We start from the raw sequence: 72,089 nt of genomic DNA on the forward strand, positions 1-72,089 counted from the left end.
AGAAAAAGTAAAATACTAGTGAACCTTCTAAGAGAAGGTTCACTAAGAAGTTCTTTATTTTCTTTCGCTATGTGGTATTGAGGATAGTACATTGTAAGATAAGTTTTATAGGCAACTCTTTGGCTTTACAGACTGGAATCTCAATAAGATAATACTAAATTATTAACTTCAGGTCATTAATTTTTTATATATAATAATAATAATAATAATCAAAAACCAAAATAATCTTCAACTACGCAATTCATTGAGTTCTTTGCTGCTTTCTGCCTTCCTGCAATGGACATTCTTAACTTTGGTAGAGCAAGTTCATATATATATATACGGTATATATACGGTATATATATATATATATACGGTATATATATATATATATATATATATATATATATATAGTTTGCTTTAGCCGGCTTAGCTGTTACACACACACTACACCAGTGCTTCTCAATGTGGGGTCTGCTCTGGGCACCACTAGGGGTCCTTGGGGGGGTTCCAGGGGTTCCCCAGCAGATTGATGAATAGACAAACTGCATCATTATTACATTAATAGATTAGATCATGTAGAATAATTTCATCATAGCTACACTGTTGATTTTGTACATACTGAAAAACACATGTTAACACTGAATTTGAAAAAGTTATGCATTTCTTTATTTGCAAAGCCTTTGGAAAAGCCCATAAATCATAGATTTACTGCATTATTTCATATCAATGTGAAGAATTTGGCTGATAATGATAACCGATATTAACATTGCAACATCTGACCGATACCGATATGACCGATATGTAAAAAAATTACTAACATCGGCCGATACCGATATGATTGCCGATATATCGTGCATCCCTAATATCTAGCAATAAAACATATTGTCAGATTTGGGTTTGAGAGAAAACATCTCATTAAATGCAGGTGGGTGGTTCTGATGTGGACTAACTGAGGGTTCTTGGTATGAGAAAAGCACTGCAACACTGCAGTGGGAGTCCAGTGCCTCCATACATATGTTCCTCTCCATTCACATTGTTATGTAAGGAGAGGTGGGGACTACTGCTGTACAATGAGAAGAGAGGCTCCCCCTCCCTCTGAACCCCCCTCCCCAACGCCCGACCCCCCAACCAAGCCCCCCCCCCCCCCCACACACACACACACACACACACACACACACACACACACACACACACTCCTCTCTCTCCTCCTGTCAGTCCTGCTGACCTCCCATAGACATCTGAAGCTCTGTGGACACTTCAAACTTCAAATCCTGGATCACCATTATCGCACATTTAAAAACACTTTATAGAAGACAGTTCATATTTTGTGCTTTTTTCGCTGACGTGTCCTCTGACACACACACACACACACGCACACACGCACACGTCCACATTACCCACATGCTCATGCACACTGTGCTGTCAGACATGTTAATGGTATAATATATGTGCTGTTTTGACCCATACGTTGTTTTTTTTTACACGCATAAATATGATTAAGCTGATGCGCCCTAAACCAGTGCTTCTCAACCTTTTTGTGCCGTGACCCCCAAAAACATTTAGGGTGGGGTTCGTGACCCCCCTCCCGCCGCTGCCCAACCAAGCAACGACTTCCTAGTGCGCACGCATTCACACGGTGATTTCACACACTCACTGAAATCTTTTTGATACAGTTTATAGTTTATATAGCTTTAAATACAATACTCATTGGTATGGGAGATCATCATAAGAGAATAATTTTCCTTTTTTACAATCATCCCACAACCACAAATATCACGACCCCCCCGGGGGGGTCCGGACCCCCAGGTTGAGAACCACTGCCCTAAACCAGTGGTTCTCAACTTGGGGTCCAGGGACCACCAGGCGTCCTAGCCTGGCTACAGGCGTCTTTGATGCTGTTCGAGGGGGTCCCCAGCAAATTGTTATAGACAACTTAATGCAATTAGAGAATGTGAAAGACTGTTTTGATGATATATTTGGCTGTTATCTCTCTGCGTACTAAGCAGATAGAGTCATGGAGTTCCGGACAAAATCATCTGAATAAAACATGTTCTCAGATGTTGACGTCAAATGGCTGTAATGTGGACTAAATTAGGGGTCCTTCATATGAAAAGGGTTGAGAAGCACCACGCTAAACACACACACACATACATACACACACACACACACACATATATATATATAGCATAAGAGCAAAAACAGGCCTGAACACTTGAATATAATTATCCAAGAGAATTTTAAATACTACAAAATAACTGTTTCTGTTTGGGACTGTTTGGGCCAAGAAGGGAAGAGGAGGAGCCAAGTCTTTTCTAACGTTTTATGAACTGACCGTTTTCCCCCCTCATCAAAGGATCACACAAGTCTGGGCTTCACATCAAAACCAACCATGTTTTGTTCATTAATAAATGTCCCATTATGCTGTTATTAAACATCTGGTAGTGGTTGTTAATATTTCCATAATAGTTGAAGACAATTGTGTCATAAAAGAAAAATATTCACAACAATATAAATATTTAAGCAATAATTTGTTGGTTACTTCTCCTCTAATTTGGCTCATGCTGACTGAGTGTGAACGCCATTTTACAGTAAGGCCTATTGGAGTGGGCTTCCAAAAAAAATGATTTTGGGTCACATGAGCCATCCTCTGCTGCCTACATGTTTCAATGGAAACGCTTTTTTACGCGTGCACAACAACAGAAGTAGGACAGATCTGCTCATGCGCAGTGTGGAGAAAAGCTTGAGCCTCCTTTCAGAGCTTCGCCATTTTCCCCCCGCGCGCCCAGTGACGTCACGTGGAGTGACTCCTCTCTCTGTGCGTGGGGGCGGACCACGTGCTGTGTGTGTGTGTGTGTGTGTGTGGGGGGGGGGGGGGGGGGGGCTCGCCCCGCACGGTGGCCCGTTTGTTTCCCACAAATCACACTGATCATCAGGGTCTTCAGGTGATCAGACAGATGGACCAGGACACTTCCTTCCCACACAGATGCAAAATAGCCTACAACTCGACCTACTGAGCTGACTGCATGTTGGCCAATGCATGGCGCCTGACGAGCTTCTCCAGTCTCACGAACAATAGGCTACTGCATCCTACAACTTCACACAAATCTAATTAACCTGCATAAAGTCCGCATAGTCAGAACTTTTCTATTCTGCGTCACAGAGGATATAGCCGAAAAACAACATAGTAGCCTATAGGCCTAGCCTGTTTCTGCTGATAGGCGCAGCGCAGCATGCGTAAAACCAGCTCACATTCAAAAATGCGTCGAAATTCAGACAAACTCATTGGAATTTGTTGAACACAAGAATCACCAATTTATTTAAAGTCAATATGGCCTTCATTTTGATTCGCACGCACACAGCACACTATGCTACTACACACTTGCACACACTCACATGTGTGGCCAAATGGCGGAACATGGAGACGTGTGTGCGCACTGCTCACCTCGTATCTGTGCCAAAGGTTACAGGCATGAATGGTGGTCTATATAGGCAAATTCCGTAATGCTGTTTAAAGAAGGTCAAGTCTGGCTCCAAAACAGAGCAGGCCATGGCTACAAGGGACTCCATTTTGTCCCCTAGGCCGCTTTAAATGGAATAGAAAAAGCCGTCCAAGCTACAGGTTTAATTATCCTATCAAAATGCCTTGGAATAGCACTAAACCATTTGTGTTTTTATTCCCTGAGCACCAGGTCCAAATATTTACCAGCCACGATATTTTTAAATCCACAATTGGCGACTAAAAGAAACTGCCGAAATAATGGCCAAAAATATCCAGAAATTTCCACATTGTAATCCACACGTAAGAAAAACTCACAATACACAACTGTGTTGGAATAATACATTATTTGGGGATTTTACAGATTATTTCGCCATTTTATCAAAAATTTCCAAACAACCAGAACAGCGTAAAAACACATCTGACGATGCGTTTTGGCTGCTAATTATTTCACAAAATAAAAATAAAAAAATAATTAATTTAACTCATAATGAAGAGCATCAATTAGAAAATAGTCCACATTAATTTGCAGTTAAAAATTAACCATTCAGCAGAAACCGCCCCACACACTATAAACCTATCTGAATTGCATGTAGATAATGCGTAAACGCGAATTGTATATTTACATGTCTCCCAAAACTCACAGCGTTTCAGTAATTGGTCAGAATAACCAGCAAACCGCCCAAATAAAAATTAACTCCCAAAATGTGGATTTTTTTGGGGTTCAAACCGTGAAATAAACAGCGAGGCACAGCCTACAGGAAGGCCTGCTGCAGCCTGCTGGCCTACAGACATGTGCTCATATGTGATGACGTTGCAAACAATATCATTATCCCTACTGGCTTCACCCAGCACCAGTCAAGTAAGTCAACCAAGCTGCGAGTGTAGACGGACAGGCAGCCCAGCAGAGGCACTGCTCACCCCGGCAAGCAAGCAGCTCGCCTGGGATGGTCCAGCTCCAGAGGAACGGTCCACAAAGTTTAGGCTCCACACAAACACACACACACACACACACACACACACACACACACACACACACACACACACACACACACACACACACACACACACACACACACACAAGCAGCTAAAACACCCTTCAACACACACGCGTAAAATTGATTTATTTGTGTATATATGGAGAATGTCCTGTGTGAGGTGATGCAACAAATGGGGGGGGGGGGTAGAAATGGGGGGGGGGGTACCTTTGCTTCTTGGGGACGGAGTGCTCGACCTCAATACGTTTCCCATGAAGTTCCACTTTACCTGGGGGGAAACAACAACACACACACACACAGACGGGGGGTTGAAAACACGGCCATCCGGGCTACTAACTATTCAGCAGCTTGTTGCGGGCCTGCCCTGAGGACTGTGGCTGCCTTCGGTGTCCCGCTGTTCACAACTGCTGTTAACTTTAGGACTTAGCAGAGGAGCGGGGGGAGGAAGCAATATAGCCGACATGAGGAGCAGGGGGGGCGGCCAGGCAGAGGCCCGAGCAGCCGCCAAGTGAGTTGGAGAGCTACTAACTCCAACTGTCACTGTATCCAAACCATCACAAATATGACAAACCACAAACCTGTATAGCAGTATTACATCCACTGTGTATCTACCAGTGTCGGACACGTTTTTACAGCATGTGGAAGCACCGTGCGGCTCGTGTTGGAGCTGTGTGTTTGGTGGTGGGTTTTCATGCAGAAGCAAAGAGGGAGCTGCCTGCCTGCCTGGCATGGCGACCTTGGCTCCTCACATGTTACATGGAGGAAATCATGAAAATACAGCCGAGGAGCTCGCCGAGGCCCCTCGATCAATCAGGCGGTAATAACAACGTTACTGATCATCGATTACCGGGGGACCCTGGCGGCTGGGGGCCCGTTTTGGTGAGTAGACGTTGTAAGATATTCTTCTATCTTTGTCATAGTGGAAACACCGACTTAAAGGGGGAGGGGAGCCTTGTCTTCATTCTATATCACACACAGGAGAGTAGAACCGTGCAGGCTGGAAAACAACACATGCTCATTTTACGCACAGCTATTTACAATTAGAAAATACGACGCAAATGACCCAAATACGCACAAATACAGTGAATACTGGATTCCATTTGCACTATAAGCTTATAGGCTACTGTATGCTTTACGTCGTGTCCCTCCCCCCTGCAAAAGTTGAGTAGCTGTGTAGGGCGTGTGGCTCATCACACAGCCCGGTTCATTCGACCACAATCTGTAGAATAACCGTGAATATGGGCTATGTGTGCCCGGTGTGAGGTGCAGGACATTCGGACTCGATGGACACAGAAACTGGGACACGGTGTGGAGCCTCGCAGCCACGGCTACTGGCACCTACCTACCTACTATACCGCTTCCCTATGAATGAATGAAACTGTGCGAAGGGGGAAGGGGGGTCTTTGATGGGGGCAATAGTCCACCAACTCACCAGAAAACGTCTCGATAGCTTTCATGGCCCATTGATCGTCCGGACAATCCACAAACGCGTAGCCGGTTTTCATGAGAAACTGTCCGGAGTATGGGATCTTGTGGTCGTCAAAGGCTTTGCCCAAGTCCTCGGCAGTCACGCTTTCGTTCAGATTCCCAATGTATAGCTTGTTCATGGTGGAGACTGTTTTAACAAGTCCAAAACGAAAAGAAAAGACTGGTAGAAACGATGAAAAAAGCCAGCAAACAAAAGTTGTTTCTCTCCAATTCGTTAGTAATAATTTGTCACGCTTGTCAACGAGAGATCTCACTCACTCAAAGTGGAAATCACATTAGGTAGCCTATCCACAGAGCAAGGAGAGCGAAACAATAAGAAAGGAAAGGAAGTCCAACGAAAAGAAACAAAAACGGATTTGAAAAGTGTAAAAACTGAGGGAAATCGTTGAGTTTCGTTGTAATAAATCCGGTAGAGTGAGTGGAGCGGGGAGCCTTGCAGCCGGTGTGCCCCAGCAGACGGGTAGAGAGCGCAGGCAGGCAGGCAGGCAGGCAGCGGAGAGCAGAGCCTGTCTGTCTGTCACAGCCTGTCTGTGGAGGAGGAGGCGGGGCGGGGAGCTGGCCTGGGTGGGTTTGGTTTGGTGATGGGTCTATGGTGGAGGAGTGGGAAAACTATGGCGGGATCAGGTTGGGAGAAATGTTTTCCCCCCTCTCTCTCTCTCTCTCTCTCTCTCTCTCTTCTCTCCCTCTCTCTCTCTTCTCTCCCTCCCTCTCTCTCTCCTCTTTCGCGATCCGCCCGCTGCCGGCAGAGGGGTGACGCCGCCCCTCCACAGACTCCAGTTCACGTTTTTTTTTTCAAAGAGGAAACCACGTGGTCTATTTGGAGTAGGTTAGAGAGAGGAGGAAGAGGAGGGGGCATCCCCCTCATCCGAGGGTATTCACCAGATGAGTGTGCGTGCGTGCGTGCGCGCGCATGGACGCACAAGGCGAGCCCCCCATTCCGTGCTGTGCTCGTGCTCTGCCTGTACTGTAGCCTACAGTACGTGTGCACACGCAGGGTGCAGCCAGTGTGCCGCGCTGCCAGGCTTTTATGCAACAGCCACACATGAATGCGCTTGTGCAGGCGAAGAGGAGACTTCTCCTTCAAGACGCGGATGTGCAGGCTCTCTTTATACAGCCAGTTGCCATCGAATACTGTTTTTATTGCATGAACTCTCAGTCAAACCGCCCCAAAGGTCCCTGCTGCCTTCGCCTCCAGCCCGCCGCGCCACCCCCACCGCGCTACCGCTCCCCCGCCCGCCCTCTCTGGATGCATATTACGCACGGCGCAGTAAAGATGTTACATAAATGACCTATGGTGAACCTCGGGCTGCTGGGCGCGGTGCAGCAAAAGGTCCTGGGGCCACGAGGCCGCTGCCTGCCTGCGCACACATTCTGTCCACTTTTGAGGCCATTTACACCTGGCACTAACATGCGTTTTCTGTGATCATCACGCAAGTTTTGGGTGATCAGATTGCAATCTGATCACATAAAACGGGTGTCTTGTCAATCCGCATATATAGTTGCTGTATGTGGATTGAGAGGACACATTTTACACTTGTGTTCAATGTGGTCACAATGCGTCCCTGACCACCTCCGGAGGTGGTTTGGCCAATTAGATCGCAATCCGTCTTCAATGTGTCTTGGGGGCGTTTGCACTTGTACTTTAAAGTGGTCAAGAACTATTCGATTGCAATCTGATCACAGAAACCGCATGTTAGTGCCAGGTGTAAAATGGCCTCTATAGCTCTACTTTGGAGCCCATGGTCTCAACATGGGGTCCGGGGGACAGGGTCCAGGGGGTCCCCAGCAAATGTATTATCTCATTTACAAGATGTTAACACAATTAGAGTAGGCCTATGTGCCATGGAAGAATTACTTTTGATTATAGCACCTCTGTTATCTCTCCAATAGCCTACAGATATGGAATATTGGACAAAATCATCTAACAATAAAATCATTAGATTTGGGTCAGTCAGTGACTCTAATTTGGACTAAATTGGTCCTTGAGAATCACTGTGACTGCATGTGTAACCTGCAGCAGCCAGGGTCCGAACTGAAACAATGCCTGTATGTAGGCTATCGAGTAGGCGCACTGGGCGGGACCTCCTTTTGCACATTATTTGGCACAGCCGATTCTGGTTAAGCGCTTAGCTTGTTCAGGTGGTCACGGCTTCCAGCGGGCGACGCACACCGCCGGAATCCAAACTCCAGCAGCAGCGAGGAGCTTCTCCATTTCAGCCGTTTGTTTTCTCATAATGCTCTGTGTCTCTGTGTGCGCACAGGAAGTGACAGCATGGCATGGCGCAGTCGCTAGGAGACTGCACACTGCGCCCCGCCGCTGCGTTGCGCTGCGCTGGGATTGATGCTTCTCAAAATGGAGGCAGTGAATGACGCCCCCCCCCCCCACCCCCACCCCCCCCACACACACACACACACACACACACACACACACACACACACACACACACACACACAGTGTGGCTCTGGGGCACACTGGCGCTGACTGCGTCAACACTCAACAGGCCACGGTGCGCCTATATCTTTCCTGTTTTGGCTTAAAATCCTAAATGTGCATGTTTTGTGCTTTCACGTGAGTGATCAGCCATGTTCTCCTGGCTGTGGGAGAGTTTAGACCTCTACTGTAGCCTACCCGCCCGCCTACGTGCGCCTACAGGCAGCGTGGCACTGTGCGCTCCGCTCGCCTGGTTAGAAAATGGCTCCTCAGACAAAATGGACCCAAACTCGCTCAAACTGCCGATGACGCGGCTCACGCTCAAACACAACGTTTGAGTGCTTTTACCTTATTTGCATTAACGAGGAACGAGGAAAAACAGCAGTGTTTCTGTGAGCAAGGCCATAAGATCAGACAAGTCATGCCAACAGGTTCATCATACTTTGGGGATTGGCTTGGGCCATTGATTCACTATGCATGATTAGGCTACTTTTCTATTAACTCGGGGATATTTGAATGTGACTATTTTGAATAGAGGTGATTCCGTAAAAAAAAGTATAGGCTATGTAGGCTATAGCCTTAATAGTATAACATTAAACAGCTGTTTAATCTTCTACTAAGTAGGCTTAACTGGAATAGCAGTTTAACATAAGCAGCTGTTTGATTCTAGGTTCCATATTGAATATTCAGGATCACAGTAACATACAGTAACATAATTTCTATCAGTAAGTCTTTGTGTTGCCTAACTTGGATTCAGGTGTCAAAATGCCCCCCCCCCTACCCCCCCCTGCTCTCTATTCACCCCGCAACCCCCCCCCCCCCCCCCCTCTCTCTCTCTCTCTATTTAATTTCAATTCAAATAGACTTTAATTGGCATGGGAAACACATTGTCAAAGTGTGTAAAACAAAAACAAAAACAATAAAAAGTGCATAATTAAATAGGCTAATAGAATCAAAAAAGTGTGTAAACAGCTGATGTGTAACTGCAACATTGCAATCAAATATAATATATCTACAAGGGCAGGTAAGTCTCTCTCACACACACGCTTTCTCACTGAGAAAAGTTTTTTTTTCATGCCCTGAGATAGCTTTGTGTGTGTGTGTGTGTGTGTGTGTGTGTGTGTGTGTGTGTGTGTGTGTGTGTCTCTACCACACCACACATTGGTCACAAGGGAGCTGAGGTCAGAGGGGGGTTGGGTACGAGGATCGAATGACCACCTATAGGTTGCATCATGTATGGAGGGTTCCCAATGCAGAGCAGAACCACAACTTTAAGTGACTGCATCCGTTATTCAACACATGGAGGAGGAACCACTCAGCCTTTTACACAGATTACCAATCAGAAGATTGTCATTGGCAATTATTCTGTTACCAAAGTTTAAATCAAAATAAATGCGGAAATCCAATTATTTTGATTTCGGTAATGGATGCAAACACGTTATTTTGACCATGCAGATGGAGCTCAAGACGAGCTCGTTGTTAGTCCCAATGTCATTTCTCACCAAACTCAGCAGGGTTGCCAGGTCTGTGCGACAAAACCAGCTCAATACAACCACTCAAAATCTGCCTCTGCCAAATAGAGGTGAAACGATTATGAACATTCATATCACAATTTTAGTGAGAAAAATGATCACGGGTATCAGTATCATCACAGTATTGTTGAAATGTGCTGAAAATGTGAAGTACTGATACACTGACTGAAAAATTGCATAATGAAAACTCGGAGCCAAAAAGCACTGATACACTGAAATCATGGCTGCACGTCTGCATCTGTTGATAACTTTGGTTGATGACAGACAGTATTTACTGCGTTTTTCAAAGCGCTGTAATCACGGTAACGCGGTTTTAACGATAATGAACATTTGAAAGCATCGGCCTACACAGCTTTTCAAGTCCAACAGCATTTGTCATTGCCAAATGCATTGAACAAACTAACACAACACATGTTCAGTGTGCCAGCAGCAAAAGCAGTTTTCACTAAACACTTCTCTCACCTATAGGTCAATAAACTGGCCCTGTGTAATTACACACACAAGACCCTGTCAACAACCCTCTCTGTGTGTGTGTGTGTGTGTGTGTGTGTGTGTGTGTGTGTGTGTTGTTGTTGTTTGTTTAAAATATGGATAGTTATTTATAGATATCCTTCATGTAATTAGCATGCAAAATAGGTTTACCCAACAAGAAGTTCAACCCAACACATTCAAAAGTAGCCCAATTCAGGGGGAAACCCGCAGACCTGGCAACACTGAGCTTGTGACGTGTCTCTGCTCCAAAATAGTCTGAACAATTTCTTGATTTCAGGGACAGAAGAAGAAATGCAGCTTCTCTGCAGCATAAAGAAAGACGTCATCATGGTCCAGCCCATGAATCGCCAGAATAAAAGCATAGTAAGTTTCTGCAATCCACAGAAATGTAATACGAACATTTCTCAACTGAAATAGCATGCGCACGAAGCGTTTTACGTTTCTAGGTAGGTGAATAATTGACGTTATATACATCATAGAATGTAGTGACAGTCTGTGCATGCTGGTGTAAGTACGTCTGTGGTGTAAGTACGTCTGTGGTGTAAGTACGTCTGTGGTGTAAGTACGTCTGTGGTGTAAGTACGTCTGTGGTGTAAGTACGTCTGTGGTGTAAGTACGTCTGTGATGTAAGTACGTCTGTGATGTAAGTACGTCTGTGGTGTAAGTACGTCTGTGGTGTAAGTACGTCTGTGGTGTAAGTACGTCTGTGGTGTAAGTACGTCTGTGGTGTAAGTACGTCTGTGGTGTAAGTACGTCTGTGGTGTAAGTACGTCTGTGGTGTAAGTACGTCTGTGGTGTAAGTACGTCTGTGGTGTAAGTACGTCTGTGGTGTAAGTACGTCTGTGGTGTAAGTACGTCTGTGGTGTAAGTACGTCTGTGGTGTAAGTACGTCTGTGTACGTCTGTGGTGTAAGTACGTCTGTGGTGTAAGTACGTCTGTGGTGTAAGTACGTCTGTGGTGTAAGTACGTCTGTGGTGTAAGTACGTCTGTGGTGTAAGTACGTCAAAGTCACCGTAGTCCCAACTTGTAACTTTCTGGATCACGAGAGGGCTGTTTCGAATCCCGACGGAAACCATAACCCGTCCCTCATAACCCTAACCCCAACCAACCTAACTAACCTAACTAACTAACTAAACTAACTAAACTAACTAACCTAACTAACCCTAACCCCAACCAAGCTGCTTTTGTTGCCTTAAACCCAACCGTTGTTTTACTTTCCCGACCCTAACCAAGATGTTTTACTTGCCTAAACTTAACCGGCTAGTAGCCATGAGTCGTGGTAGCCGAGGCTACCGGGCCAAGTGGGCAGGCCACGCCGGCCTGGGGCTGTGCCAGGAAGAGCTAATGTCTGTGCTGGAGGACTGAAATGTTCATATTTTAGATTTCTGTGGATTTCGGAATATGTACAATGAATGCAGAAATTAGATCCTGGCGATTGGGGTTGCAGCGTCACATGACATCAGGGTCACATGACGTGAGATCAGCGTCACATGACAGAGACAGTGGATCTGGAGACACCCTGATGAAGGCTTTGTGTCTCGCGTTGGTTTCTCTGCACCGTATCCTAGGGATGTCACAATATATATCGTCCCACGATATATCGCGATATCAAAACGTGACAATATGTATCGTTGAGATGAAATCTCATATCGCGAGAAAAAGAAGCTGAACATGGTGGCACTGATCTGCATCTGATTGCATGCTCGCTCTCCTTTTCATTGCTTTGTTTGAACAGACGAGGGACGTTACAGACACAGAGGATGAAAATGGTGAAATTACTCAAATTAGCGTGGAGGATGCCCGCTCAACTTACAAATCAATCGCAAAAACATATATTTAAAATATGGTATCGTATCGTTATCGTGAACCCAATATCGTGTATCGTATCGTGAACTGAGTGTATCGTGAACTGAGTGTATCGTGACACCCCTACCGTATCCACATCCATCAGAAGCTCAATTTGTCGTTCCTGCTAAGGTGAGGAAGCCACAACTTTGTTTTTCATTCAGACGTCCAGAAAAAATGATCCTACATGGAGTGATACTTGTTTTAAGTGGAGGTGATGTCACATCCTCCTTCAACTTATCTCCCAACACCTTCCATGTATCTTGCATCAACACCAACAAACTGGCCTCAGCCAGTAAAACCTGTCTGTTATAGTGCTTTCCCTGGCTATAGAGGAATCCTTCAACAGCAATCTGTTCTCACTCCCAACTCATCAAATACCGACATCGTATCAGAACGCTGTGGCTTCACTTTTCAACGTGCTACCTTCTTCATAATGTTTAACGTGCAGGGTAGTCCAATAGACTTCTATAGATCTCCCACAATATGCAGGGTAGTCCAATAGACTTCTATAGAACTCCCACAACATGCAGGGTAGTCCAATAGACTTCTATAGAACTCCTACAACATGCAGGGTAGTCCAATAGACTTCTGTAGAACTCCCACAACATGCAGGGTAGTCCAATAGACTTATATAGATCTCCCACAACGTGCAGGGTAGTCCAATAGACTTCTATATAACTCCCACAACATGCAGGGTAGTCCAATAGACTTCTAACACTCCCACAACATGCAGGGTAGTCCAATAGACTTCTATAGAACTCCCACAACATGCGTGACCCTCCCACACACTATATCCTGCCGGTGAAACACCTCGCTGTCAGGTGAAAAGAAGTTAGTGGATGGTGACTGCACATGTATCGGAGGAGGCATGTGCTAGTCTACAACTCTCCCCAGATTGGCAGAGGGGGCGGAGCAACGACAGCAGGGGGAATTGGCCATGATATTTTTCATCCAATCAGCTCACTGCACTGGGTTCAAATCAGCTCACTGCACTGGCAGATAATTCTGCTGGTTTCAGTCAATTGATTGATTAATGCTAATATGATTTCTTTCAAGAAACCATCATAAAACAATGAAGAAAATCTGGAAACAAGAAACTTTCACCAAGACTATTTCACTTTGACCTATAGGAAATGTCCTGAAACAAGTTATTCACCTGAGGGAAAAGTCACATTTGCTGAAATCAGTCAAATGATCTGCCAGCACAGTGATTTCAGTCAGAAAGATCCTAAAAGGAGCTTGATAAATCTGGAGATGAAATCACTGAACGAGCCCGACAGGTTCTTCAGTGCAGAATCTCAGTAAAGGTGAAACAATGACATGAAGCTGACAGGTTCGTTTGAATACTAGAAGGGTGAGAATTCCTTATAGAACGGCCATAAGCGCGGCCATTTTGACTGCAGCTATATTCCAAACTCTAAAGTTTCCACATTGAGAGATTAATGCATTATATTGTTGTTGTTAGGATATCTAAACAATTGTAATAATAAAAAGGCCTAGAACCCCAGGAAATACCAGCAGCTTTGTAGCTTATGTTTTTATTTCAACAAAATTATTGCACATATCAATTTCAAAATGGTCTAACTGACTGTGTGGCCGTGAAGCAGTTAGTGTACGGGTGGAGTGGAGCAGTTAGTGTACGGGTGGAGTGGAGCAGTTAGTGTACGGGTGGAGTGGAGCAGTTAGTGTACGGGTGGAGTGAAGCAGTCAGTGTACGGGTGGAGTGAAGCAGTCAGTGTACGGGTGGAGTGAAGCAGTTAGTGTACGGGTGGAGTGGAGCAGTTAGTGTAAGGGTGGAGTGGAGCAGTTAGTGTACGGGTGGAGTGAAGCAGTTAGTGTACGGGTGGAGTGAAGCAGTCAGTGTATGGGTGGAGTGAAGCAGTTAGTGTACGGGTGGAGTGAAGCAGTTAGTGTACGGGTGGAGTGGAGCAGTTAGTGTACGGGTGGAGTGAAGCAGTTAGTGTACGGGTGGAGTGAAGCAGTTAGTGTACGGGTGGAGTGAAGCAGTTAGTGTACGGGTGGAGTGGAGCAGTTAGTGTACGGGTGGAGTGAAGCAGTTAGTGTACGGGTGGAGTGGAGCAGTTAGTGTACGGGTGGAGTGGAGCAGTTAGTGTACGGGTGCAGTGGAGCAGTTAGTGTACGGGTGGAGTGGAGCAGTTAGTGTACGGGTGGAGTGGAGCAGTTAGTGTACGGGTGGAGTGTGACTGGATCACATGATCACATGCAGGTCGACCTGTAACTACATCTAGACTGATGGCCTTTCTATTCTACTGAAAACCCATCAAGGCCTCGCATAATGAGAACCATATATATGCAAATACCCCCCCCCCCCCTCTCTCACACACACTCTCTCACACACACACACACACACACACACACACACACACACACACACACACGCACACACACACACACACACACACACAGAGGGGAGGGGGGGGGGGGGGTTAAATTAGGAAATAAGTCCTTTTTGTGCTTTCTTTTTGTGCTGCGCTTCCTAAAACGCTGCTGCCATCACGAGACCCTGTCAACAAGCCTGTGTGTGTGTGTGTGTGTGTGTGTGTGTGTGTGTGTGTGTGTGTGTGAGAGCGAGTGTGTGTGTGTGTGTGTGTGTGTGTGTGTGTGTGTGAGAGAGAGAGAGTGTGTGTGTGTGGGTGGGCGTGTGTTTGTGTGTGTGTGTGTGTGTGTGTGTGTGTGTGTGTGTGTGTGTGTGGGGGGGGGGGGGGGGGGGGGTGGGTGGGTGTGTGTGGTGTGTGTGTGTGTGAGAGCGAGTGTGTGTGTGTGTGTGTGTGTGTGTGTGTGTGTGTGTGTGTGTGTGTGTGTGTGTGTGTGTGTGTGTGGGGTGGGTGGGTGTGTGTGTGTGTGTGTTTTGGGGGAGGGGTGACAGAAGGAGGTCAAAGGCTGAGGAGAGGCGGGGGTTGGGTTGGGCAGAGGGAACTGCAGAGGGTTTTAATATGTAGATTTTTGTCATATTTATTTCACTAGGCATCTTGCGCTCGCCCACCCTGCAGCTCGACCGTTTTGCAGGGCTCACTTGCTCCCTCGCTCGCTGTGCAGGCTCATATGCTCTTATGACATCACTGATGATGTCACAACTTTGCATCACTGATGACATCGCCATTGCTCTTATGACATCACTGATCATGTCACTTCTGGTACAAAATTGAAACAGAGAACATCACAGAGATCCTTAATGTCATAAAGAAGGCCCGCCATTAAGGCAGCGATACCTTCAGCTGCGTGTGCCGTTTGTTTGGTTGTTGTTTTTCACTGGGGCACCTGGACACGGCTCGCTCGCGAGGGTAACACATCATGTCGCTACATTCCTTCTTTTATTCAAGGTAAAATCGAGACAAATCCTTCCGCTAAATCTGGACTGGCGAGTGGGCGGGGTATCATATCCTTATATCCCTGTGGCTTTTCCTGATTGGCTGAGTAGGTGCATGCAAACTTTTCTGTGTGTATCCCCTAACTTGTGATTGGATAGCCCATAGAGCCCTGGCAAGGGGTGAAGCTTGGTGAAATAGAGCTACTGACACAAATCTAAAAACTGTAATGCAGTTTTGCTGGCATTCATTTAGTTTGACAGTTATTGAGAGTTGATTTGAGTTCAGTTGTGGACCAGTGATGTCATTCATGCACAACATCACTGGTCCACAACTGAACTCAAATGAACTTTCAATAACTGTCAAACTAAAATAATGCCTGAAAAACTGTTCACAGTTTTCAGATATGTGTCAGCATTGTTTTTGGGTGGAGTGTCCCTTTAACAGCCTGTTCTACTGAAACAAAACTATATCATGACAAAGACTGAATCCAACTGACCAGACTGAAATGAGCAAGAACTTGTTTCATTTGTCTCATACTCGTCCCGTTGCTTCCTTCAGATAAACAATATAATTATAACATTTCAGATAATCCAAATCAACTAGCACAGCCTTTCTTTCACCTGTCTTTAAATTCAAAAGGTACACCTCTAATATAATATATTTCAACACATTTTAGACAAGTAGTTTATAGTTCAAAGTCACCATAGGTTCCCAAATAAGCCAACACATTTTTACAGCTATCGAGAACATCAACCAATGTTTAACTCTTTTCATGTACTTCATTCGTTGTAGTTGCCCCAAATAGATTTTTACCCAATTGTTTTGTTTATGGAAGCACTATGGATTGCCTCCTATAGTCTGCTAAAGTTTATTAACCAGAATTAATTCAGGCCCTATTTTGAAAAGTTCTTAGGAAAAATAAATAGATTCCTAAGAACTTAGAGACTGTTATTCTGAAAATATGGAGGAATTTCTATAATTTCAGAATAAAATTATCTTATGTTATTTCTTAAGATCTATCTTAAGAGCACATAGGCGAATCCAATGTGCAGGGCAGGGAGAGTCCCCCACACCCTCCAGCCCACCCCGCCAACCACACAGCCAGTGGATCTTGATGATTCTGTGATGGGTGTTGCTTGGCTTGTTTGTCTTCTCATAATAGCTCAGATGTTAGCTCAGATGTTCCTCTGGAAGGGTGGCTCAAAGACTGCTGCAGGTGTGGAGTGAATTCTGACAGGTGAGACACTGATATAGAAACGCTGGCATATAGTGTTGATTTTCACATTCACATTTAAATCAACACTGTATCTGCTGCATGCGGTTTTCCGAGCCGGTGCAGGGATTCGACCTGGAGGCGTCCAGAAGAAAGCTCACCAAAGACTACTCTTTTGACTACTGTAAGGACATTTTGGAGTCCTACAGAGGGGAAATAGACTTGGTGGATTTGCGACCCTGCTAAACCTGAAGCAAAGTTTTAAATAAAAATGTAACTGAAATATATCAAATCAAAGGTTTATTTTTGTTCAAATAATTAGGTAAATATGGTTACTATAAATGGAATATAAACTAATCGAGTAGTAGACAGACACATGTAGAAGACACATTTTACATTGAACTTATGTAATTGAAATGCATGCAAAAACGACATGTAATTGAAATAGTTAAAAGTCTGGTTTATGGGTATACGGATTTCTTTGAGTGAGACCAGAACGTTTCAAGCAATCCACATCCTAAAATGCTTCAATGGTTGTAACAAGCACATGCTTACTTTATCTCTTTAAGGGCATGGGCCATATAGTTGCACTAATTGTATTCATTGTATTGTATTAGTGTGTTTTCTGTGGACACTTTGATTACATGTTTTACTGTTGTTGAATAATGAATCTTTCCAGTCATCCTTCTCTTTAACCTGCAGTCTGTCTGCTCCCCCCCGAACACAAACAATCTCCTGTCTGAACTATATGACTATGAACTATATTCCAATTTACGCAGGAATTGTTTAGATTTTCATTAAGATTGCTTCTTAATGAGACTGAATTTTGTCTTTAAGTTCTTGTCCACATAATGAGGAGAAGGCCACAAAAGGAACATACAACTTTGTCATAATTGGGCCGACAGGCTCACCAGTCCTCCTCACAGAGTTCTCTGCTGTCTCTTTTAACTATCAAACGACACAATAGGCTACTGCAACATATGGTGAGACTTGAAAACACTTCCTGGTCTGCGAACAGGTTCATATTGTTCTTCAGTTGGAGGATCTAAAACAATTCTTGTTTGATCTTCATGAATTCTCCCTCCAGGCTGGAAACACACAGAGTTGATGTTACGGAAATTATGTCAAACAACCCCTTTGGATTGTTTGTGGTCCTGCAGGGTCTGTGAGAGGCTAGCAGGTGGAACGTTTCACATGTTAATAATGGCACACATACTTCCTGCATGTGCTGACATCATGGAAGCAGGTTGTGCTGTGAGCCAATGAGAGTGGAGCTGTCGGACTTGTGGTCTGTGAGTCTGTTTCCAAAATGCTATTTCTCCACTCTGGAGAAGAGACATGTATTGATTGCCTCATGAAGCTCATCATCCAGAGCATGAGCATATATTTAAAAGTGCAATATGTAGAAGTAGTTACTATCTTCTATATCCATAACAAAAATGTATCAGAATGTTTTTTTTTTTAATTCTATCGATTGTTTTGGGAGAGGACTCTGACTCCTCATCAAACTTTCAATGCTGAAAGTGTTTGATGTCTTCAGGTGAAACTCTGCCCTCTTCACTTCTGATCAACACTTTGGAGGAGTTGGAACAATTTTGCAGCAATGGATTTTCATGCAAACACAAGTACTTCTGTGATCACATTTAGGTCACATGTTGTTACTTCTGGCAGAATGTTAAAACCAGAGCTTTGCCACAAATGAGCTGAAAGCTGATCAAGTCATTTCAGGTGCAGTTTGCAGCATCATTACTTCACTGAGTAATGAGTAACTGAGTAATTACTTCAGTGAGTTTCTTCTGGAGTTTTTTTTTTTGCACTTTCGCCACAGTCATTTCACACAAGCAGCAGCCCAAACCTCAACAGATGAAACCTTTTGCTTTTTCTTTCTCTTTCCTAACCAAGAACATGAAAACACCTTCTGTTCTAATCAGCCCCAAAAAAATGGGTTAATAGCAAATGAACACTCAAACCTAAAAAGTCACCATTTTGTATCAGCAATTACCCCACGTCACCTTCACTGACTGAGCTGAAATGGAGGCTGATTGAGCAGGCAAATGAATTCAGGAGTGAACTTTACATTTTTCAATAAGGACAATTTATTGAAGACTTTTCCATTGCAGAATGTCATAAATCAATTCAAATGTAGGACTGCATTTTCAATACAATACAATACAATGCAATGCAATACAATGCAATACAATGCAATACAATACAATAACATTCAATACAATACAATACAATACAGGCATACAATATAGGCCTACATATTGTCCCCCAAAGGGAAATTCATTTTCACAGCTTTGCAGGCCTCACATAATTTAAATAATATATAATAATAAATAATATAATAATAAAACATAAAACACATATTTCCACATGAAATAGGCCTAGTGCAGCGTATGCCTACATGAATAGCTTCAAACAAAATGAAAGGTCATCATTTAATTATTATAGCCTAATAAAAAAACTACCTTATTATTATTACAACAACGGATATTGTACATACAATAAAATGTGTATAAAATGTGCGAAAATTGCAGAAACAGACCAGAAAGACTGCAGAGAAGCTAAAACAATAAAACACAACAGAAAGTTTAGACTTCTCGGATATATAGGCTAACTATATCGATTGATTTTCGATCGATCGATCAGACATTTAGTTTATGAGAATTCAACAGCAGAGGAAAGACAGTTTTTCTATTTCAAACAGGCTTCACATTCATTTCTTTTCAACAATGAATCCAATTCATTTATGCAGTCTGGATCCGAGTGGAAACATTTAGTCTGTTGTCTGTTAGCGCGGTTAGGATTGGGTGGATCAATTTAAAAAAAAAATCGCTTCAAGGAGTTTAACCATTTGTGAATCGGACTCACCAACCAGGAACTCGATCAAAATAATAACAGTCCAATCCAATCCCTCATGTGGCGCACAGAGAAACCGCAGCTACACAACAGAGAGAGACTGCTGCTGTTTCCACAATGCACACACAAAATGGAGAGAGAGAGAGAGAGAGAGAGAGAGAGAGAGAGAGAGAGAGAGAGAGAGAGAACGAGAGAGAGAGAGAGATGGAGGGGGGGATTTCCTTTCAGAAAACCCGTCGAGTTGGGGAAACAAACCCCATGAGTTTAATTATATAAGCGAAACTCAATTTCCACAGAACAACAAGACGAGAACTATAAACATATTCCACTGAGAAATAAAACAGCTTAATGAGCTCATTTAGTAATTTGCTATTTCCATAAGCTTGAATGACAAAATACGGAGCACAAATACCAGGAACAAGCACTCTATATAGGTTGAAGTAAGAGACAAACACGTTTTCTTTTACAATTTAAAATAAATCGATTGAGGAAGGCTGAACGGCAGCCACGTGTGATTACCATTTGAACTGAACAATAACCAGTAAGAGAGCATACTGGGAGGGAGGGGCCAGTGTGGGAGGGAAAGAACAAACCCCGACATGACTGTGATGGGAGGAGTGGAGGCTCAACTGGTAGCAGACTGGTTCATGTTTTGCCCCCCCCCCTCTCCTCAAAACTGCATTCCAGTGCAACTAAAGTAGGAGAATCAATTTAGCATATTTCAATTGACGACCAAATTCAAATGCTATTTCATTTTACAGACTTATCTTGTTTTCAGAAGCAGCATGAAAAGGCAATCATTAGAATGAATAGAATTGTTTTTGTAGTTGATTTTTTTTTATACTTTTCCCCCACTTTACTTTAGATAAAGTTTTCATTTTACACATCAGAATTTACGTCTAAAATTATTTGGGCCGAAGCCAGTGATTCTGATCTTTTTCACGTCACCAAAGAAGCCACATGCAGACTCTGATGAGATGTGCAACTCTGAGAAAATTGTTAATGTTTATTGTCAGTCTGTCAGATATTTTTTGTCCAGAACTCCATGTCTGTCTGTTTAGAGATAACAGAGAAATGATCAGAACTTCTAATTCTCAACTGGAGTCTAACGATGAAATAATGTTGAAGTTTAACAATTTATCAAACAATCAAGGACTACTGGTGGTCCCCGGACCCCACGTTGACAACCACTGAGCTACACTGTGTGTTCTGGTCGTGGTTTGGCAGCAGATTTTTATAGTAGGGCCTATAGCCTAAAACTAAAAATAAACGCCATATCGTCTTCCTGTCCCGGGCCAGTAGCGCCACCCAGCGGCCGAGGCGGAGCATTGCAGCCCGGCCTGCGGTGCGGTCTATAGGGGGAGCGGGGCCTATAGCGGCCTGAGACACCTGCGGGACCAATATTCGTTTGTGTACAAAATGTCTAAACGGAAAGATCAAATCCGTGTTTGAATAAGCTCAGACAAACCACAGGAAGTCTTTAATGCTAGATATAGGCTAAGAGTTTGTCCACAATTCCATGATCATCCTATAGGCCTATTGTAGAGATAACAGATCAACTAGCCCATTAAAACAGTCATTCTATACATTATCAAATGTGTTAACTTATTGTAAATGAAATAATGCCGAAGTTTAACAAGTCATCAATTTGCTGGAACCCCTGGAATGACCCCTGGTGGTCCCCGGACGCCACGTTGAGAACCGCTGGCCCATAGAAAGAATGTAAGCTATTAATTAGCCTGTTTGTTTATTTTATTAATTTATTATTATTATTATTATTTGCGATTTCTACCTGGAAACAGACAGACGTTACTTTTGACAAGTTAGAACATTTTCTGGGGGCTGATCGCATCGACTTACAGCTGTTCGCCTATCGATTAATATGGTAGGCTATAGATTATAATCAGGAGAGAGGCCTATATGGCCTAATATTCGTTTACAGCTCGGTAACGGGGCTGCTCTTTGAATGTCACCGGGTTGAATTAACCCGGCGAGGCCCTGAAACAGCCGGAGCAACCCGAAGCCATCGAAAAGGCGAACGATTTTCTATCAATAACCAGCATCGATCCGTGATAGATGACCCGCCCGCCGGCACGGGGAAATTAATTCATTGTGATCCGAGCCGGTGTCTCGCGTGGCGGACTCCTCCACAGGTTTCTATGGGGCTCGCACCGGAGCGCGCCTCGGCTCGTTCATCTCTAACCTACCGAGTTGAATTATCATGCGCGTTCATGAAACGCGCACGCAGCTTCACGGTATTTAATGCCGCGCTCTTGGACGCGTCACCTGTTGCCATAGGATCATTATGGTAGGCTATCTTTTTTCACATAGCCTATAGATATAACAAAATAAAAATAGCCTACTAAATAAAACTAAAAATAGGCTATATATAGCCGATAAGAAAATAGCTAATTTGAATTCTGAAACAATTATAGCCAGGGCTAATTGTTTGTTTGTTACCAATTGATGCAGTGGCCACTGACTCATCCAATGCAATGCCAACTTCATTCTAATACTAATACTAACTAACACCCCTCACCAAAGAAAAACAAATGGGCATAAAGAATAATCAAACACAGAATGACTCAATCTCAAACAAAAATAGCCTAATTATGTTTGCTTCCAAGTCCTGGCCTGCTGGATTTACGTTTAAAACTAATTAAAAATAAGCGACACAAGCTGGCTGCTGCTTACCGAAAACTTCCAGTCGATTTCAGAGTTGGGTAACACTTTACAATAACGTACACAAATCCTATAGTAGTTACTGATAAACTAACCATTAACTAATCGCCAGTTAATCATTCGCTAATGAAAAATTTGGCATTAGTTTATCACTAGTTAATCATAGTTAATGAGTAGGTAGTCATTAGTTAATGATTAGTATCTAATTTCCTGAGTAGAGTAGTTAATCAGTACCTAATGATTACTAAATTTCAGCTCGTGAATAGAGTAGTTAATCATTACTTAATGATTCCAAAATGTCAGTGCGTGAATGTATTAGTTAATCATTAGTTAATCATTAGTTAATCTTTTTGTGTACCCTATTGTAAAGTGGTGCATCATACTCAGTAGTTTATGAATACTGAATCATTACCTGTCCATTAGTTACTCTTTTCGCACCCTAATATAAAGTGAAAGATATCCTTATCAAATAAACACTCCCTCCAGGTGAGATTCGAACTCTGAACCCCAAGATTGTTAAATTGTAAGTCTGGTTCTCTACCATCTGAGCTAACCAGCCTGTTACTTGGTAGAGCCATACTATAGGTCTGTAGAGTCAGAGACTAAGTATTATGTCCTATCCACATACTACTTTCTGTTCAAGTACTTATAGTTTTTAAGATATATTCCACCCAAATACTACCTTCTCTCCAAATACTTATAGTTTTAAAGGTATATTCCATCCAAATACTACTTCATGTCCAAGTACTTAGGTATGTTTCAGCCAAATACTACTTATGTCTAAGTACTTGTAAGTACTTGGACAGAAAGTAGTATTTGGGTGGAATATACCTTTAAACTATAATACTTGGTCTCAGGCTCTACATTCAATAGTATGGCTCAAACAAGTAACAGGCTGGTTAGCTCAGATGGTAGAGAACCAGACTTACAATTTAACAATCTTGGGGTTCAGGGTTCGAATCTCACCTGGAGGGAGTGTTTATTTGATAAGGATATCTTTCACTTTATATTAGGGTGCGAAAAGAGTAACTAATGGACAGGTAATGATTCAGTATTCATAAACCACTGAGTATGATGCACCACTTTACAATAGGGTACACAAAAAGATTAACTAATGATTAACTAATGATTAACTAATACATTCACGCACTGACATTTTGGAATCATTAAGTAATGATTAACTACTCTATTCACGAGCTGAAATTTAGTAATCATTAGGTACTGATTAACTACTCTACTCAGGAAATTAGATACTAATCATTAACTAATGACTACCTACTCATGAACTATGATTAACTAGTGATAAACTAATGCCAAATTTTTCATTAGCGAATGATTAACTGGCGATTAGTTAATGGTTAGTTTATCAGTAACTACTATAGGATTTGTGTACGTTATTGTAAAGTGTTACCCAGAGTTGAGCTGTTTGTTTCCTCTCGAGTTGTTTGTTTCCTACAGAAAGTAAATTGTCTCAAATCTAACAGACTCAACTCAACATCATCAACCAGTGTGAGTGACGCACTGAACTCACTGACATGCAAGGTCAGAGAGGCCTGAAAACTTTTATGAGGAGATCGATCGATTCGATTGATTAGATCTGGTCCGTCCGATATGTTGGTCCGTGTTGACACATGGCCGCGTCAAGCTCAGCGGAAAAAAAAGCAGAAACACAAAGGGCAAGGCAAGTTTATTTGTAAGTAGGCTATAGCACATTTCATAAACACATGCAATCCAACGTGCTTTACATAAAACTGATTTAAAAAAATATATCAGAAATAAAAACATTAAAAAGTAGGCATATTACAAAGCAAAAAGAATATAGGCTAAGCTAAGCAATAAAAACAATACAATCCAGAACGTCACAGTGCTGGAGACTTCAGCTACAAATAGACAGAAAGAAACATAAAAACTGATGGGATCTAGTTCAAAAGTTAGATAGAAAGATAGAAGAACACAACAAATAGCCTACTCCGACTTTTAGATGCATAGGCTATATATATATATATATATATATATATATATATATATATATATATATATAATGAGTGGATCATTATCGCTCAAGTGGATGGATCTATGGGTTAAAAGTTTTCTGGTGGGATGTCAGAAATCTGATTGGCTTAATCTGTTTGTTTGTCTTTTCTTTCTTCTCCCGGAATTGATAACTGAGATTCTGATCATTCAGATTGGTCAGATTGGGATATCTGGGCTAAGGAATCCAATCCTTATAGCAGAAGAGTGCCCCTGGACCTTTATTTTTTGAACCTTTGAGGCCATTTACACCTGGTTTTATAATGAGACATAGCAGGGTTTACAGAAGCTCACAGACAATTAAAAAAGAGAGAGGCTTGAATGTGTGAACACTTCTCAACAGTGCTGTGTTAAGCCAACAGTGCTGTGTTAAACCTATAGAACATTAAGTAAAACAATATATATCAAGAAAACTTCTATTCTTGCACAAAATATAAAAATTCAAGCACTTTCAATGGCCCATCTTTTTATGTCTATTTTCAAAACATTTCAAGGCCTTGACTTCCCCCCTCAAATCCTGTGTGTAGTCTTGAGCCGGTGTTGGATCAGAACGATCCTGTCTGATAATGTTGTGTGTAACGTGTAATTCTGATCTTTTGACTAAACGTTTTGAACACCTTGAATTTAAAATCAACCATAAACAAAATGCAATCGCTTTTTGTAAGTATGGTTGATTTCATTAGGTGAATATAACAGATTGTGATTTATTATTGGCTACAATACACTTCATAGGAGAGATATCCGACAAAATAATCCCATGTCCAACTTGTGGACAGGTTGTATTTCAGGTATTTCAGGACAGGTTGTAAATCGGTACGACTTGAATGCAGCACGAGGAGCAACACACATGAGAGGACCTTTGAAGCAAAGATTGTTTGCATTTGGAATGAATGTGAACACACCTTTAACAGTCTCATGCTGCCTTGAAGAGCTGCTACACTCAAACCAGTGGTTCTCAAACTTTTTCCACATCAAGGACGGCTAAACGGACACAAGTTAGACCACGGACCTTGCCTGGGTTCCAATCTGCACACTCCACCGAGTTGGCTGCTTCTGAAGAAGGAATTGTAACAAGTTGTAACAAGATTGTAACAAGTTGACAATTCAGTCTGATATCAGGCTACCATGGACCTCATCTGATAGGATTTTTGCTTTTAGATGTTTTATTACAGAAAGTGTATGAAACCCATGAACAAAATAGTCATACATTGTGTCACTGTGTTACTTATGGATGGAATTATAGTAAAAAAAAGAAGATGATGATTTTCCTTTTTGCTGGGGACCCCCTGGAGCCTCCCCAAGGACCCCTGGGGGGCCCCGGACCCCACTTTGAGAGCACTGCTCTGGGTAGAGGCTTTTCCACCCCAATGAGATGAAAACCCTGCAGGAAACACTCGACACTTGGGACCTTCATGGGCACCTCTGAGATATTTAATAAACTCATATACTGTAAGCTCCTACTTCCAAGGAACACTTGAAGGCATCATTATCATTTAATTTCATTATTCTACTACAGTAATTGCACTACTAAGTCATTCTGAATAAAAGCAACAGCGAAACGTCTCAAATGAAAAATGTAAATATAACCAAACAAAATTATTAATAAACTGCTTGGGTTAGATTTGCTGTGTAGCTAGATGACTGGACGTATAGCATTTCTGTACATGGAATAATCTATAAGTTTGAATTACTGAGTGAAGATGTGCTTACTTGTTTTCTTCTAAAATGTATATAATTTGGACTAAACTGTTACATTGTATGACAGAATGGGAGAGGATCCCAGTTTAGTCAGTCAGCTAACAACTATGAAAAGTTTTGTCTGCATATTGTAAATTCTTAGTGCAAACTTTACATCAAGGATGAAGCTGCATTTCAGAAGGAAAGCTGGGGAAGTGGTTACACTTTCATAGGCCAAAGGTCATTTCGTTACAAAGTATTATTTGACTGTATTTATGACGGCAAAAGCAGCTGAGACCGTTTTTCACTTGTTTCTTCTTCTTCCAGCTTCAGACCAGGAAAGAAAAAGAAAACACCAGAAACAATCAGAGGGAAAACCACAAGCAGCCGCAGCGGTTTAAATCACGTTTTCTGCTCTTGATTATGCAAACTCTCCAGTACACAGAAAGAGGGGAGGTCGGCATGGCGCCCCCTGGTGGTCCTGTTCAAACTGGGATTTATTTCACGCACGCACGCACGCACACGCACACGCACACGCACACACACACACACACACACAAACCCAACAGGATACTAGTTGTCATTTTCCTTCTTCTTCTCTGGGGACATTTTAGGTAGCACTATTTGGGTAGTCCAACTACAGAGAGTCTAGAGCAGTGATTCTCAATCTTTTTCATATCAAGGACCCCTAATTTAGTAAACATTTGGGCCACGGACCCCCATTTAATGACAATTGTGTCCCTTGAACTCAAATCTGACAATATATTGTGATTGTTTTGTCCAGAATTCCATGCCTATCTGTATTGTAGGTGGAGAGAGAACAGTGAAGCTATGATTAAAAGGGCAATTCTTCCAATGTGTTAACGTCTTGTAAATTAAAGTGGTTAAGAATACTCACTGCTCGTATTTGTAACATTTCAACAGCAGTTGAAATTCAACAATTTTGGTTTGTCTGCATGTTTAACAGATTCCGTTTGGTTCCAGTTCCACACACTTTATCCTCATCACCTGGAGCTACTAAATTATTTGGAGAATATGTAGGCAAGTTCATTAATTGTTATGTATACTAATAATCTGTTAAAACATCTGATAAAAGTGAAACCGTTGAATTGTTAAGCTGTTGAAACGTCACAAACACTGTAAATAGTCTATAGTCTGATGCATGTGGATTTATTTTGTCTTAGGTCAGTACATAGGGAAACCAGCACCGAAGGTGATAATAATAAAACATTTTATTTTGTATAGCACTTTTCTAAATACTCAAAGACACTTTACAAGGAGAGAGAAAGCAACAATGAAAACATGTCGTGAATAAAAATAGAAACAACTTTAAAAAGAGGAAATACAATGTCAGTAGAATCGTGGGTATTTCAACAAACAGGGCTGCCCAGTTAGCACGATAAACCTTTAACAGAACCATTAAATTATTATTAGTCATTTCAACTGGAACATCGGTACTTAGTTTGCGTTCCCTCTGCATTCACAACTTTTTTTTTTTCTCCTTTTCTTTATCTGGCCAACGCTTTACGCTTTACGCCTGCTTATTGAAACACCCCCAAGGTAGGCGTGAACTCAATCCATCCTGGGAGCAGTGAGACACAGGCGTGACGTGAAGCTTCTACAGGAAAAGCAAGACTGGAGGGCGGGGGGGAAAGGGGGTGGGGCTCCAGAGCCGCAGACACATTTTGGCCCTTGTAGTTTTCGGGAGGCAGCCATGTTGACGCCACATAACCTGGAAACATGGCTGCCGCTAAGTCACCTGTGGTCACGTGATGCTGGGTGTGTCCAGATGGTGGCGATGGAGGGCTCCGTTGCATTGTTACAGTCCAAACACAGCTCCGGGTGAGAGATGATAATAATTACACAGCACTTGTAAAGTTCAAAGTGCTTTCAAATAAACGAGGAACAAACACGTTAACAGTAACAAAAGGGAAGAAGACGAGTACTGTTCCAGTGTCCGCTCGACTGCCAGAACCACAACGGCAACAAGGAGCCAATCGGTGAAATGCGGGTTTAGAAAAAACGAGCTGTGAGTTATGTTAAAAGAAGGTGACATGGCACCTGTGGCACCCGGACTATCCTCGTCTCATCGGCAGCTCCGGCCGGGGGAACGCGGCGCCCTTTGCACCAGCAGGGCTTTTGGGCTTGGAGCTCATTGGACCGGGCCTCCAGAACCTGTCGGCCAAACTGAACTGAGAACCGTTTCATGGAACTGCATGGAGAAGAACAGGGGTGCTATGAACCAGAGAGAGAGCAGTAACGGTAAGTAGTAGGGCCAACGACACCTCCCGACACTCAATATACGTATTGTCCATTCTGGAGCGGGATGAAGGAGGTCAATGAAATAAAACATTTAGAGAAAAGACAGTTCACAGTTCCCCGTTCCTTTCCAGCGTTTTACAAAAACGGTGGGGCGGGGCAGGGTGCTGGTGGTGCTGGTGGTCTAAAAACATAAAAACAGTCTGAAGGGAGAATTACGTCGTTTGCTTCAACAGCAATCTCACAAGCCAGATTCTATTAGTCTGATGACTACTAGACTCTGGGGGCGACAGCCGGTATTTCTGGTGTCACCAGAAAACCCGAAATGAGGACCACTTTTATGGGTTAGGGTGAAAATCAACAGTCACCATTTGTGAAGATTATCTTGCTGAACACAAAGTTCACCGTTTCATAAACTTTTGTTAACCACAGGTTGAGTATAGGCCTAAAAACAGGTGTAAAAACCTGCATCTTGTATTTCATATATATACATACATATACACAGAAGCGTCATGCCCATTGTAACTGAGGGGGCAATTGCCCCCTCAGATTTTTGAGGGGATTTTTTTTAAAATAAATATAGGCTATAATATTATAGGCTGTGTGTGGTAGTTGAAACATAGTTTCAAGTTGACGTTTATTTATGTTTGTAGTTCAAACAAAAACATAGATACTGTATAAGCTACATACAGTACAACACAAAAGGCTGTTATTTACCCTTTGTCACCACCTGGTGAGTAAATATATGTAACTAAAACCATTAAAATTGACAACCGGTCCGCAACTTTTTTCCATGTATCTACCGGTCCTTGGCACAAAAAAGGTTGGGAAGGAACCCCTGCTCTAGAGCAGTGGTTCTCAAATGGGGGTCCGCGGACCCCCAGGGGTACCCCCTGGCCCCCCTGGACCCCCTGGCACTTTGCCAGGGGGTCCGCAAAAAGTTTTCAGGTAAATTTTTTTTTTTTTTTTTTTTAATAAAAAAAAAATGCTACATGTTACTTATTCCTTCTCAAACTACTTCCTACATGGTGCTAGTCTATCAAAATATCTTGGCTGTCATTGATTGTGTTGCATAGTGGTTTTCTGTACTGTTGACAAATTGTGATATTGTAAGTCGCTTTGGACAAAACAAAAGCGTCTGCTAAATGACGTAATGTAAATGTAATGCAAAAAAAAAATTATATATTTTTTTTTGCAAAATCTTCATAGTTCAACGAAAATAGTTTATGCTTTAAATCTAAAATGGTTCATGGATTACATTCGAATAACAAACCTATCAAATTAAAAGTCGAGCACGTTACCGTGGAAACAATTAAGCTTAGCCCAAAATCACAAATCAGAATGAGGGGGTCCCCGGTATATTTTCTATCTTGTAAGGGGTCCTTGGCTGAAAAACATTTGAGAACCTCTGCTCTAGAGGACACTAGATGAGACTAATGGAAGAGAAAAGATTTCTACCTTCTGAAAAGGCAATACCAGCCAAAATAAACATTGTGTTACATTGCTTTGAAATGTGTGGTCTCCCTTTTTTGTCAAGTCCATTGAGCCTGGGCAGTGGCAATGTACTTAGTCTGGTGATTATGGATCTTTCCAGGAGGCTGAGAGCATTTTAGAAAATAGCCTTAGGGTTACACCTGCTCAGTCTGTTAATTTAAATTTAAAAATCTTTTGGGGGGCCGAGAGTCAGAGTTCGCCCCCTCAGATTGCTGGCTTGCATGACGCCCCTGCATATACATATATATATACTGATTAATCGATGACCAATTAATTAAGGAAATTTATTAAAATTTGCATCCCTAAATCGGACTGTAAACAATGGCGGAAGAATACCTGAAACCTCGAAATATCGACCGTCGCCCCCAGTCTACCCAGTCTCTGGGTTAGAGTCTTTCAGTCTCTGGGTTAGAGTCTTTCAGTCTCTGGGTTGAGTCTTTCAGTCTCTGGGTTGAGTCTATACGTCTCTGGGTTAGAGTCTATACGTCTCTGGGTTAGAGTCTATCAGTCTCTGGGTTAGAGTCTATCAGTCTCTGGGTTGAGTCTTTCAGTCTCTGGGTTGAGTCTATACGTCTCTGGGTTAGAGTCTATACGTCTCTGGGTTGAGTCTATCAGTCTCTGGGTTGAGTCTTTCAGTCTCTGGGTTGAGTCTATACGTCTCTGGGTTAGAGTCTATACGTCTCTGGGTTGAGTCTATCAGTCTCTGGGTTAGAGTCTATCAGTCTCTGGGTTGAGTCTATCAGTCTCTGGGTTAGAGTCTATCAGTCTCTGGGTTGAGTCTTTCAGTCTCTGGGTTGAGTCTATACGTCTCTGGGTTAGAGTCTATACGTCTCTGGGTTAGAGTCTATACGTCTCTGGGTTAGAGTCTATACGTCTCTGGGTTAGAGTCTATACGTCTCTGGGTTAGAGTCTATACGTCTCTGGGTTAGGAGATTGCTTTGACTGAAGCTCTGCGGCACGCGGGACCTCCTCGTCGTTGGGAAAGCGGCTCAACGTTCTCTCTCTCAGAAAATAGCCTTTTATTTCTGTCAACATATAGAAAAGGGGGGAGACTATTTATTATGGGAAAGATAGATGCTTTCTTAACTAGAGAGAGGGGAGGGGGGATAAATTCTCAGTGGAAGGACAGGTTAGGGAGGGACAGACATTTTAACTTATATCCAGTACATGGCATAGATCATACATGAGGGGTCAAGGCAACACATTTTTTTAACCTAACTACTCAGTAATCAATCTCAACTAGTTCTTCTCAACGGTGCCCTCCCCCCATTGCCAAACACAACTTCCAGAGGGGCGGGGCATTTGTCCAGCACCGAGCGGAGGCAGTCAGTGGGCGAAAACCTTGAGCCTCGCCGCCGGATCGGTGGAACGGGGAGGAGGGGCCTGTCGAAGGGGGGGAGGAGGGGCGGGGGCGGGGCTGGGTGGACGTGATGTGGAGGGCGGGGCGGCTGGTCCCTGCGTCTCATTGGTTGTAGAGGGAGCGCTGCTCCCAGGGCATGGCCTGGATGGTGCGCGGCACGGGGGAAGGCTTGAGCGTGGGCGCGCCGTTCGGGTGGAGGGTGTGGCCGATGGGGTTGATGGTGGTGAGGGGCCGCTGGGGGGCCAGAGAGAAAGCGTCCTGGTGCTTCGGCTGTGTGTGCGGGCGGGGGGGAGGGGGGGGGGGGGGGTGGAAAGAGAGAGAGGAGAAGGAGAGCAAACGGTCAGTGGAGTGAACGGTCAGATAAAATAACACGTTGGCATCATGAGGTGCAGGTGGAGGAGGCAGACAGAGCAGCAGTGAACAGCACAGTAGGCAACAGCAGAGACACACAGACAAACAGAATGTTAAAAAACTGTAGCTGGGCTGATTTCTCACACACTTTTAACACGTTCACTGCCAATGACGTGTTGATACGTCAAAAAAAATCCAACGGTTGACTGCCAATGACGTGTTGATACGTAAAAAAAAAAAAAAAAAAAAAAATTTGACGGTGGGACATTGATCTAACCCTTTTACATCTCTTATATAAATATTGAAGCCACCGAACGTGTACAACCCATTCCACCGACCCACTAAGTGGCGACAGTGCTCTCCAGACTAGAAAAAGCCGAGCCAAAACTGCAGGGGAACGCGCGATGAAACCATTCTCATACTGTAAAATGGATTGGCGAAAACGCTTTCGCTTTCGCGCTGATTGCTGGCGGTGGGGGATTGCAAATTTGCATAATAGATTATGGGTGCAACACACCTTGAAACACGCAGCATAAATAAGACCAGAATCGCAAAAGAAACCCCGTTTCTTGGGGTTTCTCAACCGAAACCCCAAGAAACGAGCGAGCCCATCCTCGCCCAGCGGCCGCCAGCAGACAGGAGCAGCAGCAGCAGAAACAAGCTTGTGACACGCCCGCTGCAGCCAAGAAGAACACACACGGAGGGAGGAGTTTGAAGTAGAGGGGGGTTTCCTGCTGTTATGGAGGAAATTACTGTTCAAAACTATTGTTTAGATGTCTGACGTCTTACTGATGCCAAAAATGAATGGTTAAAGTGACTGTTCTATCGAATTTCACAAAAAGCTATTTATCTCAGCTTAAATTTTCAGACGCTGAAACCATGCTGTATTCAAGTGCTAATGCCTACATAAATACTAACTCTACAAACTAACTCTTTTAGACAGAGAAAGCACACATTCTATTAGTTCTTTTGAGATATTTTGTGTTCACAAAATCTTAGCAGAAAAGAATCCTCGGGTCTTGAAAGATGAGCCAGAATCCTCAAAAAAAACCTCTGGCAGAAGCTACCTACAGTAAAAAAAAAATGGCTGGCAGTGAATGTGTTAAAGGAACAGCTCACCATAAAATCCAAAATACATATATTCCCTCTCACCTGCAGTGCTATTTATCCATCTATATCGTTTTGTGTTAGTTGCCTGAGTTTTGGAGATATCGGCCGCAGAGTTTCTGCCTTCTCTCCAATACAATGGAACTGGATGGCACTCGGCTTGTGGTGCTCAAAGTGCCAAATAAATACATCTGATCAACTCAACAGCAATGTCTCTTTCCAGAAATCATGACCCGGTTACTCAAGATAATCCACAGACCTTGTTATGAGCAGTTTCATAGAGGAACTATTTTCCGAACTACACCCGCTAGCTGCTATAGCTAGTTCCTGCAAAAGAAAATAGTTCCTACATGAAACTGCTCACAACAAAGTCTGTGCATTATCTTGAGTAACCGGGTCATGATTTCTGGAAAGAGACATTGCTGTTGGGTTTTTCTAATGTCTTTTGAGAGGAAAAATATGTATTTTGGATTTTAGGGTGAGCTGTCCCTTTAAGGTTTTTATGAAGTGAATTTAAGACTTGCTTTGATTCACCTATATTGAAGACTTTTACAATGCCTTGAGATAATAAGCTAATATGTAAAGAGATTAACTCTTTCAGAGACACCCTGCTTGATGATTTGAGGAATACAATAATTTCATCACAGTTCCAAGCTTCTTACGTTAACATGTTTGACTATTCTCAACCCCAGCAGGTACACTAAAATGACAAGCTGTTTCAATATTGCCATGGTATGATTAGATGTGATTATGTTCAGATGTGTTTCATGTGCAACACAAGTTGAGTGAATGATGAGTGTGAAAGTCTGAAAGCCAGCAGCACCAAGTCAGCAGCGTTACACCGTCTCAAGTGATCAGTGTTAGAGGGTTCCCTCTAGCGCAAAGAGAAAAACTGAAAATCAAAGAGAAGACAGTCGGTGTTAAAAGACAACAAATTGTGTGTGTTTTTGTGTCGGGCACACGAGCAGGTTGTTAGTATCTTTACTAATTATCCTTGAAACCAGTGGGTGGCATTACCGGAAAAGCTAACAAGCTAGCTTGTGTTAATAAAAATACTAACAATCCTAACAAGCCGTTATTTGGAAAATATTGAAGTAGAGAATTGTGTTTGTGTGTCCACCAGGCAGCTCCTAGCTAGTAGCAGCAACAGACGCTTGGGTACTGGTCTTCAAACGAGATTGAAGCATGACTTTTGCTTCGGTGAAATATTTTTCACTTATGGTGCTAAAAACTAGGGATGCACCGATTGCCATTTTCTTGGCCGATTCCGATTTCCGATTTTTGAATAGTCTGACTTGCCGATACCGATTTTTGCCGATTCCGATTTTTCTTTCTAAAAACAACAATTGACAGCTTACACAAACGTTTTTGTAACTTTGTTTAAAAATTAAGATTCATAGAACAATTCTTACATCTAATGGGGATCCAAATAAACAAATAAACAATTCTTATCATTTGCATGAAGTAGGACCTTCTCACTCAAACACTCAAAATAAAAGTGTTCCAGGTTAGGCTACTGGACAGAGCTTTTTTGTGCAAATACAATGAATACAAAAATTAAATTAAATCCAATAGCCTATATCCCACAGCTATCATGCATTTACTTTTCCAAAAGAAAACAGGTGCAACAGAACATCAAAATGATCCATGGACAAGGAGTTTATAGACTGGCTCCAGACCAGTCCTCTTGAGTAGAGGGGAAATGAGTTTATGAGTTACAGTAACGATGTTCAGTCTGAATATCAGGCGGAGTTTACACACAGTCCGAAGTTTGGTATGCGTATTTTTATCTGCCATCCGAAAAAATATGTCACGCACAGAAAACGTTGCACACTTGTGAGTCCGATGCATTTTTATTATTATGTCCGTCGTTCTCATGTCGTTCTATTTGCAATACGAAACAAATAGTCTCTGCTGTATCCACGTCACGTTACAACATGACTTGACAGGCTGAGGCAGCAGCGCTGATGTGGAATGGAAAAGCAGGTCGGGGAATGGTTATCATACTGGACACAATGCTCGCGTTCACCTCGCCAAGCCGGCTGTGCGCGGTGGCGGGTTGCTGGAGCACCGCTTCCCGGGGAGAGAGAGCAGAGAGAGAGGGGCCAGTGAGGTGAAGCGAGCCGCTCAGACTGGACTCCAGCCGAGCGGGACTTGGCCGCATCTCTCTCTCCACGGCTTATTTTCGACTTGCATGTGTGACAAACTGCGAGCTTTGTCTACATCACTGACGGTGAAAAAAATCCACAACGAGGAAGGTATGCTGGCGTGTGTGGTGTGGTGGCTGGGTGCCTGTCTCGGTGCTTTGGGGTGCGCGCACGTCACGTGAAAATCGGCTCACAGAATCGGCTATTTAGAGTGACCGGAACAGATCACCGATCGAGGCCGATCACGTGAAAATCGGCCATTTCCGGTCACGTGCCGATCGATCGGTGCATCCCTACTAAAAACGTACTGGTCGTGCAGTGGATAGCACAGAACTCTATCTGTTCCATTCAAAACAAGGTTCAACAAGGTTTTCTTGGAAGTTTTTCGTTGTACGCATTGAGGGTCTAAAGGCAAATGTATGGTTAGTTACTGCGGTGTGTCCGGTGTTCATGGTAAGACCGTTCTCTCCAGAGGCACAGCATTTCAGCAGCGCAGTGTTCACAGTGAGCTGTCAGTTTGCGCGAGTGGAATACTTCCCTAGTAACCAAATAACGTCGCAACCATTAACCAATCATATCCTCAGAACTGACTGTGGCGTTTTGCGGAGGCCTCCGCAGCTCCGCAGAGTTTCATCTTTTGAGAGGAGTGCAGAGCTCGGTGTAGACCCTCCACAGACCCCCTGCGCTCGCCAAACAGATGAGGTAAGTTGTGGACCAGTGATGTCACTGCATCATGACTCACGAGTAGCTGGTCCACAACTGAACTCAGTTAACTGTCAAACTAAATGAATGCCTGCAAAACTGTTTACAGTTTTCAGATATGTGTGAGAGATCATGTGCAAAATAAACCAGCATTGTTTTCTCAAGTTCTCCTTTAAGGTTGGAGGTGTCAGTTAGGCTATGTGGAATAGGTCGGCTGTTATGTCTTGATCAAATCTGCTTTTGTGCTCTTCCTGATGTTTTTCTCCATCATTCTGTTCTGTTCTCGACTGTTGATCTGATCACTTATATACAGTAGTTAGGCTCATCCTCTGTACAGGTTCTGCTGCGAGGAGCGCCCCCTGGTGGACACACAAAGTAAGAGTTAAAGAAGCGAGAGAGGAGTCTCTCTGTTTGTGATGTTAGTAGCCAGACAGGGAGAGGAGGCAGCCAGCCAGCGGATAGCAGGCGCCAGGCGGCGGGCGAGTGAGCGGCGGTTCTCTCTCCTACCATGGGGGGCAGTATGGTGCCAGTCAGCCTAGAGTATGGCGAGCCCATGTCCTTTACCTCAGGAACCACCAGGGGCTGCAGCAGGGAGTAGGAGGTGGCCGAGACGTTGGAAGAGGAGGCGTGCTTGTTGGAGGAGGAGCTCCTCTGGGAGGAGGCGGAGCTGGAGCGGCCCTGCTGGCACAGAGAAAACCCCAGCTGTTAACAGCAGGACATGTTTATAAGTCATCTCCCCCAAACAATATACACATCTTGTAACAATTACAACACACACACACACACACACACACACACACACACACACACACACACACACACACACACACACACACACAACAAATGTCCACAGATAATCAAATAATGATACTCTAAAGGAAAAAGATGACTTAAAAAATAAATAAGTTTTAGTGCACTTAACAGCAGCATTTATCAGCAGACAACAGCATCACTTCATTTCTAAGATAATGATTTTTTAACACTTTCATAAATAAAATAAAAAATAAATAATGTAGTGAACACTACTGTTATTTTTTTCAAGTCAACATTTCAAAAATAAAGTGGAGTTGACATCAACTAGTCACGGGGTGCAGTGCGTCTAAATTTAGGACTGACACGGCCATTATTCATAAGAGTTTCTCCTAAGGGTGCTTTCTCACTGGCGCCCTGGTACCGTTCCCGAGCACACTTGTCCCCAAATTGACCCCAGTTTCGGAACATTTGACGAGTGTGAACGTTACGTTGCGTTCCGTTCTGCGCCCGGGCGCAGAACGGGGGAACTGTGACAGGATCCACCTGAAAAGGTGGTCTGGGGAGCGCTTTGGCGTGCCCGGGCACGGAAAACTTGCAAGTATGAAAGCCAACCGTTCCGAACCACACAACAACACATGGGCGAGGTTAAACTCCAGGCATAGTTGATGACGCAAGTGCACTCTGTTCTGTTTCCGAGCGCGGAAGAAATATTGTAATGTGAAAGCTGACCAGCGGGGGAGAGGGGAGGGGGGGGGGGATCGTTCCCGGGTGCAGAACGGAACGGAACGAAAGCAATCGTTCCCAATGAGAAAGCAGCCTAAATCAGAAAGAGCTACTTGTAGCCATAGGGGACATTCACACCCAAAGCGCTTTTGGAGCCGCCAGCGTCTTTCTGCAATTCATTCTCTATGTAAGGACGTGCTAAATGTGCTCCTCTTTTAATGAACACACCTGGCGTTTCAGCGTTGGTGGCGTCTGTTGTTTTTGGAGGAGCGCTGTGGGCGTTTTAAAGCTGAAAAAAGTTGAACATTAGAGGAAAAGCGCCCTGATCGTCTTTTTCACTCCTCCTACCTTTTCGCCTCCCGAGGGATCCTCGACCTCCGCTGCTGCCAGAATTGGCAATAATGTGTCTTTCATGTTGACAGTGAACAACATCAAACAGACAAAACTAGCTGGCTACTGTCCATGTGGTCGTTGTGTTCTGATCTGTACTGAACTACAGGGGGAAACAAAACGGAGTACAAAAAAACCGCTCCGTGCGCTGTGTTTTGTGCACAATGGAAGCGCTCTTAACACATTGAATGCCAGCCATGTTTTCATTCCTGTAGGTAAGTTGTGCCAGGGGTGTTTTTGACGATTCTGGCTCATTTTAGAAACAGCCGAGGATTCTTTTCTGTTAAGAATTCATGAACACCAATCATCTAAAAATAACTAATAGAATGTGTGCTTTCTCTGTCTAAAAGAGTTAGTTTGCAGAGTTAGTAGTTATGTAGATATTAGCCGTTGAGTACAGCATGGTTTCAGCGTCTGGAAATTTATTCAGAGATAAATGGCTTTTTGTGAAACAGTCACTTTAACCATTCATTTTTGGCATCAGTAAGACCGTCAGACATTCTAAACAATAGTTTTGAACAGTAATTTCCTCCATAACAACAGGAAACACCCCTCTCATTCAAACTCCTCCCTCCGTGTGTCTTCTCCTCCTTCCTCCTGGCTGTACAGCGGGCGTGTCAGAAGCGCTTTTGCTGCTGCCTGCCTGTGTGCCTGCCTGCCTGCTTGCCTGCGTGCAGACGCTCCTTGTGCGAGTCAAGATGGGCCGGGGAATGCGTGGGCGATGGGCAGATGTTGATTCTGGCCTTTCTGAGGTGTTTCAAAGTGTGTTTCACCTATGATCTATTTTGCAAATCGCTCTCCGCTCTCTGTGTGCTGCTGCCGGTGCGCGGCCGCTCTCAGGCAAGACACTGGATTACTGTAAAATCGCCACGGCATTTCCTTGAACGGCTTGGTCCCGCGGCAGTTTTTTCTTTGATTTCGGTCGTCTGGGGGAGCACTGTCAACACTTAGTGGGTCGGTAAAATAGATTATACACATTATCTTGCTCCAATAGTGATCTCGAAGATGTAAAAGTTGTTGATTGATGTACCACCGTCAAAAAAAAAAAAATGTTTATGTAAGACGAGTAAACTCGGCTCTGGCACTTAAGCGTTGGATTATGTAAGACGAATTATTTCGGCTATGGCACTTAAGGTGTTAACATGATTTTCATAGCGTTTGGACTGAAAAAAAACGCTTTTGGTGTGAATGTCCCCTTGAGATGTTTTGTGTCTATGGCCCCTGGTATAACTATCTCACCACTATAACAAGGCAGCCGGCGGCGCACAATTGAGCGCAAAGCTAGAAATAAGTGCGCGACATTTCTAGTAATAATAATATAATAGCAACAAAAACAACATAAAACCAAGTCACAAGTCTTTCCGACTGCTCTTCCCTACCTGGTGGGGGTCAGGGACGGGTTGGCTGGGCATGGGGGAGACGCAGTGGGAGGGCAGAGCTTCCTGCTGGGGGTGTCCACCGTACTGCTGTTGCATCATGGTAGAAGAGACGTTAGCGTTGTTCTGGTGCTGCTGCTGCTGCTGCTGCTGTTGTTGCTGCTGCTGCTGCTGCTGCTGCTTCTGACGGCGAGGATTGTTGGAGAAATTACGACGACTGCCAGGCTGCCAGGAGGAGGGAAGGTGGTCAGGAGAGGGAGACAGAGAGACGTTTTACTATTAGTTTCATTGCCATTAGGGGCCTTTTTCCACAGCTGCCATTTTGTGTCTAAAAGGCAGGGTAAAAAAACAGCTGCAACCAAAACAGCAATGAGGGCCCCTGCACTTGAACATCTACCGTAAATTGATTGGAAGTTGGAAACCCTCGTTAATGTTTTGGTTGCACCTGTGTTTACCCTGGCAATTAAGACACACAATGGCTGCTGTGAAAAAGGTCTATTCCCTTTGTGGATATAGTGTCACGTTGATGCCAGTGATGCATGCTGAGTGGAACTTGGAAGAGCGACAAGGTGAAATAAAAGAAAGAGAGATGCAGGGTTTCTTCCTACACATTTTCCATTTCAAAATTCCAGACTTTTCCAGACTCAAATTTCCAGACTTCTCATTTGAATTTTCACACCATAATTTCACATCTCACTACAAAATAGCTCGATGTTTATTATGTAAACGTGGAACATTGTTTAGTGTCAGTAACGCATCATGTCACTGGGTGGCCCTGCTTGTTTATACTGAGACTGAGTTACAGAAACAGGTTGAGTAACTACTCGCAGTCTATCACCAGACAAGTACCGGTAGCTCGTCTCTTCAGTAACGATTTGGTACGTGTTATTATAGTGCCGTAGAGACCACTAGGGGTGCACTGATCAGGGTTTTTTCCACCGATCGCCGATGAGAAATATCTGTCCGATACCGATGACTAGGGATGTTTGATATTGGCTTTTTTACCGATATCCGATAATGTCCAACTCTTAATTTCCGATACCGATATCAACCGATACCGATATAAGCTGGCTTTTTTTTCACCAAAATTTCAGGTAACTAGTTACATAATGTAGCTTAATGTAGTTGAAGAGTTTAATATATAATATGCATGTTGTGTTAAAGTTGTAAGTGTTATTGGGGCAGTGGTGGCCCAACGGTTAGAGAAGCAAGCTTGTGACCAGAAGGTCGTCGGTTCAATCCCCGGGACCGGCAGGATAAATCTGGGTGGGGAAAGTGAGAAGGCAGCGGTTGCCCCTCCCTCATTACCACCACTGAGGTGCCCTTGAGCAAGGCCCTTAACCCCAACTGCTCCAGTGGAGCTGATCAGTGGCCAGCAGATCACACTGTGGTTGTACTGGTCAGCTTCCAGGTATGAATGTGTGCGTGAATGTGAACAGGGCACTCCTGAAAAAGAGAGCATTGCTCTCAGTGAGACTCGCCCTGGATAAAAAAAAAGAAAAAGAATAATAATAATAATAATATCGGCATGAAAACCGATAGATATTTTCCGATATAAATTTTTTATGCTAATATCGGCCGATAATATCGGACATCCCTACCGATGACCATGCCAATTTTTTAAAACAGCTGTAGCAGTCTATAATTATCGCTTTACCAGTTTGCATTTTATATAGGCCTACATTTCATCCATCAAATTGAAAGTATGCACTGCCACAAATGATAACAGTAACACTGACAATAACAACCATCAAATACTAATGGTAATACTAAAGTGAACTAATAAAAACTCAAACTACAGATATTAGCTAATACAATACTAACAGGGAGAGAGAGAGTGAGAGAGAGTTATGGAGGATTGAAGGGCTTCATTTTGTTTTTGTTTTTATATTTGCAGTGTCACACACGGTTGGCTCGAGTCGGCCTTGTCGGCAGCTTTTCCGGGCCGTCGGTGAGAGAAATCACTCTGATTGGCTGGTCAGCTGGTAGAGAGATCACCGATTGGCTGGTCAGCTGGTAGAGAGATCACTGATTGGCTGGTCAGCTGGTAGAGAGATCACTGATTGGCTGGTCAGCTGGTAGAGAGATCACTCTGATTGGCTGGTCAGCTGGTAGAGAGATCACTCTGATTGGCTGGTCAGCTGGTAGAGAGATCACTCTGATTGGCTGGTCAGCTGGTAGAGAGATCACTCTGATTGGCTGGTCAGCTGGCAGCGAAGCAGTGCTGGAGAAGAGAGGCCTCGACGTCATCTTCCTCTGATCATTCCAATATAAGGAATATTTTCACAACGACAACGTGGCTTCAGAAAAGCCCCTTTGAGCCACGATTTCACCCATTTAGTGCGGTTTCTCCTTATGTTTCCGCCTCCGCCTTTTCCTTCCTTCCACAAGCAAAAGACCTATTCTCTATTGGAAGTAGCTATATTAAAAAAGCGTGTAAGTGGTGAGCAAAATGGCAGGCAGGTCTCACACAGGCACAGAACGCACAGCGTGCTAGCTGACCGTCTCACAGAGGCACAGAACGCACAGCGTGCTAGCTGACCGTCTCACACAGGCACAGAACGCACAGCGTGCTAGCTGACCGTCTCACACAGGCACAGAACGCACAGCGTGCTAGCTGACCGTCTCACATAGGCACAGAACGCACAGCGTGCTAGCTGACCGTCTCACACAGGCACAGAACGCACAGCGTGCTAGCTGACCATCTCACACAGGCACAGAACGCACAGCGTGCTAGCTGACCGTCTCACACAGGCACAGAACGCACAGCGTGCTAGCTGACCGTCTCACACAGGCACAGAACGCACAGCGTGCTAGCTAAACATCTCACACAGGCACAGAACGCACAGCGTGCTAGCTGACCATCACAGGCACAGAACATACAGCGTGCTAGCTGACCATCACAGGCACAGAACGCACAGCGTGCTAGCTGACCATCTCACACAGGCACAGAACGCACAGCGTGCTAGCTGACCGTCACAGGCACAGAACGCAGAGCGTGCTAGCTGACCGTCTCACACAGGCACAGAACGCACGGCGTGCTAGCTGACAGTCACAGGCACAGAACGCACAGCGTGCTAGCTGACAGTCACAGGCACAGAACGCACAGCGTGCTAGCTGACCGTCACACACAGGCACAGAACGCACAGCGTGCTAGCTGACAGTCACAGGCACAGAACGCACAGCGTGCTAGCTGACCGTCACACACAGGCACAGAACGCACAGCGTGCTAGCTGACCATCTCACACAGGCACAGAACGCACAGCGTGCTAGCTGACAGTCACAGGCACAGAACGCACAGCGTGCTAGCTGACAGTCACAGGCACAGAACGCACAGCGTGCTAGCTGACAGTCACAGGCACAGAACGCACAGCGTGCTAGCTGACCGTCTCACACAGGCACAGAACGTACAGCGTGCTAGCTGACCGTCACAGGCACAGAACGCACAGCGTGCTAGCTGACCGTCACAGGCACAGAACGCACGGCGTGCTAGCTGACCGTCTCACACAGGCACAGAACGCACGGCGTGCTAGCTGACCGTCACAGGCACAGAACGCACGGCGTGCTAGCTGACCGTCACAGGCACAGAACGCACAGCGTGCTAGCTGACCGTCTCACACAGGCACAGAACGCACGGCGTGCTAGCTCACAGTCACAGGCACAGAACGCACGGCGTGCTAGCTCACAGTCACAGAACGTACAGCGTGCTAGCTGACCGTCTCACACAGGCACAGAACGCACAGCGTGCTAGCTGACCGTCTCACACAGGCACAGAACGCACAGCGTGCTAGCTGACCGTCTCACACAGGCACAGAACGCACAGCGTGCTAGCTGACCGTCTCACACAGGCACAGAACGCACAGCGTGCTAGCTGACCGTCTCACACAGGCACAGAACGCACAGCGTGCTAGCTGACCGTCACAGGCACAGAACGCACGGCGTGCTAGCTGACCGTCTCACACAGGCACAGAACGCACAGCGTGCTAGCTGACAGTCACAGGCACAGAACGCACGGCGTGCTAGCTGACCGTCACAGGCACAGAACGCACAGCGTGCTAGCTGACCGTCACAGGCACAGAACGCACAGCGTGCTAGCTGACCGTCACAGGCACAGAACGCACAGCGTGCTAGCTGACCGTCACAGGCACAGAACGCACAGCGTGCTAGCTGACCGTCACAGGCACAGAACGCACAGCGTGCTAGCTGACCGTCACAGGCACAGAACGCACAGCGTGCTAGCTGACCGTCACAGGCACAGAACGCACAGCGTGCTAGCTGACCGTCACAGGCACAGAACGCACAGCGTGCTAGCTGACCGTCACAGGCACAGAACGCACAGCGTGCTAGCTGACCGTCACAGGCACAGAACGCACAGCGTGCTAGCTGACCGTCACAGGCACAGAACGCACAGCGTGCTAGCTGACCGTCACAGGCACAGAACGCACGGCGTGCTAGCTGACCGTCTCACACAGGCACAGAACGCACAGCGTGCTAGCTGACCGTCACAGGCACAGAACGCACGGCGTGCTAGCTGACCGTCTCACACAGGCACAGAACGCACAGCGTGCTAGCTGACAGTCACAGGCACAGAACGCACGGCGTGCTAGCTGACCGTCACAGGCACAGAACGCACAGCGTGCTAGCTGACCGTCACAGGCACAGAACGCACAGCGTGCTAGCTGACCGTCACAGGCACAGAACGCACAGCGTGCTAGCTGACCGCCGGCTCGAGTATTTGCGGTGTGTTCAAGTGAAAAAGGCGACATCACAGTCTGCCTTCATTGCCACTAGCTCTTTGGAGTGGGGTAGATTGTGTTCCAGTCTTAAAGGAACACTCCGCTGATTTTCAACCAGCTTTGTATCGTTACATCAGTAGTTTATATCAGAAAACTGTCAACCGCTTTGAAGTCATTCATTTAGTTTGACTGTTAGTGAATGTGCATGAATGAATTTTCACTAACAGTCAAACTAAATGAATGTGCATTCATTAGGGGTGTGCCGATTAATCGTTTTTTTAGATGCATCGCGATGAGTCACGTGACGATTAAAATCGATTCACAATGTTCGATTATCGATTTGCAAAAAATTGTTTTTTTTTTGTTTTTTTTGCAATTATTTTTTTGCTTTATTTGCAAAAAATACGGTATTTCGCCCGGAAAGCAGTTCCTTAACTGTAAAACGAGACCAAAACCGAAGTACTGGAAACTGGAATCACTGAAGAAAGCATGCAGGGTGGCTGTAACATGTGATGCGTGGACTTCAGTCGCAACTGAAGATAATGGAGGTACATTTGTTTGTTTACTTTAATTAATGGATACTGACAAATATATCTTGCTTAAAAAAAATCCTGTTTGGTGAAAAAGATGCATCGAAAATCGTCATTACGGTAATCGTAATAATCGTTTAATAATCGAATCGTAGCACCCTTAATCGTAATCGAATCGAATCGTGAGGTGCCTAAGGTGGCACACCCCTAGCATTCATGCACAAAATGAATGTGCATGAATGACATCACTGGTCCACAATGTAACTCAAATCAACTGAATAACAGTCAAACTAAATGAATGACTTCAAAACTGTTGTTTTCTGATATACTTGTAATGATACAAAGCTGGTTGAAAATGGGTGGAGTGTTTTTTTAAAGATGAGCTGAACCCCCCATTTTCTTTTTCTTTTTTTGGTTCACATACCTGGGTATTGAGTGCACCTATTTAATAATGTATGCAAAAACAAATCACAAAAATCTAATTTATTTCGTTTTTCAGGATTTCATTCATAACCGTAATCTACAGTATGGTGACATCAGCTAGTACTATCAAAATGTCTACCCCATTTCAACCAATCACGACATGGCAGCTGTCAATCAAGCTTCATTTCGAGGAGAAAATTCTGCAGGCAGATGGCCGTCTAGTGGCTGCAAGCTGGCAGAATGTATAGCCCATAAGCTAACTAGCCCATAAGCTAACTCATAACTTGGCCAATAAGTATGTAAGATACAAAATAGAGCATAAGAGCAAACGGTAACGTCTTCATTTGATGTAGAATGCATAGGGCATGTAACTGGTTCGTTAAAACTCGCATTCCAGAAATACTGTATTTACCGCGGCTACTCGACGCTCCAAGCCGGCAGGCAGCACTCATGCCTCGGCTCCACACGGAAGCAGCTGGCTGCCTGGTTTTCTCCAGGATCCCACTCGCCTAGCGCCACAAGAACATGCTCGATTTGGGGGCAGAACACGGCAGGATTGGCCAATGCCAACCCCCCTTTCATCTCAGGCAATTTCCGTTGTCAGTCTGGTGTGTCACGTGATCCTCTCTGAGATCATGTGATGTGTCACGTGATCCTCTCTGAGATCATGTGGTCTTTGAAACATGCCCACATTACAGCTGGCAGCCGGCTCCAAACACTATATTTTCATTATCAATCAATCTGTTGATTATCTCCTCAACTAATCGATAAGTCGGTGAAAAATGTGGATCATCTGTTCCACGAGGCCCAAGATGACATCCTCAAATGTCTTCTTTTGTCCTGACCGACAGCCCACGACCCAAAGAGAACCAGCTTACTGTCATGGACGACTGAAGAAATCAGAACATATTCACATTTAAGGAGCTGTATCGAGAGAATTTTAGTTCTTGTCTTGTCTAATCCTTTACACTCTAAAGGATTATTGATGATTAGACAAAACAGTTGGTGTTGATCATTGCCGCTCTGCTTGTATGATCAATTCTTTCTTTCTTTCTTTCTGAATTTTATATTTTAGAATACAGAATTGGGGCAATAGTCTGGAAACTGAAATATTTTTCCATATTGTCTTTTCTTTTTTCCATACTTATCCAGGCCTGGAAATTACTAAAATTGTATTCCATACATTTCCATACTTTGTAGGAACCCTGGAGAGAGGGGAGAAAGGTGACAGATGGATGGCAATGATGAACGGATTTTTTGTTAACCGATGACTGAAAGTCTCTGATGCTATTCAGTGTCTATTTCTACCACTTCTATTTGTGAAGTGTGGCTGACAAAGCAGTTGAGCTTTGGGAAACGGAAGACTCACTGCCTTATCTGACATCCAACCTTCTATTGTTGCCATGGGGATGGAGTGGGGAAGTTGTATGTACACATGCACACGCACACACAGCCACACAAACATTGATTCTACCAAACGCCATTCCCTAATCCCTAACATCACATCTGTAGGACTACTGTTAACCTTAACTAACCTTAACTTACCCTAACCTACTCTTAACCTTAACATCAACCTTCTCCTCCCTCAACCCTGACAACTACATTATGTCTAACGGTGTTTATTCTAACGTGAACCTTAACTCAACTGAATCATACCCTTAATCTCTCATCTTAACTTTAACCTAAACCTCCTGCATCATCTCAACCCCGTCTGTGGGAGGAGCTAACCCACCCTCAACCTAAACCTCCTGCCTCATCTCAACCCCGTCTGTGGGAGGAGCTAACCCAACCTCAACTCCAATAAGTGTTTATTCCTTGTAAAGAAAAACTGGCAAAGATGTCCTCAAAAATGCAAAATGTCCCATATTTTCTTGTGTGGATTTTTAGAAGTAAATTCTACGGTGAGTCAAACGTCCTGGCAGGCTGGAACCCATCATCAGTGTGTGTTTGTCTAAATGTTAGATCCAGGCTCACACTGGCTCATATCTAAATGTTAGATCCAGGCTCACACTGGCTCATATCTAAATGTTAGATCCAGGCTCACACTGGCTCATATCCACAGATGTCACCAGTGCTTGTAGATGAAAACGCCAGTAGAGCTCAGCAGTCATGTGACGCGTCTTGCCCCAGAAGTGAATTGTCCATTCATTTTCTCCATAGACATTTAGAAAAGTCCTTATATAACAAGTTTTAAGGCTTGAACCAAGACTAAAAGGAAGAATAAAAGAATAAAAGAGAAAAAAAAGAAAAAGAAAAAAAACAATCTTTTTTCCTGCATGTATTTGTTGTTTTTGCTGAAGGTGAACTGTTTTATGGTCACTCATGATTCTCTGGAAGACTGGTTGTCTTGGTTCAAGCCTTCAAAACTCGTTATAGAAGGATTTTTCGAAATGTCTATGGAGAAAATGAATGGAGAATTCACTTATGGGGCAAGACATGTCACATGACTGCTGATCTCTATAGTAAAACTTGGCAATGAGGAAAAAGATATGGCAACAAAGACGTTTGATTGTCAAATCCAAGACCAAGGATTTGTTTGACTTCAGTGGAAGTCTGTAGATAAACCAGTCTTTGGTGTTTTTATTCATTCGGATGGAAAACTCTCCTGTGTAAAACTGGCCCTTACTCACAGCTACAGCTAAATCTGCTGGCTCTCGCTCGCCCTCTCTCTCTCTCTCACAACACGACACACACACACGGCCACGCTCGCGCTCATACACACACCCCGACGGCCACGCCCACGCCCGCCTCACACCAACCTGGTTTTTGGCCACGGCGCTGCAGCGGTGCTGGGCCAGGTCCAGCATGGTTCTGTAGCTCTTAAAGCAGGACGGGCAGGTGAACCGGTTCTTAGTATGAACCAACCCCACGCGCACACAGACACACACAGATATATACACACACACATACATTTGCATTACTATTTGCAAATTGCACTTTTGCATTCCACCAGATTATATTTATTCCCTGACCTCTAGGCCCTGACCCTGTCCCTAAACTTGGCCTAACCCTGTTCTAAGCCTAAACCTTTGTTCACACCATAGGCAGAACTGACGCATAACCGTTCACACCAGACACTCTCCTTTCATCAGCGCAGGGCCCGGAGCTGATCCACTGGGCCCCTCCCCCCCTCCTCCCCCCCTCCATTCACTTCATGCATGGCAGCTTCACGCGTCACGCTTGGAAAATAGGACTGGATCCTGAACGATTGCTTGAGCAAGGCGTGAGCGTGGCTTCAGCGTGACGCGCGCGCGGGTGGTGTGAACGAACAGCCTCGCCTGTTAACAAAGGAGGCCTAAATGAAAGTTGTGGGTTGAGCGTAGGTTGAGCGTAGGTTGAGCTAAATTAAATTGTGGGTTCAGCGTAGGTTGATCTTAGGTTGAGCGTTGCTTCGGCGTATGGTGTGAACGGCCACTAACTCCACAACACTGTTTCACTGTTGGAAGATTAGCAAAAAATGTCCTCACAAACTTGAGGGAGACTTTTTGGTCCTAGAGAGGATAGAGGTAAAGTATGAGAAATAATATTAAGAAACATGCACACATTTACTAACCCACAATACCCCTAAACAATACATACACAGACAGACACGCACACACACACACACAGATCCACTCACTACCCAGTACCAGTAGTAGACCAATTTACTTTACAATTTAATTTAAGACCAGCAACAGCAGAGATTTAGCAGCATTTGACTGGCTGGGTCTGGTGTTAGCTTTACAACACACCTATCCACAAACACAAACACATACACAAACACATACACTAGTGCTGCACGATTAATCTACCGTAATCACAATCGCGATGTCAGCACATGCGATTACATAACCACAAAAGTGTGCGATTATTATTATTATTTTCACGTCATTTTGAGTGTGTGTGTGTGTGCCTCTAAACGTTACACGCGACGCAGCAAACACACGTTTCTCTGCCATCACACTGGGCATCAACACTAGCGGGAGACTTTATTTTTTGTAAAGATCATTTTATTTCAAATTGTTTTATTTATTTCGTTTTAATATATTTTAAATTGTAATATAGTTCATGTATTTTAGTCTGTGATACGTGAAACCGTGGTATTTTTGTCCAAGGTCATACTGTCAAAAACTCATGCCGGCACATCCCTAGATACCATTTGTTTATTATATCGCAATCACAATCACAAATCGCAATATTGTCCACCATAATCGCTAGGGATGCACGATAATTATCGGACCGATAAATTATCGGCCGATATGGCCATTTTGCGTTATTATTTATTATTCCGATAATGGCATTTTTCCGATAAAGTATCAGCCGATAATAATCATGCTTTATTTTTTGCCTCGGAAGCTGAGCTTTTGTTGTCGCACATTCGTGACATCACAGCTGCGACGGAAACATGGCTGCATGTGTTGCTGTTTTTCAGTTTCAGAATGATCAGAAAGCTACTGTAATTTGCAATCCATGTCCCACACAGGTTCCGAGAGGAGGGGAAACCTCTAAGCTGACATTACGTTAAACCAAAGCTGGCGATGATGCAGCGGATATGTTTGTTGTTTTTGTTAGTGAGTTTTGTTATCATTAGCTCGTAGCACGGCCTACTCTGCAGGCTCGTCCGCTTGGCAGACAAACTGTGACATTTACAGTCTGTGGCTTGTGATCAAACAGCCCCGCAAAAGCACTTAATACACAGAGCTGGCGTAAACTTATAGAAACTAATGGAAACCCCCTTTACCCGAAATGAAACATCCAGGGATTGTGTATTTAACTCCCAAAAAAACCACTCGCTAATGTTAAGCTAACCGCACTAGTTAGCATTAGCTGCTGGACAGAGCCATCTAACAGAGCCAATAATGAAAACAAAGGCGCAGTCGCGCACATTAGGCTATATAAAAAGCATCAGTCAGTCAACATTACATAGTGTCTTTTCTTTAATCTGGTGGCAGCATTTTTCAGTCAAAAGTGAAACGACACAGATGGTTTATAGTGCCTTCCCCATTCATTGGGCCCAGGCTACAATTCACTGAGAACTGGAACCAATGCAAAATTTCAACAGATCAGTAACATGAAAATAAGAGTCTAAATTACTATGCCTTTTGTCATTGTGTTTTATCTGCAGACTAAGCAGCTTGGCTTTCCGTTCTATAAAAGCCTTTATTTTTGTATTGACTATAATTGAGTGATACACTTTATTAAAACAATCATATTATATCAGAAGTTTTCTTTGTTTTGCGTTCACAGTGATGTCAGTTAGATTTGGTTAGGTCAGAGCTATGCTCACTACATCCATACTGTACATCTACCCTAACCCTTTTTTAACCCCAGGGGCCGGTTGCACCAACTGGTCTTAACTACGCCTGGTCGTAACTCCTACGTCGGTCTTAGTTAAGACCAGTCTTTAGAGTGGATTTACGCCTGTTGCACCAACACAGCTTACGTCTGGTCTTAACTATGCCGGTCGTAGCAATGCGCGTCCATGTGAATTGCCAGGGAATGCATTCTGATTGGATGATGTGTGCCTCGCGACCTGCTTGGAGCACACTGTGCCACTACGCTCTCTCAGCCACTACTGTAAGTGCATCACTACACTACACTCCTCCCACCCTCCCTCGCTCCGGGGGAAAAATGGCGGCGATTGAGCCAGACGGACAGTCTGAATGAAATTGAATGTAACGTTCCCAATTCTATGTATTCAATTCTAAAAAAATGAACGGCAACATTTGGGAAGGCTAAGCCACACAACTAGTTCGTTGTAATCTAACATCATGCTTCAAAAGACAGAGAACTGGCTGTGTTACGACGATGACGGTAAGGACTCAAAAAAGTCTCCGCTGATAAGACACAGAGATCTCTGTTACAGGCAGGTGCTATGCCTCCTCCTGACCAGGCGTAACTCTTACGCCTGGGCGTAGTGAAAAGAAGGCTTAAGCCGTCTTGGTGCAACCGGCGTAGCTGTTAGGTCGTAAAGTTACGACCAACTTATCTTAAGACCAGTGTAAGACCAGTTGGTGCAACTGGCCCCAGGTGTGCAAAAAATACAGGTTAAAAATTAAAAAAATATATATATCTATTTTTATAATAATAATTATCGGTCATCGGTATCGGCAGGAGAAGCAGATATTTATCGGTTATCGTATCGGTTGAAAAAATCCATAGCGTGCATCCCTAATAATCGCTAATCGCACCTTTCCCCCAAATCGTGCAGCACTAACACACACACACACACACACACCCCCCCAGGACTCCACAGTTTTAACTTGTCTCCTCCAATTTTTGTTTAGTATTATCACAAGTACAATTTTAGCACAAATAATCATAGAATTTGATGATATTGGGGCAACACTTTTAACGTACATTTCCTTTGGAATGCTAACAGCAGGTTTAAATAGTTAAGATGTTCATATAAGATGAGTGTGAAGAAATGTGTAGCAGCAGAACCATTTTGTTCCTCGAAAATCGCCAAGACTAATAGCCAGATGATGTGAACGCAGTGGAGCAGTCACATAGGAACCTGAGCATGCAGCGTGCAGAACACCTCTGCCTCTATGGGAGGAACAGTGTCCATGTAGGAGTGAGGTGGTGCACTGCATGTAGGACTAACGCTTTGTTCACACCGTACGCCGAAGAAAAGCTCAAGCCAAGCTGAAGCTGCGCTCACGCTAAACCGGTCCCACCAGAAACACTCTTTTCCTCATCGCCTGGCTCGGAGCTGCTCCTCAGGCCCCTCCCCCCCCCCCCCCCCCACCCCACACACACAACTTGCACTGACTTCATGCCTGGCACGTCGGCTACTGCGCGCTGCATGCTTGGAAAATAGAACAGAAGCTGAAACTATGGGTTCAGCGTAGCTTCGGCGTGGCGTGCGGCCGGTGTGAATCGACTCGCCTGTTAACAAGGACGCCGAAATGAACGTGCGTGGCTTCAGCGTGGGATCGGCATATGGTGTGAACGTGCACTAAAGGTGGTGCACTGCACGCGTGCAGATCTCGACACGTTCTAGAACAAGGAAGTGGCGGTGAGGCAAATAGAGGAGACACTGGGAGGAGTAAATATAGGCTTTCCGGTGTCACAATAGATTCATTTCACTACCAAACAATTGGGAATTATTTACAGGAATCTGATGGATTGGTCATTGAGTCTGTGGGAAAGCTGCTCAGGGGGACCTGCTCAGGTGGACCTGTGGACCTGCTCAGGTGGACCTGCGGACCTGCTCAGGTGGACCTGTGGCAGAGTTAACTAGGAGCTTCAGCTCTGAGCAGATGACGACAGAATCTTCATTCTCATGTTAATATCTTGTGCACAAACTAAGCCAGCCGCTCCACATAGCACATGCTTACATACAGTACAGGGTTGACGCAGTCACAAGGGTTTTGCTATGGGTGCAAAATAAGTCATTTCATTGATTTTAAAGTTTGTACGATCAAACTTCAAAGTCTGCTACAGAAACCGCTGCTGTAGAGGGAGAAGTGAGTCGTGGAAGCACAGCTGTTTGTCAAGAGGAAGGTGAGGAAGAGGAGGAGGAGGTGCTGAGCAGAGAAGAAGAGTAGGAGGAGGAGGTGCTGAGCAGAGTAGAAGAAAAGTTTTTTTATCAAAGGAACAGGCGCAGGCAGAGTGGAGCGCGCTGCAATCAGTGGGACTACAAGACGCTCGACTCCAGCTAGAGCATTACATAACAAGTATGCAGACGTCAACCAGCTTTGTTTCTACTTATTTCCCTTGGATCCAATGAGCACCTGTTTTGAACACCTGCAGCCGTGCAGCAGCACTCCTTAGCCAATTTATTGGCATTTCTCCTCTCTACTGAAGTATGCAGACGCTATTCAAATAGTGCCGTAGAAACGTGCAAATCTTTCCCACGATTTCAAATTGCGCTGACAGACGTGTGACGATTGACTCCAAGTGTAAATTCGATCACGCAAGTTCCCCGTTGTTTTGCTGCAGAAACACCTTGGTAGGGTTGACGTTTTTAGTCATGATAATGCAGTCATGTGACACACACTCATCCGCGCATCCACTTCTTCTTCACCGTCAGGCCCACCCAAACACGCCCCCGCACACCCACCTGGCTGGACGCGGCGCTGCAGCGGTGCTGGGCCAGTTCCAGCATGGTCCTGAAGCTCTTGGTGCAGGAGGGGCAGTCGAAGCGGTTGGGTCCGTCGTCGTGGATCTTCTGGTGGTTGCGGAGGTATCGGGCCAGGCGGAAGGCCTTCCCGCACAGGTCGCACATGTAGCGCTTCTGTCCGTGGATTCGCATGTGGTTGCGCAGCGACATGTAGTTGGTGTAGGGCTTGCTGCAAAAGTCGCACCTGGGTGATGGAGGCAGAAAGTCGTGATTAGAGTTTGTTTACTCACACCCCCACACACATCCCCCACCCCCGGGCATTTATCAGATCTTCTATCAACAGGGACTTACAAATGAGCAGGTAGGGGTTCAGTGTCTTGCTCAAAAGCACTTTGTCACGACCTCTTGGCGTCACTTTCTAAACACATTACGACGAGCTACAAAGAGTGAGATGCGCGGCCCAGCACGTAACAGGATGTGAGCTGCCAGAACTGCAGGAACTGTATAACCAGCGGTGCCTCAGGAGGTCCCTGAAGATCATCAAAGACACAAACCACCCCCACAACAGCCTGTTCTCCCTGTTACCCTCAGGGAGGAGATACAGGGTCCCAAAAGCACGCACAAATCGCTTGAGGGACCGTTTCTTCCCGCAGGCCACGAGACTCCTTAACATACACAAATAGTATAGTAGCTGTACTGTAACGTACCGTAGCTGCTACCATTATGTATGTCTAATGTTTAATTGTATGTTTAATTAGGTATATGCTATTTGCACCTGTACGTCAAATATGTCGAATTTAAAATGTTTAAGTACGTCTAAAGTATGCACATGACATGTGCACCTATGTGCAGTGAATATGCTACTGTCTCAGACTTGTCTTATCACTCTACTGCCTTATTGCTTGTTGTGTCTCTTGTTGTTTTTGCACTCATATGCCCTGTTATATTTGTACTATGTTGTAATCGGGAGTCCACAGCACAAGAATTTCACACGTGACACTTGTACTACGGAGTGACAATACAAATCTTGAATCTTGAACATTAGGTACCCTTTTTGCTAATTTTCCGACACCACGAGAGCGTAACGGTTGCGTTTAGCCAGTAGCTAAAACAACTTGGTTACGGTTATGGTTTGGGTGAAATAAGAAACACGTTAAAGGAGACTTTTAACACACTGGGACGCCATCCCCGTGTATGAAAGGCAAGTGTTGGCGCCCTCGTCCACATCACCATTACTGGCCACCATGTTTTCTTTCTCCTGTGGCGTCGATTTCAGAAGGGACAGTGGGAGCAGTTGCTCTGAGCGTCTAATAATGACCAGAGATGCAAACTCATGGAGAGTGAAGAAGGTGACGGATCTACAGACACAAAACCACTCAAAAATCATTCATTCAAGCGTCCTATTTTGGGATGAAAAAGGCGACTGGTTTGCATCCCTGAATGACGCGACGGGTTTACATTGGAGTCATTTGAAAGCCTGGTGCGTCTCACGCAAAAAGACAGCTCGTACGTCAGTATCAGACATCAAGAGCCGTGACAAAGCAGTGGAATTTGAGGCCCTGGTTCCTTCCTTACTATGACTGACCCAGAGATGGGGACGTGGACTTGGGACTTGAGACGCACTTAAGTCTCACTCACAGTGACTTGAGACTCGTCCTCAAAGACTTGAAAGTTGACTTGGACTTGAGTTTTGGGACTTATGAACAATCTTTATTTTTTTTTTGGTGCATTAACATTAAGGAAATCTATACTGAATACTGATGTCATCCAAACAGCGCTGATACTGTATGCTAACAGATAAAGGAGTGAGGATAATACAGTGCATGCTTTGAATCCCTTAGTTTTAGCTATGCAGTGTTCTAAGCAGACTGGATGGTATGTAACAGATGATAGAACACTCATCCATAAAAAACTTAAGACTTGACTTGGACTTGTGACTAGGGATGCAACGGTATGAGATTTTGACGGTATGATAACCTTGGACAAAAATACCACGGTTTCACGGTATCGCGGACCATTTGTGTTTTTACAATAGCCGAAATATTCCCATACAGCCGACGTCGTTCAAGTTCATGTGGGTCCTTGCGGCTCCTCTCTACTGTGCTCTAGTCTAGGTAGGCATGCAGCCAGGGGGAGGGGCCGCGTAAGCTGCACTCTGCAAGCGACCTGGGCACTTTGTTTTGGGGAAACAGCTGATACTGTGGGGAAGGTATGACAGCAAATTTTAGTGGTTTTGATACCATGACGTTTTCAAACCGCGGTATACCGCTGCATCCCTACTTGTGACCAAAGACTTGAGACTTGGACTTGCCCCTCAAAGACTTGAGACTTGAGTTGAAAGACTTGAGACTTGACTTGGACTTAGGGATGTAACGATAACCGGTTTTAATGATAACCGTGATCAAATTCCTTATGATAACCGTACCGTTTCAAATTTTCATTATCATTAAAACCGTGTTACCGTGATTACAGTGCTTTGAAAAACATGGTAAATACTGTACATCATCAACCAAAGTCGGCAACAGTCTCCCAAATGCAAACGTGCAGCCTTCGAGAAATGATTTCAGTGAGTGTGTCAATGCTTTTTGGGTCTGAGTTTTCAATATAAAACGTTGATTTCAGTGAGTCTCTCTGTACTTTTTGAACATTTTCAGCAATTTTTTATGAATACCGTGATAATACGATAACCGTGATAATTTTGCTCACGATAATCATGATGTGAAATTTTCATAGCGTTACATCTCTACTTGGACTTGAGCTCAAAGACTTGAAACTTGACTTGGACTTGCAAAAAATGACTTATGAGCATCTCTGGACTGACCTGCCTCTAGCCACAGGAAGTCACTGTGAAATAATGTTTCACCCCAAGCACACAAACACTACAGCTAGGGAGGGGGAGGGGGGGGGGGGGGGACACTGACACGGTTGTCCTGATGTTTAGAAATATTATCTCTATTTTAATTAAAAAAAATATACAAAGAAAAACATTTCTGCCCCCGCAACCTGTCCTGCACTCGAACAAATCTCAAATATCCCAAGCAGCACTGTCTGGTACATACAATTACAGCTCAATCGATTGGTAATGATACCTGAAGTCTCCGGTCCGGTGGGTGAGTTTGTGGTTGAGCAGGGAGCTGGCGTGCTTGTAGGCACAGGTGCAGAGGTCACAGGCGTAGGGTCTCTCATCGGAGTCCAGGTCTGCCGCCGCCGCCGCCGCTGCTGCCGCGGCCGCCCGGGCCTCCATGGAGAGAGTGGAGCTGGACAGAGCGGCCGAGGAGGTGGGCAGCTGGTCGCACCAACTGATGGTGGAGGTCGGCTGTCAGGGAGATGAAAGTCAGTGCAGCCGTGTACAAAATATCACATTGTCACTTTGATGCATCATGAGCGGTTAGCCATGAGAATGTGTCAACAACAGTTAGGGCTTCACCACCGTGGCTGCTGCGGGGCTCAAACCTGTGGTTGTGGGCCAAGCTCTCTAACCACTAGGCCACCGCACCACCAATAGTTGTGGAGGAAAGGGAATGTGTTCCACTTCCTCATTCACTTTCCATTGTCGGGTTTTCTGAGCAAGTGAACGGATGACCTTGTGTACTTCTCTGACCTCTAGGCTACCGCAGAGATCCACAATGCACCTGTTTGGGCCTTTAAAGTGCTCCGATTGTTGCCAAGTTTGGATATTACAGTAATAGTTTAATTTTTTTCTCCCATGTTTTATCTCTTCTATTTTGTTAAATGCCTGTTGGACTATTTGTGTTTAATGTTTTCTGATTAAACAATCAGTGCACAAGGGGAATAACCTTTTTCGTTATGCAATTTTACTGGATTTCCTAAATTCACATCAAAGTAAAATTTCCCATCAGATGCCACCACAAACTAATAATGCCACTTGGCACAAAGAGGAGCAAACACACAGACTGATGTTAGGTTAGCCTGGATTCGTTATGGAGTTCACAAGGTGGTTTGGTGTTCCCCCAAGCTACAATTTGGAGAAATGGCTTGAATCTCAAGCTACAAATGGTTTCACAGCTCTGATGACAACTACATAATGTCAGGGTTCAGATGTGACAGAAAATGTACCCTGTTGGCACATTTACAGCAGCATTGTTTTTGGTCGTTTTATTGTTGTTCTCTGCTGTTCTTTGATCATTGGTTTCTAAAAGTGCTCTATAAATAAAACTTTTGATTATTTTACAGCATCCTGGAAGATGTTCTTTTACTGTGATCTGATCCCTGATACTTTGGTGGTGCCGTCTGCTACTGTGATTACGACAGATTTACTGTCAGCAACTACCGCATCCCCAACATACCCAAAATCACAGGAAAGACTGCACTTTTTGGGTATTATTGAAATACTTTCTCATTTGGAGGTTGATGCGAGCAGAGAAACTTGATTGAGTGAGATGAAGATTGGTGGTGTAGCAACAAACAGATCATCATCATCATGGATGTTAGAAGATGCAGTGTCTTGCTACAGATGGCTCTGATAGAGAGAAATACAGGGTGAACACCACCTGAAAAGTAGCCTACTGCTCACGGATAAGACATGGGTGGTTATCAGTTATAACTTAGCAACCCAGTCCACGTCATACAGCGGGATTAGTTAAACTGAAGATAGGCACACTAAAACCTATTGATTATGTACATCTAACTTCCACATGGACACAAGTGTCACAGAAGAGGAGACAGAGGAAGCCTGTGAGGAGATTCAAAGCTTGAAAATATATATTCATGCATATAGGTGTTTGTGTGTGCAGCGTAGTGAATATATATTCATGCATATAGGTGTTTGTGTGTGCAGTGTAGTGAATATATATTTGTGCATATAGGTGTTTGTGTGTGCAGTGTAGTGAATATATATTCATGCATATAGGTGTTTGTGTGTGCAGTGTAGTGAATATATATTCATGCATATAGGTGTTTGTGTGTGCAGTGTAGTGAATATATAGTCATGCATATAGGCGTTTGTGTGTGCAGTGTACTAGTGAACATATAGTCATGCATATAGGCGTTTGTGTGTGCAGTGTACTAGTGAACATATAGTCATGCATATAGGTGTTTGTGTGTGCAGTGTACTAGTGAACATATAGTCATGCATATAGGCGTTTGTGTGTGCAGTGTACTAGTGAACATATAGTCATGCATATAGGTGTTTGTGTGTGCAGTGTAGTGAATATGTATTCATGCATATAGGTGTTTGTGTGTGCAGTGTAGTGATTATATATTCGTGCATGGTGTCTGTGTGTGCAGTGTAATATATATTCATGCATATAGGTGTTTGTGTGTGCAGTGTACTAGTGAACATATAGTCATGCATATAGGCGTTTGTGTGTGCAGTGTAGTGAAGCTGATCTGGGTTAAGTGTAATGATGAATGAAGCACACAGTCCAACATCACAAAGAGGTCTTTCAAAGTCCTCCTCCAGTCCGGGGCGTCTTCCGCTCGCTTTCCGCTGCCCGGGACAACCTCGTCGTCATGTTTACTTTGCGCTATCCGCTAACAATATTGCAGGCTTCGCACACATTAACTTGTGCTTTTATCGTCAACAATTACCGCTTAGTGGTTAGACGTTTTCAACCCTCCCTACACAGTTGAGTTACCCGCGGGTAAATCTGTTTTCCACCACTGCCTTGTTTTGCAAAGGCTCTAGTAGTACTGAGCCAGCGCCGTCTAGTGCCAGCATTAGCGATACAGCTAAATAACGTTAGCCTTACAGATCTGTAACACTACCAAAACATGACCGTGGAAAGACCGGGGGTATTAGTATGTATTTTCACGAGCCTTTCTGTCGGTGTAACCAAAACAGAATGTTTTAGCGGTGCAGGAAGCTAATTACTGCTAGCCACCTAGCTGCTAGCAGGCCATGAGTCGCTCAGCATGACGACTGGTAACGCTACGTTAGCATGCTGCTAACAATATTGTTGGATAACATAACTTGCGGTTACAAAGTAGCTAATGTTGCTACGCTGTCCTAAAGACAGCCCCGCGGACAGTGTGATGTGAGAAAGACATTTAGCTGAATGATAACTTGGCTAAATGTGCATATTTGGGCCGTTTGAGAGGACTCTCCGTCCGCTCGGCTCGCTAACGTTAGCTAACAGATAGCAGCAGGCTGTCTTACTCCGGAGTCGTTGGGATCCTTTTTCCAGAACAATTGAGAGCAGTGTCCAAAAGACTCTGCCGAGGTCACATAGTTCACTCCGTTCCTGTCCTGGAAGTCTCCGTGTGTACTACCCGCGTTTGTCCTGGCGTACATCGTTGCTTTGAGGTTTGTTTGACTTTTTCCGACTGAAAAGAAATAGGGCCGCTTTGTCGGGACCTTCTTCCGAAAAGAAAAATATTTCTTCTGTGAAATGAGTGTTTTGGCGGCGGACAGCTGGACGAGATTGGTGCATTACCGCCCCCTATTGGACAGGAGTGTAAATTGTGAACGTTTAAAACTGGCGGTGGTCCAGAATGTTAGGGATATGTTTCAAATGTACAATATGTAGGAAATTGCACACCACAATATATTCATAGTGAAAGACAGTCATCTACATGTTCAGATTAGCCCCCCTTTTTTAATAGGCTGTGATTTTGTTTCTTGGCATGTTCTGAATATGTAAAATACTTAATTTTTCACAGTATGTATTATTTTTATGCCAATTTATTTTTTAACTTGTTTTGAATTCATGTGGGTCTGAAGTCACATATTTGAGATATTCAGTTTCACCCACATTGTATTTTAAAGCTTTCTACTTAATGTAGGCCCTACACCACAGTGAATCATTTCACTATTAAAGTGATGTGACAACAACCAGATCAAATGCACACAGACGCTCGGGAGTGACGAATAGGAGAATAATCTTTGTCAATGTTTCATCTGAAGGTAGAAAGATGTCTCTTTGATTTTATCTGAATGTGAATTCACCAGGTAATGTTCCGTGTATAGGATTCTTACAATCCTACTATGGAACATTATAAATGTTTGATGAATAGGTATATTGTGTTGCATAACTGGATGACTGTAGCCTACACTGGGATTGGACGTTGGTGGCAAGTCTTTCACAATGTGCTTTCAATATTTGCAAATGTAAATATTAGCCTTTATATTTTATAGCTATGATTTCAACCTTAATATCAGACAGATTTTAGTTCCACATTGTAGCACTGTCATTGAATTTTAAAGTGATTCAAGACCTTGTTTATTGTGTGGGCCTACAGCAGTGATCCTCACTATTTCTTCGATGAGAGCCGCACTGGCAGGACAAAGTCAATAGGAGAGCCACTTTTACCGCAAAACACCAAAAGCCACCCCAACCAAGCACATCTGCCTACCATTTTTTTGTTTTATTGTATATATATATATATATATACATATATATATATATATATAAATAAATAAATAAATAAATAAGAAGCAAACAAGGGCATGGGAAAAATTGCTAAATGGTTATAAACTAAAAAATCTAACTTTATGATATTCACTAGAAGGAAATAAAATACAGTAATAGTGTAATAAGAGTAAAAGTGCCAAAATCAGAGTCAATGGGAATTAACTTCAGGTCTCATCTACTAAACTCCTTGGAATTCTTATTGATGAGAACTTAAATTAGAAAAACCACATTCATTTAGTTTGTAATAAAATAAAGTTAATTTGGTATCATCAGAAAAAACATCTACTTTGGTTAATCATTCATGTCGAACCCTTTATTACAGCTTAATTTATCCCTTTGTTGTACGGAAATATTGATTACCTCTAATCTTTGCAGTATTCTCCTCATACAAAAAAGTTTGTTAGGTCGGCTAGTGCTACATTCTCGAATAGATTAAAACCATCAGCTGCTCTTTTCAAAAAACTTAACATACACAATATAACACACTCCACGTATGCACCTTTGTCTCTAAATGTTTATACCCACCTGTCTCTTTCCCTGCCCCATACAGCTCATACTTCCAGCAGAATTCAAACATCCATTCACATTAGGGTGCAGATTATCGAACATTTAAGAAGAAGAACTAGACGGACAAACCTGTCTTTATTTGTCACACGACAACCCAACACACGCATGCGGCCACACACACTCTCATGTCGACGATGACGATCTTCTGCATGTTTTTAGTCGGGGTCCATAACGATGTTGTATGGAGGAACCCCTGGGGAGCACGGGGAGAACATGCAAACTCCACACAGAAGGGCCTTTTTGACGAGATAGCCCAGCTGGGCTTGGGCATCTGAGGATATGGGGGGGGGGGGGGGGGGGGGGGGGCACACCTTCTGTGCCCACAGCGTCCCGGGGGGGAATCGAACCCAGAACCTTCTAGCTGTGAGGCGACAGCTCTACCGCTGAGCCACCGTGACCCCCTTAAAAGGGGACACAACCCGCACACAATGCAGGATGTGATTTGAAAACTCAATCTCAATTGAAATATCCTGTGAATTTAATAACTTCTTTGTAAATGTTGGTGCTTCCTTAGTGGAAAAGATAAAAAGTACTAGGAGTCCCTTGGACTATATTAACAAGCACTACTCTGTTCTATCCAAGTTTCATCCTCAGTGTAACACAGATTAAGGACATCATTGATGGCCTCAGGAGGTCAGTGTATGTGATTGTGATATTGCTGCTGCTAGCAGCTCTAGCTTGTCTGGCAAAGGAGAGAATCGTGAAACTGAACTTTCCTGGTTACCTTCAGGTGCTTCTGACAGCTCGCCTGATGGCTCGCTGGGGAAGTGCCCTTTAACCTTACGGTCAGAAAACCTGTGGGATATTTGTGCATTCTGAAGGTTCTGAAGTGGATCATAAACTTCCTGACAGACAGGAAGGACTAAGCAGGTGAGGTTGGGGAAAATCAAATCACATCCTGCGTCTGAATAATCAGCACTGGTGCCCCCCAGGAATGTGTGCTCTCACCCCGATTCTCATGGGACCCATCTGTCAAACTCCTGAAGTTTGCAGACGACACGACGGTTATGGGCCTAATCCGAGACGGCGATGAGTCTACATACAGACGGGAGGTTGAACGGTTGGCCCTCTGGTGCGGTCAGAACAACCTGGAGCTTAACAAGTTCAAATTAAAAAATTTGACACAATTCCGTCAAGGTGTTCCTAAGACATCGCGTTAATGAACATCGGAGGGACGGACAACCCGAAACCATAATGCCTCCGGCTCGGCTATCGCTGTTGCAGTAGTTGAAGTCAGTAGTGTTGTCTTTTTACAGTATTTTGAACTCTGCCCTCATGTATACTATAGCAATCAATGGAAAAAGAGCATCTTTAAACACCAGTTTTTCACTTGTGGAGCAATCAATGTTTGTAAAGACAACTTACAGACGACGTCGTCGAGATGAATTATGCACATTTTCCAGAATTGTATCTTGAATACTGAATATTTGACACAAGTTTGAAATCTCTGGGAAACAAACGAGGGACTGGAGCACTTTAGATTTGCAGCTTTTAATGGTGCACCGCAAACAGATGACTAACATTTCAACACTATTGTGTCTTCAGTTGTTTCTTTGGTCCTTTGTCTCAAACATAGAAATAGAATAGAAAAATAGAAAATACAGCACTATAAAACACAATGTAAGATGGTTCAGACTGCAAAGTGACTTACATGTCCAGTAAGTTACACACTATACAGGGTAAATGCAACAGCTTATTTTCTGGAGCTACAAACTACAGATGTCACCCGAATGCCTCACTCACATGCAGATTATCGGTAGACACCCCCATGGACAGTAGAATAGACGCTACCCTACAATTGACAGAGGTTCGTATCGTATGAGCACATTTTTCTATCTTCTTCATTACAGCAGCTAATTAGCCGCTGTACATTTACATGTACTAGTTCTGCTCAGCACTCACAACGCTCTCCTTTTGGCCCTCTAGTGGTGGGACGACACATCGATCTGCATCAGTGCATTGTTTCAATGATCAACCATCCAATAGCATCGATGCAGTGAAAACAGTAGGGTTGACCCAAATGCTTCGAAGATTCAATCGATGCCATTGGTAATCGATTTCCAAATCAGTATTCAAATGCTTCGTTTTTCTTCTTAAATTTAGTATTTTTAAATAGTAATCCAACATTATTCGTTATGCATTAACATTCATTCTTATTAGTTATTCTCTCAGACCAGGACATTCTGCCTCACAGCTTCCATCTAACGTTATTTACCAGCACTGAAACGGCAACAGTTTGACCACGCAGCCACCAGGGCCTACTGTACATAATATGGCTGTAATTTTATTTGATGTGCTTATTGCACTTTTTATTATGCATTTTCATTTCAATAAAAAGGGAAAATCCTTGAAGTTCGATTCTCTCCTTGCCTCTCATTGTTAATACGTGCCCTGCACCCCCATTGAATCTTCGATCTATTCGAATACTTGTCACTGAAGCTTCAAACCCCAAAAATGGTATTCGGGGACAGCCCTAGAAAACAGCGATAGAAATCGCCATGACGAAACATTTATTTATATGAATTTATTTAGAAATTCCACGGCGCATCTGCGTCACTATTTCCGCGCAGGTGCACCTCTTTCCACAAACAAACAAACTGCGAGCGACATGGCATACAGGCAAGAAAAAAAAGGAGAGGATATTCGCTCTCCTCTCGGCTATAAATGAAGCCATATCATCTAATATCGAATGCAGCCCCCTGAAGCGAATCGTATCAAAATCGTATCGTGGCAGATGTGACATCGGCAAATATTTGGTTAATTAAAAACGTCTCCTTTTGAAATAGTGTTGTTCAGTCTTTCCCTGCACCTACATGGGGCTGTACATGATTCATCCCTGCACAAAGACAGTTTGATGAGCAGGCTACAGATGAGGCAGCTCTTCTGCCAGTCCCTCCCTCCTCTCCTGTGCTGCTGCTGCTGTTGAGGCATTTAGGTTCTTTGGCATCAGGACCCGCCGTGCAGCATCATGTCTTATCACGTCCTGTAATGTGTCCTCAATGTCCAAGAGACATCCATGACGCATGGCCATGTTATGCACCACACAGCACGCCACAAACATGTCTGCACTCTTCTGAAGGTTGTTAATTAGTGACAAACATCTGAAGCGCATTTTCAGATTTCCAATCGTTCTCTCGATTACAGCGCGTGCTCTCGTGTGTTTGTGATTGAACAAAATATGACGCTCTGTTGTCGGCGTGCTATACGGCGTCATCAGCCATGGGTTTAAAGGATAGTCACTGTCCCCTAACAGCCACCCGTTCAGGGGAGTATCGCCCTGGAAGAGTGCAGGAATGATAGAGTTGGCTAGTATAACAGAGTCATGGAATGATCCAGGATAATTTGCCAACACGTGTGTAACCGTGCCCGATGCATCGCAAATGACCTGGATATTGCTGGAACAGCTTCCCTCACGGTTCACATACATGAATGCGTTCTTTGACGGGCGACGTATTGGCACGTGTGTGCAATCTATGACACCCAAGACACCTGGGAACCCAAATGTCTCCATGAACTCCAGCTTAACCCTCTCTTGGCTGGCAGGTGTGATGGGGAATTTAATGTAATCACGGGCATGTCGGACCAGGCATGATGTAACTGCATGTATGGCTGAAAGGAGGGTTTGTCGTGACATGCCTCCAATGGAACTGCTCAGCCCAGTCGCCAAGAACTGGAGCGCAGCAGTCACTTTCACAGCAATGGGCAGAACGTGTTCACCTCTGTCCTTGGTTTGCAGATCATTTGCCAAGAGATGACAGATGTCGGTTACAGCCTGGCCGGATAAGTGGAATCTGGTGCGGCACTCGTCTTCAGTGAGGTACAGGAATGTTGTTCTTGGCCAGTAGATCTTGTCCCTCTGTCGAATCTCCTGTGGACTGCAAACCACAAAGATATGAGCAAATTAGGGCTGGGAGATATGGTTGGAAATCAATATCACGATAATCACAAGGATTTTTCTCAATGTCAATATATCTCATAATGTGTATGCAAAATCACATTATATAATCAAATTAATGTTCCTGAAAGAGAAACTGAAACGGAGCAGCGCCACATACTCACACACTTTTGACTCCCTACTGCCCTCTAGTGCAGTGGTACTTTGTCTGTTAGCCACCCCCCAAATGTGTTGTTGTTTATCATCTCATAGTTGTGAATATTAATTGCACAATGAAATAAACTCAGTTGTTCAGTTTGTTTTACTGAAAAGAATAAAAAATAAAAAAATAAATAAAAATAGAAAAATAAAAAGCTACCGTACTTCCAAAAAGATTTGATAATATGTACCGTAGATCAGGAATACGAAAACTTTTTTGGGGGGATGAGAGCTACTTACAAAAAATAAAACTACCGTACTCATGAGCCACAGTAATTGAACAGTATTATATTAATTATTTAACATTATTTAATAATGTTGTTACGTTAAATACTGTAAATACTGAGTTAGCTATACATGAGCGATTTACTTTATGCATTAAAAAAATGTATACATTTATTGGATTTCTTTGGCAAGCTACTTATTGATGGCCCGAGATCTACCCATTTGGCATGCCTGATGTAGATTGCTTTCTGACATATTTCTAATAAACATCCTTGACTATATTATCACATTTAAAGTAAAATTAACTTATATATTTCTTTACATTGAATAGTCCAGCAACTTAAATAGTTCCCCACTTTTAACAGCAGGGGTGATTTTCATTTGGATATCTTGAGGTGAGAGGTCAAATGCAAACTGCATTTTTATTTTTTCTGCTCTCCCCAAAATTTCAATAAACCTGTATGGCATATTATTACAATACAACAATACTGGTGTTGACAGTAATAGAAGATGCCAAATCATTCAAAACAATAAGCATTTTGCTTTTAGGAGCATTGTGCCAGCGTGCGGCGCTGTTCCAAAACGTGTCAATGTGTGTCGTTGCCTGGGAAACGCACATCCCATAATACAACTGTTCGCATCGCATCCCATAATAGTATGATGATACTTGGGATGCCATTGCGAACATAGATGCGAACAGGTTAGTTAAAAGTTTTGCGTCGCCAGCGACGGCCCCCACTGTTGCGGTCGGGGTACGTTTTTCGAAATCCCTCCAGGCCTGACATTTTTTCTAGGGGAAACACTGGAGCCCCAAAACTTGTACCACAGATTGAACAAATAAAGTGTTTATCGCCTGTGTGGTCTGTCATGAGTTTCTTCAAGTTTCCTTTAAGACCAAAACTTTTACCACAGGACCCCCCCCCCCCCCACCCCCCCCCCCCACCTGGAGAAGAGACACATGAGTGATTATGTGTCTCTTCAAGTTTAATCTTGACTACAACTTTTACTACAGGCTGAGCAACTAAATGGTTTCTCACCCATGTGGACTATCATGCCTGTCTTCAAGGTTTCGTTTCGACTAAAACTTTTACTACAGGCTGAGCAATTAAATGGTTTCTCACCTGTGTGGACTCTTATGTGTCTCTTCAGGTCTTTTAAAACCAAATATTTTACCACAAACTGAGCAACTAAAGGTTTCTTCTCAAGAACTTGACCGTTTGTCTGTGACTCTAAACCCAGGGTTCACTAGTTTCCATCCAATCATCATCACTCTGAAGTCTTGACATCACTAGTTGGTTCTAAATCACTAGCTGGATCTAAGTACCTGGCTGGTTTTGATACTCCAGTTTGGCTTTGATGAAGCTGTGAGGACTGAGGTTTCTCTTCATCATCTTCACTCTTCACAGGGACAGACGTGGATGGGAACTCGGTGATATCAGCCTCCTCCGGCCCTTGAAGCTGCTCTCCCTCCTGACTGGTCCAGAGTCCCTCCGGTTCCGCTTTAATTTGTGGGGGCTCTGGGTCCTCCTGACTGGTGCAGGGTTCCTCCTGTTCCTCTTTAATGTGCGGAGGCTCTGGGTCCTCCTGGTCCAGACTGGAGCTCTGTTGCTCAGGGGGAACCTCTTCTTTACTGACCAACAGCTGCTGGAGGTCTGGAGGTATGGCTGAAATACAGATTTACACACATTAAAGGAATAGTTCACCCAAAAATATAAATCCTGTCATTATCTACTCACTCGCTATGGGGAGAGCGTTGCTGCTCAACTAGGCGGCAGCGCTACGCTTTTGACACTTTTGCGTGTTGTCATCAATCCCACAACATGTTGCGCCCATGGCGCATCGTCTCCAGAGTCTCCACCCTAGAAATCGAACGCGCTTGTCGTGCAAGATTGCTAGTAGGGATGGGCACGAGTACTCGGGTACTCGAGCACTCGTTCATAACATCAGTAGTCGAGTAACGTTTCTGCTGTTCGGGTACTCGCCCCACTCCCCACCCTTTAAAAATGGTCTAGAAGATCTACGCACGCATCGTTATGTGAATCTGGCAGCATGAACTGCACGGGCGTCAAGTCAGCCAGAATGTACAAGTACATCGTCCGCTTTGTTGCTTTCAAAATAAAACGCTTATTGTAACGTAACCATATTTATTTTGAGGAATGCGTTACAGCCACAGTTTCACGCCATATAACATCACAACGAGTATTTTGATACAAGGTTTGCTGCTTCATTCGTTGAAATACCTTTTCTCCTCCAACGTGCATCAATAAGCTATTTACTTTTGTTTAAGTAACATTATTTTGAAAGTTTTAACCGGAAGTTTTCCAGCTCATCCCGAAAATGGTGGCTGAAGATATGCTCCCGAAGGAGACGCACACTTCTTCATAGCGCACGCCCGATAAAACTCATTCAAAACTTTGCAGTAACGCTAGTTTACTGACTACACTGTCGTTTCCCATAACGGTAGTCACAAGAAATGTGGAGAAAGAATCACTTTTTGGGAGACAATCGCTTCATGGTGATCACTATTCAGCTGCAGCTGTAACGTTAATCACACTGGTCAGTTTTCACTTTTTGGCAGAACACCGGACCTTGTAATCCGTGGATTTACGTTAGTGTAACAGTGATCATAAAGTAAAATGGATGATACTGGACAATAACCTGACATTGCTGGACAATGGACATGTAGGCTATTGGAAATGCATTCGCTTGTTTCACAACTTGTCTGCTCCAAGCGCTAATGCCATCCATCCAACCATCGGAGATACTGTCTGTAGGCTTTAGATGTTCGCTTAGCGTCACCTAATATCTCAGTCAGAGGGACTGACTGTGATATTGACAAAAAATGCTCCAGGTAGCGCTTTTTCCATGCAAAAATGCAAACGTTATGTGTGAACAGCCCCATATACAGCAAATTACCCCTGCTCAGTCATTACCATAGTAATCACACAGACCCCCCCCCCGCACGAGTGCTCGAGCACTCGTTCATAATATAAGGAGAGTACTCGAGTATTTAAATTGCTTAAAATGCCCATCCCTAATTGCTAGTATATAATAAAGACTGACCTGCAGGGTTGGTGATGGTGGTGGGAATCCCTTGCAGCTGGTGCATCTGCAGTCCTGAGCTGCTGAGTGTGTTGAGATTGATGGTCTGGAGGCCTGGAATCTGCACCACCCCTCCAGCTGTGGTAGCTCCCTGAGCCTGGCCCAGCTGGGGAAGAGACTGCCTTGGGACCAGTATGGTCTGCACTCCTGCTGGGCTCTGGAGCTGGACGACCTGCCAGCTCACCTGGCTGTTGGGGCCTACATTGTGCATGAGGATGGGGTCCGTGTTTGGCATAATTTGAAGGTTTTGAAGCCCATCCTGGTTGAGTGTTGGAGCAGCAAATACCTGAGCGCCTGCAGATGAGACAGTACTGACTGGCAACAATGTGATGTTTCCGTTAATGGACACAGGCTTGTGACCTAAACCTAGACTCTGCATGGGGTTGGCTTGCAGCTGGTGCATCTGCAGTCTTGAGCTGCTGAGCGTGTTGAGATTGATGGTCGGGAGGCCTGGAATCTGCACTGTGTTGACATCCACCCCTCCAGCTGTGGTAGCTCCCTGAGCCTGGCCCAGCCGGGGAAGAGACTGCATTGGGTCCGGCTTGGTCTGCGCTCCTGCCGAGTTCTGGACCTGTACCGTCCGCCAGCTCACCTGGCCGTTGGGGCCTACAGTTGGGTACAGCTGGGTGAACTCCTGCTGCTGACCATCTACTGTCTGAATGTTGGACTTCACACCTGATAAGGTGGAGAGCACCTGCTGACCCAGCTGCTGCTGTCCCTGACTGCCTGCAGTAGCTGCTGTTGGTGACAGCATCTGTCTGTTCTTGCCTGTGTCTCCTCCTGTCATCACCGCTGAGGAGTCTGTGGGGACGGTGTTGGTGCCTGAGGATGCTTGGATGCTGACAACTTGCAAGCCGTTGGCAGTGGAGGTCAAAACGCCTTGGTTCAGCTCCAGTTGGTTTGGTTGTTGTTGGTCGGCAGGTGAGTCATTCTCTGCTGGGGTGTTGATTGGACTGCATGTAGCTGCCAAGGCAAGAGGAGACAGCTGCTCAGAGTCCTGGGACAAGAATAAATGAAAGGGACAAAGACAATAATGGGTGGAAAGGGAGAAATTACAAAAAGCTTTCCATTTAAAACAGATGTGGACTTAAAAGACATCAGCGGGTGTCAACATGCTCTCTTGACAAGGCTTTCTATACCTTTTCTAAGCCTTTAGTCCTGTAGTCAACCTTTCTCTGATTGGATAGTTTGAGGTCGGCACCCATTTTTATCCAATCAGAGAAAAGTTGACATTTTCTGGGAAACGGAAGGTCGGATCGCGATGCTTATTTTGACTAAATTTATTTTTTCACCCTGAATCCAATGAGTCTCTACGAGTTACGGTTGTGGAGATACGTCCACCCTGCCTGCAGGACTAGAGAGACAGAGGACAGCGGGGGGTTGGGGGTTTCAAGTCACTGACCAAACACTCTATTTCAGTGATTGCTGTCAGAATATAGAGACCATTAACACTTATTTTAACACAAAAACATCCTTGAATGTACCTTTAAAACCAGGAAAAGATGCTGTATCACCATATTACCATATCCCACATCTAAGACCATATCTCAATCACATCACAATATTGATATAAAATCGATATATTGCCCACTCCTAATATTGTGTGTCTTAGCATTTTATTTTGACCAGTATTGTTAATAAAAGTGCTTGTGACATCTCACATGTGGCTTTGACTTACAGCTGAACATTTAATCCACTTTGTAGAAAATACAGATATATATATATATATATATATATATATATCATGTATCATCGCCATTCAGCCTCAAAATACCGAAATATTTTTGGTCCGCCCAGCCCTGATCCACACTAGGGATGAAACGATAACCGTGATAATAATTCCTTAAGATAACTGTGATAAAATTCCTTACGATAACTGTGATAAAATTCCTTACGATAACCGTACGCGTTGAAAAACATGGTCAATACTGTCCATCATCAACCAAAGTTGGCAACCGTCTCCCAGATGCAGACAGGAGAAATTATTTCATCGTGTATCAATCCTTTTTGGGTCTGAGTTTTCAATAGGCCTATAAAACTTGGTTAAATGATTTCTGTGTGTATTAGTACTTTTGGAACATTTTCAGCACATTTTAACAATACTGTGATAATACTGATAACCGTGATAATCCACACCTTTTATGGCAGTGGACAGTGGGCTTGCTGGTGACTTTAAAGGAAAGCTAATTGAATCTGTCAAATCATGGACAATTTCAAGTTTGTATTCAGACTATTTCAATGACAGGGTTGCAGATAAGAGAAGCAGGTTTCCTGATGCAGCACAAGGTCTTACATGATTCTGCAGCTCCTGCAGCTGGAGTGTACACTTCTCATCGGCAAGACTGTTCTGTGTGAACATCTGTGCCATCTTCAGGTGTTTGATGTGCTCCATCTGCTCACGATTCTTCTCCAGGGCCGTCCTGAGCTCCGTTAGAATATCACTCATCTGTAAGAAAAACAATCATCTAATTTCTTCTCTAATATACAATTGGCTAAGTGGTGTCTGTCTGGGTGGTGTCCATCACGAAGGTGACATCATCAGTGAGGTGGGTAGGTGGTGTCTGTCTGGGTGGTGTCCATCACGATAAATGACATCATCAGTGAGGTGGGTAGCGGTGTAAGCCACATTTTGTGCCATGAAATTGACATCATCACTTCCTGGGCAAAAGGCAAAGTGACCGCCTACTTCCTGCTTCAGCACTGTAACAGAGATTTTCATCTGCCATTTATTTTCCCATAGACATTTCGTAAAATGCTTATAACAAAATAGTTGTACTTGTTCAAAACCAAACGGTACAGATATATTTAGAAACAGGAGAGATCGCATAACATTTCACTGGGACGAAAACGTAAAAAAAATGCGGGTTTAAAGAAAAACGGTTACCTGAACCGTTTGGTTCGATGAAGTAAAACTATTTTATACGCATTTTACGAAATGTCTATGGGAAAATAAACGGCGGATGAAAATCTCTGGTACAGTGCTGAAGCAGGAAGTGACGTTGCACTTTGCCTCTCCATTGGTCAACTGTGATGTCACTCAGGCAGTTGTCATGTCATCAGTGATGTCACTCGAGCAACTGTGATGTAGTATGAGCCGATGGCACACAGTTGCAAGATGGCGCAGTTGTCCAAATGTGTTGTCAATTGGAGAGCACGCACAGTTGCTTATTGCCACGTTCAATTAGCTCAATTAGCTCATGTTTACCATGAATACGACATAAATCCACTTGAACGGCGCCCTCATGTGGTGTTCACGACTTGTAACGTGCCTGTGACGTTTCACAAAATGGTGGACAATTAAATATATTGACATTTTGCTGTATCGAGCTTTTCATAGTAATTTTATAATATGTCTGAGGAACATGTTGATATTCTCAACAGTCTCATCTTGTTTTCCTCTGTCATTATGCCTGTGCATTTCCTGCTTTAACCTCACTAGCTAGTGTTAGCTACATTGTTAGCCTCGGTGGCTTCTAGTTAACTGCGCATGTTCACGACGTGACCACTTGAGCCAAAGCATATCGTGTACACAACTTCCTGTCTCGTATTCACGGTAAACACAAGCCCAATTGGACAAAGCATGCGCACATTTGCCCAACTGTGATGTTACTCGAGCAGTTGTGATGTCATCACAGTGATGTCACTTGAGCAACTGTGATTGAACGGCCGATGGCTCACAATTTCGCAATTGTGATGTCACGGGCACTCTCCAGAGTCTCCACTGTTGTCAAAAGCATTTTCACATTTGGATCATCTATGCAGTCACTCACCATCTCTCTTTTCTCCTGCCGGTCTTTCTTGAGCTGGTCTCTCTCCTCAGTGAGAGAAGTCACTGTAGAGAGCAGCTCTTGCATCTCCTCTGCAGAATCCTGAACATCAGCAGACTTCTCAGACAGGACAGCATCTGTCTCAGCTCGCACTCTCTCAAGCTCCTCAGTCAGCAGGTTTAGCTGGAAAGTAAAACCCATTTAAACTTGTGTACAATGATGACAAATGTGACTTTTGAAATGATGTTTTTGGCATTACTTCTTAATTGGATCATCTTAAATGGATGTAACAGGATAAATCAGAGCAAGAGAAGAGATGGCATGCAACAAATGCCCTTTGAGAAAAATGGTAAACACAGGATTCATACACATTTTGACCAATGGATTTCCATGACTTTTCCTTGATTTTAAAACAAATGTCCATGACCAAACGTCTTGGTGAATACATGAAAAGGTGAGTGAGTTACAACATTCTAACTTTAAAATGTCACTAGCCTACACTT

The 72,089-nt window shown here is 44.0% G+C and overlaps 2 protein-coding genes across 2 annotated transcripts in view; both read right to left on the reverse strand.

The window, feature by feature from the left end:
- The window catches only part of igf2bp1 (insulin-like growth factor 2 mRNA binding protein 1), a gene marked incomplete at both ends in the record, with an annotated part of 87,099 nt that extends 81,016 nt beyond the window's left edge, over positions 1–6,083 (reverse strand). The window contains 2 exons of the mRNA XM_083649360.1: positions 4,684–4,744; positions 5,909–6,083. Of these exons, the coding sequence (XP_083505486.1) occupies positions 4,684–4,744; positions 5,909–6,083 (236 nt within the window). The remainder of the gene's footprint in view (positions 1–4,683; positions 4,745–5,908) is intronic.
- Positions 6,084–27,275: 21,192 nt separating this feature from the next.
- On the reverse strand, positions 27,276–58,712 carry LOC310788111 (uncharacterized protein; the record flags this gene model as incomplete). The annotated part of the gene is made up of 6 exons (XM_083649613.1): positions 27,276–31,444; positions 35,989–36,159; positions 38,727–38,948; positions 52,460–52,703; positions 55,549–55,775; positions 58,578–58,712. 6 exons carry the CDS (start codon positions 58,710–58,712, stop codon positions 31,277–31,279), a joined length of 1,167 nt encoding a protein of 388 aa, XP_083505739.1. The 3' UTR covers positions 27,276–31,276.
- Positions 58,713–72,089: the final 13,377 nt, after the last annotated feature.

This window comes from Poromitra crassiceps (genome assembly GCF_964638095.1).
Source record: "Poromitra crassiceps genome assembly, chromosome: 13".
NCBI lineage: Eukaryota > Metazoa > Chordata > Actinopteri > Beryciformes > Melamphaidae > Poromitra > Poromitra crassiceps.